The sequence below is a fragment of the Toxorhynchites rutilus genome, chromosome 1, assembly GCF_029784135.1.
Source record: "Toxorhynchites rutilus septentrionalis strain SRP chromosome 1, ASM2978413v1, whole genome shotgun sequence".
Taxonomy (NCBI): Eukaryota; Metazoa; Arthropoda; class Insecta; order Diptera; family Culicidae; genus Toxorhynchites; species Toxorhynchites rutilus.
The window spans coordinates 87,673,346-87,745,434 of record NC_073744.1 but is presented as its reverse complement, the minus strand read 5'-3'; the positions used below and the strand labels follow the sequence as shown (position 1 = coordinate 87,745,434).

The 72,089-nt window shown below is 39.5% G+C and overlaps 3 protein-coding genes and 1 long non-coding RNA gene across 6 annotated transcripts; 1 reads left to right on the top strand and 3 right to left on the bottom strand.

Moving 5' to 3' along the window:
* Positions 1-11,152: 11,152 nt before the first annotated feature.
* LOC129762878 (retinol-binding protein pinta) lies at positions 11,153-12,652 on the top strand. 2 transcript variants are annotated; one of them, XM_055761453.1, is made up of 6 exons: positions 11,153-11,311; positions 11,389-11,407; positions 11,529-11,752; positions 11,814-12,006; positions 12,184-12,290; positions 12,365-12,652. In XM_055761453.1, exons 1-6 carry the CDS (start codon positions 11,256-11,258, stop codon positions 12,567-12,569), a joined length of 804 nt encoding a protein of 267 aa, XP_055617428.1. In that variant the 5' UTR covers positions 11,153-11,255; the 3' UTR covers positions 12,570-12,652. The 2 variants fall into 2 exon arrangements, with proteins under 2 accessions (XP_055617428.1, XP_055617427.1); XM_055761452.1 differs by having other exon boundaries at positions 11,157-11,311; positions 11,814-12,140; positions 12,195-12,290.
* A 3,113-nt stretch (positions 12,653-15,765) lies between these two features.
* Positions 15,766-17,805, bottom strand: LOC129761141 (uncharacterized). The gene has a single exon (XM_055758849.1). The coding sequence runs from the start codon at positions 17,803-17,805 to the stop codon at positions 15,766-15,768; it is 2,040 nt and encodes a 679-aa protein (XP_055614824.1).
* A 6,711-nt stretch (positions 17,806-24,516) lies between these two features.
* On the bottom strand, positions 24,517-27,874 carry LOC129762883 (uncharacterized). The gene is made up of 3 exons (XR_008740740.1): positions 27,710-27,874; positions 26,617-27,655; positions 24,517-26,296 (listed from the first exon to the last, which is right to left on the bottom strand). It is a non-coding gene; the product is annotated as an uncharacterized LOC129762883 (long non-coding RNA).
* Positions 27,875-47,070: 19,196 nt separating this feature from the next.
* On the bottom strand, positions 47,071-70,990 carry LOC129762879 (MOB kinase activator-like 1). 2 transcript variants are annotated; one of them, XM_055761456.1, is made up of 3 exons: positions 70,690-70,990; positions 48,298-48,458; positions 47,071-48,237 (listed from the first exon to the last, which is right to left on the bottom strand). In XM_055761456.1, the coding sequence occupies exons 2-3, from the start codon at positions 48,392-48,394 to the stop codon at positions 47,765-47,767; spliced, it is 570 nt and encodes a 189-aa protein (XP_055617431.1). In that variant the 5' UTR covers positions 48,395-48,458; positions 70,690-70,990; the 3' UTR covers positions 47,071-47,764. The 2 variants fall into 2 exon arrangements, with proteins under 2 accessions (XP_055617431.1, XP_055617429.1); XM_055761454.1 differs by lacking the exon at positions 70,690-70,990 and adding an exon at positions 48,773-49,028.
* Positions 70,991-72,089: the final 1,099 nt, after the last annotated feature.

Sequence of the window (72,089 nt, the reverse complement as noted above, 5' to 3'; positions counted from 1 at the left end):
TCCTTTTTTGACCAGCCTGGCTTTGTACCGGTCGATGTTGCCATTTTCGTCCAGCTTGGTCCTGTATACCCATTTACATTTGATGGCCTTCCGTCCCTTAGGCAAGTCAGCAAGTGTCCACGTCCCATTAGAGATGAGGGCATCGTACTCGTCCACCATGGCCTGTTTCCAATGCTCAGCATCGTCTCGTGATAACGCCTCGTGATGCGTTATCGGATCATCCAGGACCGTCTGTGGGAAGTCCGCACCAGTATCGGAACATTCATCTTGATTATTAGTATACTTGCCTTGGGGTAAGCGCCCCCTTCCGCAGAGCATCAACCACTGTTGCGTATTGCCGCTAGCAGGTCTTTGATATGAGCACGAAGGGGACGCATCGGTTTCGGAATCGATAATTGGTAGTACGGATTGTGCTCGCTTGTCTTCTGAAAATGTTAGAGACGGCAATCCTTTGTTCACAATTTTAAAATCTTTATACTTGCCTGAGAGAAAGCGCTCCCGGCCGCTGCGCCTCAACGCCTCTGTCGGGTTTGAAGAGTGGTGCGGTAGGAGCGCAGGTGCCGCATTAATATCCTCAGCATCTTCGAACGATTGATCGCTCGTGTTGGTATCATCTGCTACTGGCTCTTCCTCATCGGAATTGTTCTCGATGACCGGTACCGGCTCGTCAAACACGTTCTCGTTGAAGTCCAATCTGACTAATTGTCGCTCTTCCGTCGCTTTTGCTTTGGCACATGTGACATCACGGTCGTACCAAACATCCGAATGTGCGATAGGTTTGGTTTCCGACCAGTCCATGCTTCCTCTGGCGTAGTGTCGATACCGTTCCTTGGTGATCGATTAATTAGGTAAACAGCTGCCGCTACTGCTTCTGCCCAAAAAGGTTTTGACAGTTTCGCTTCATACAGCATGCACCTCGCTCGTTCTATCATCGTACGGTTGACACGTTCCGCAAGCCCGTTCTGTTCTGGAGTGTATTCCACTGTGGTCTGATGACGGATTCCCAGTTGCTTGAGATAGTTCTCAAAATTGAAATTTTTGAACTCCCAGCCGTTGTCCGTTCTAAGCACCTTCAATGTATTCCCACTCTGACGTTCAGCCATGTTTTGGAAGTCTTTGAATCGTTGCAGCACTTCTTCTTGTGACTTGGTGCGCAAAAAGTAAACAAAAATTTTTCTTGTCTTGTCATCGATAAATGTCAAACAATATCGACAACCTCCTAGTGAGTTTTCTTCCATTGGCCCGACGATATCCGAATGAACTAATTGGAGCACTTCATTAGCGCGGAACCCAATATGATTGAATGGAAGTCGTGTTTGCTTCCCGATGGCACAGGTTTTGCATTGGCCAGTGTCAGTTCCATTGAACTTGACTCCTTCTACCATGCCATTTCGTAGTTTTATTAGATTTTGTGATGCCAAATGACCCATGCGCTTGTGCCACAACTCTGCCGATGCATGAGGTGTACAAGCTAGCGCCATACGTGGTTTTTGGTTCAACTTGAATAAACCGTCCGAACGACTTCCTGTTGCGATGACCTTACCGATTGGATTGACGACTTTGCAACCTGTCCTGGTGAACGTTACAACATGGCCTTGATCAACTATCTTACCAACCGATAGCAAGTTTACTGCCAGTTCCGAGATTAACTCTACATTCTTCACCTCAATGACATTCGGGTTACACGTAGGCTGAAGTTCCGTTGATCCTTCCGCAACAATCTTCATGACACTCTTATTGGCCGTATAAATGTTTCCCGTCGCCTCACGCATGTTCGTTAGCATCGCTACGTTGTTAGTAAAATGCTTTACCGAACCGGAATCAAAATACCAATCGTTATCTTCTACGCCGTTTCGCATAGACAGCATCGTACAGAAAGCATCCTCTTTTTTGCCTGATCGCTGTACTGGTTCCTTTGCAGTACAGTTTCTTGCTATGTGGCCATATTTTTCACACCGACGACACTGTGGACCTTTACCTTTCGATTGTGTTTCTTTGACGAACCTCTCTTGCTTGTGTTTCGAATTTTTCTTTAATACGAACGCCGAATCGGTACAAGTAGGCTCTGCTAAACTGGTTTCCTGGAGCAACTTGGTTTTGATTACATCTCCTGTTATTTGTATACCAGAATTTTCCAGTCCCATCACCATAGGGCGATACTCCTGCGGTAAACCTGCCAATAGCAGCATACCGATCCATTTGTCGTCCAAGGGAAACCCGATTCCGATCAGCTGGTGGGCGGTGGAAATCATCCGATTGACATAGGCCTCCATTGAGCCACAGCTTACCAAATTCGTCGTGATGAGTTTGTGCAGCAGCCCCCACTGGCGAGTCAATCCAGTATCCTCGAAAGTATTTGTTAACTTTTTCCACACCTCCGCTGCGGTTTTCACTTCCTCGACGTGAACGAAATTCACCGGATCAAGGAATAAAATTATTTTACCTCTTGCGATTCGATCTTTCCGTTTGTCTATATCCGGATAAGTGCCGTCTTCATTCGGAGTTGGCTGCACCACGTCCCAGAGATCTTCCACTTCCAGATAGGTTTTGACTGCGAATTTCCAAGTTCGCCAGTTCTCCCGACCGACCAACCGCTCGATGGTTGGGTGGCCCTGTGTGTAGTTCTGCTGTGATGCTCCTGCTTGCACTCTCGATGAATTTCCGGATCCTTCTCCGTTCGACGTCGCCATGATTATATTTTTCGAAAAATTGTTCTAGAACTTTCCTTTTCCGTTATAAACGCGTTTCTGGGCCCATAACCTAATGGGAGCAGAGAGAAAGAAAAACGCGTGCAGTGTAAGTAACGGACAAACAAGAAGTGAATATTTATTTGACAGAAGATCATGGGTTGCTTATATCTAGGTGGTCTTCAACATATTTGCAAGTGGATGAAAAATCTTGCACGAGAATTGTGTCTGAAAATAATCTGATATTATAATGTCGAGTTTTGGTAGAAGTACTGAAATTTTATAGTAAAAAATAATTTAAAGGATAGATTAGAAGATAAATCAATGAACAGTTCTGCGGTTCTGGACCCATGAACGTGCTCTTAGTAAGAAAACGTGAATTTTATAACGAAAAATAAATTTTGGGCGGGACGAAGTTAGTAGGGTTAGCCAGTGAAAAATAAAAACGCCACACGGTGGTGATTCCGGGAACTTTTTGATCAAGGTAGTAGTCCGGTTAGACGTAGTCTCACGTCAAAAAATCCTAAGGAAATTGTATTTCGATAATACATACTTATCAAATCATCAAAATTCGTTCGTGGCAAAAAAGTGATTGATGAAGAAACTATTTCAAGAAAATGTGACATGTTTTCTGATTTGGCACCCTTAAAAAAATCTTCAGTAAAAAAACTCGACAAAATCGACAAAAATCACAGAATCACATCTCTGATTTTTGGATATGTCATGAAAAAAACTCTCGTCTTTCATTTTTTTAATACAATCAATAATTAAAAAATTGAAATCCGAAATTTTCATAGGTGTTACATTTTTTTTAAAGAATTGGCTTTTATTTGATGTATCGATCATCTGAATCGCTCTAGTAGTTCAAAAGTTATGAATTTAAAAAAAAAGTCATTTTTGAAAAAAAAAGGAAAAAGTTGATTTTCAGGATCACCCTAAAACGGAATTGGTAACCCCAATGAAAAATAAAAAAACGGGACTAATGTTTTGCGATAAAGAACAAATTTAACACTTTTCACGAAAAATTTGAGAAAAAATCGAAAATCCGGTATGGAATAGCTGTATGCATATACAGTGACTCAAACGCGTAGTTGTACCCCACCATGCAGATCTTCTTCCACTACTTTTGAAAGTCGAAAATAAGCTTCCGGAACATTCTATTAATATAATGATATATACATAATTTTAAAGCTTAAACCTTCAGCTTTTGAAATATTTCACGAACATATTTTTATCTTGGTTTGCGTAAAAAATATAAAAAAAAGATTGGTTTTATAGAAATTTTGTGATATAACACTATTTTTTGTTAATCAAGTCAATAGCAAATCCCTTTAACCTTATCAATCAACTTTCATTTGATCCCTCTAACATGTCTGTACGATCTTTCAACACATTTTTGGTTTAATGAAAAATTTCCTCTTTGCTACTGCTGATGAATAATTTTAATAAACTGTCGTTTCCATGAGTTTGTGGATTAGGAGTGCATGTATATGTAAGAATGCGTATGTATACGTATGAGTATCATCATTTCTTGCAATCATAGGACCTACAAATGCGTGAACACGAAAGAGTACGCATAGCATTATGAACTTCTGGTCAATATGCGTTGAAGTGCTCCTTTAATTTACTCCAATCGATAGGCAAAAAAAATATGGTTGAATGTATCAATATGAAATGTTTACAGGTGTTTTGGGGATACACTAAGCTAGAAATTTTTCTGCTAACATTAGAACTCACATAACATCCTGTTTTTGTTACTTTTTTTAATTGATGCAAAAACATTAAAATAAATTTGTTTTTGTGAAAGCAACAAATTTACCTTGTTCGGAATTGAGTTTTCGGTTTGAGGAGCGATCATTGTTTATTGGATTATTCATCATCAAGGACGAGGGAGTAGTTTTTCATTCAAACAAAAATACCTCTGTATGGAAAGGTCCTACATAAACGTTATAAATACCAAATGGAAGCTGGTCAATAAGGTTAATTGAATTTAAACCAACTTATGGTTAGAAAAAATTGTGTTTATTCACAAAATTTCTGTAAAAACAGAAAGCAATCGACATTCGAAAGTAGTGAAAAAAGATCTGTATAATGGGGTACGATTACGAGTTTCAGTCACTGTATGCACAACGGAATGAATGTCTTTCCCTAACACGGACTTCAAAACTAATGTACCTGGGCAGTGATGTCCATATCTTCTGAGTAGCGAAGAGAAATATGAATTCACCCATCTGCTCCGTCATCCTCAACGAGAGCACTCCTCTTTGGTTTATAATCACCATAGTACTAGATATGTGCGAGCACAAGATGATGGAAGATCAGTTTTTTTTTACTCAACACTAGGTCGCGCTAGGGTGTGAAAAGAGAGCGCACAAACTCTCTACAGTGTAGCGGATAAATCCACTAGAGAGTACACTCTGATGAACCTTAACCTGTGTGCATCCGCCAGAGTAAAAGAACAGAAGTGGCTGGCAAATAACTTAGCGCTGTGGTTCGCTGAAAAAGTGACCGAGGTGAATCATGAGTGTGGATAATACAGGGTGGGCCATTTAAAGTGGAAGGATTTGTTGACGTAGGACTATGTCTAACCGGAAGATATAAGGGGTGAAATGGAAATCTAGGCACTGAACAAGTAGGAAAAAATGCAAGATTTGGAACGCTTATAACTCGAGCATTTCTCAATAGATCGCAAAGGTTTTTGCATCAATTGATAGGAACTATATCTACGCATCTATCATAACGAATAACATTTCATTTTTCTTGAGATAAATAATTGAATAATTGTGAAATATCAAGCATTGTCAAAATGCACTATGTGCCCATTTTTCATTGGTCCATTTTGTGCTCCACAAATCGTACCGACCAAAACGGGCAACCAGAGCAGCAGCGAAATAGAATGAAGCACGATTGGAAAGGAAAAAGAAAAAAATGAGGAAAACATTGGTCGCAGTCTCACACATGCGTAATTCTCGAGCCAGCCAGTCAGCTTAAAAATCCCCGCTCCGCGGCCGTAACGATCATTCTTTGTGTGGACACCGTCTGGACAACATCGTTGCTGGACGAGCTGGACGGCGAGGGATCGAGTGCCTTTCTCAAGGCAAGAGGGCGGAGGTGGTAGCGCTGGAGTAGAGTAATAGAGTAGAGTAGAGTTTTCAAAGGGCCTTTCTCAAGGCTAGAGACGAATGAACTGCTAAAGTCTCTATAATACAAGACCTTCCTTCCTTCCGTAACGTTCATTCTCATTCAAACCGTACACCACATCGGTTCGCATCACAAAACATCAACAAACCAACCCAAGCAGCCATGTCTGGACATGGTAAAGGAGGAAAAGTGAAGGGAAAGGCAAAATCCCGCTCGAACCGTGTTGATCTGGAGTTCCCCGCTAGGCCGAGCGCGTTAGTACCGTTAGTAGTATTTGGTCGTGGCAGCCGCTGTATGGCATGTAGCGCCGTCCTGTTGGAACCAGTAATTGTCCAATTCATTTTCACGAACAAATGGCAAAAAAAAAATCGGTTATCATTGTCCGATAACGCTCCCCATTCACGGTTACCGTTGCATCAATATTCTCGTCGAAACGTCTTGGTCATTGTCTGGACAGATGACTGGCATTACCAACACTACCAGACGATATAAATTTGGCATATAATCGACGTATAGTGTTGTCTCCAGGCGATGTTTTAACTTTATTTTTATTTTTCCACGCACGTTTAGTTAACACAATTGAGAAGTTATTTTGAATGTACAGCTGAACAATTTCAGCGCGTTGTTTAGGTGTGTATTGTTCCATGGTTAAAATTGTACTGAAATGACGCTTCCAACGCGGTATGACATTTGTTAATCTGACATCTCTGTCAAAAGTTATGGGGTTGCCAGATGCTTCCACTTTAAATGGCCCACCCTGTATGTCGAATGAGATTGTACTCTTCAGTGTACTCCTCAGTGTGGCAGAGTGCGGATCAGCGCGCTTCAGTGCTGGACACAGGTTTTCATACACTCGAACTCCCAACAGTAAAAAGAGTGTAAGGGAGTGTCGAAGAGATAGGCAAACCGTTCACGAACGGTACGAAAGAACTAGTTCGCCGGAAAGAGTGAACGAACGGTCGTTCTTTTTCAATGAACGGTAGTTCTCCCCAAGACGGGTCTATGGTACTAGGTGAGACCGTTTCGTCACTAAGTTGGTTAGGGGAGCGGTATATGAAAACAGTACGGAAGAAAGCAGAAGGGGAGTTATTTGCTTGAAGCGTGAAAGAGACAGACTGATCAGGAGCGAGCTTCGGCACTAGCGTATTGTGTTTTGTTTACAAACAAAACACAGTAGACTTCCAAGATGGCTGAAGAGTGGTTTTAGCAAGTTGACCCACCTTAGGATATACTTCTAGGCGCCTTGGTTCTCCCCACGAACTGATTCCGAAAGAACGGTTTGCGAGTGAACTGTTTGAGAAAGAACTGTTTGAGAAAGAAGTGTTTTCAGGCAAACTGCGAACTGAACTGGTGCTGGGCGGAATGGATAAATATAACGAGAACGCTTGTAAGAAAAATAAAACGATATTATCATTCATGAGCAAAATGCATGTAACACAGGGTTTATTTTGTTAATGTATACTCAATTGTGGGTTAAAAATTAAATTAGATTTTCGTAGTTTTCAAGGCAAAGCTATATATTTTCAATTTCATGTATTCTTTCAATTTCGCGTAATATTCATATACTTCCTGATTATCAGAAAAAATCTCGGGGAAGCTGGGGCGATTCATGAATTAGGTAAACATAAAATCTTATAGTGAGGGCAAGTTGAGAAAAAAGTTTTTTCGTTGCTTTCAATCCACTGTTTGGCTTATTGCGTGTACGTGTTATCGTGATTGTTTGTATGATCGATTGTTAGTGAAAATCGCTGCTGATTTTTTTTCTCTAAATGAGATACGATCTTACATCGAACCTGTGTTGTCCAAACACAAAATATGAAAAATTGCACATATTTTGTGCGCATCAAATTATTACATATACTTTTGTCGGCCGATAAAACTTTTGCGACTTTTAAAGAAGAAGGACCTTATCTTTCCCCACTGAATTTCAAAAATATAAATCCCATACGTACACTATCCAATCCAACGATATCAATGATTAGCTGTCTATTGATGTTGGGTTTCAGCTAACAATATATGTTGTTCTTAATACCGCTGAGAGAAAGAGAACGAAAGAACTGAACTCACTTACTTATTCATTCAGAACTGATTCACTTAGATCAACGGTTAGTGACTGAACCGTTCATCAAAGTGAACTGTTCTGCCCATCTCTAGAGTGTCGCACTCGCGCCAAGATTTCTCCCAACTAGCGCACACTGGCTCTTTATATACACCCAGGTTTTTTGACGTAAGATTACGTCTTTCGGGACCATATTGGGGTACAAATTGAAAATCGAAAATCGAGCACATCGTGAAAATTGTCCAATTTCAAACGCCTATTGCTCAGTAATTCCATGATGGATTGATGAAATTTTTGCGTCATTCGATTTCGGCATTCCATAACAATTTTTTATATTGAAGAAAATAATATATGTCATGAAACTAACTATCGAACAATTGAAAAATCTCAATCCCATATCCTAACGGAAATGCCTACTTCTGTTTGGTCGAAATTGACGACACATGCGGCGGGTCCCTAACAGAGACATCAAAACTAAGCTGCCTGGTGGAAATCGGCATTGCAAATACATGAAGGTAGCGGGAGCTTTTGTTCCTACCGAAAAATATTCCCTAACAGAGCCATCCAAACCAAGCTGCCTGGGGGAAATCGGAATTGCAAATACATGACAGTAGGGGGAACTTTTATTCCTGCTGAAATGTGTTCCCTAACAGAGACATCAAAACCAAGCTGTCTGTGGGAAATCGGACTTGCAAATACATGCAAGTCGGGGGCATTTTTATATTGCAAGTAAGGTGAGTGATACAACTAATTCTAGCTAATAAAATTTGAATTTGGAACTTTAATGTTGGTTGCTTCGTGAAATTTCATATCAATGACCGATCATGCATTGTGAAAAATTTAGCACAAGTGTAAGTGTAAAATTGTATATGGTAGCCGTTGTGTTAAAAATGACTTGATATATGAAACGATTTATTTCAATTTTCATAAATATAAACCAAGGTGTGTTACCGCTTGAGAACGGGTCGTTTGATTTAAGCTATCTGTTTTGTTGTGTTCATTTACACCTAAGGAAAGTTTATACGGCGAGAAAAATTGGAAAAGTGAAGAAATATTAGAAATTTGATTTCTCATATGCTCTACATATAGTATTAGATGTTGTTTGTTCAATTAAAATTCGCATAGGGTTGAATAAACACTCAGAAAGTAATAATATTTATTATTTAAAGAAAATTACCTTTTCCATTTCAAAAATGTTTTCCCTAAAATAAGTAACATGTTTTTACTGTTGAGAAAAATTGATAGTTGTGTTTGGTATTGGTAATTATCTTATATTACATTGCTGAGTTTTTCTTTCTTTATTTCATCCATACATAACACAGGAGGCATCTCGTCTAGGATCACAGAGGGCGGTTTTCTCAATCTAATTCCACTTCGGTATCCTTCATCTGATTCGCACCATCCAACGACTGTTTACCATCTTTCTATCATCATTACTCGGTTAACACTGGTGGAGTGAACAAACAGTACTCAACAACCAAACAAAACGGCCCTTTTCAGGGTCACCAAATCATTATCAAAGAGTTTAACAATGTAATTCTTCGAAAATATCCAAAATCAACAGATAGCCCAACCCTACGTCAACTATGCGGTCGTGTCTCAGACACAACCCTCCTGTGACTTTTTACGTGTTTTTTTGCGCGGTTTTATTCGACGTTTTTTGACGCGGATTTTCCAATTAGCGAAGTTTTTTTTACGCGAATTTTCGAATTAACGCGGATTTTCCAATCAATGCGGTTTTTTACAAGGTACGTATCCCCCGCGTAGAAAAAAACTGGGTGTATTCGCACGGTAAAAGGGAAAACCGTTCTCTTCGGCGTGGTTGTATCCAAGGCGCCTAGAAGTATATCCTAAGGTGGGCCAACTCGCTAAAAGCACTCTTCAGCCATCTTGGAAGTCTACTGTGCTTTGTTTGTAAACAAAACACAATACGCTAGTGCAGAAGCTCGCTCGTGATCAGTCTGTCTCTTTCACGCTTCAAGCAAATAATTCCCCTTCTGCTTTCTTCCGTACTGTTTTCATATACCGCTCCCCTAACCAACTTAGTGACGAAACGGCCTCTCCTAGTACCATAGACCCGTCTTGGTTGTATCATTCCAGAGAAAATGTCATCACTGAGCACAACGAGTACTTCGGAAGCCAGCTAGCATTTACAAAAATGAAGATATTTATTATATTCTACACTGTTTTAATCATTTTAACGAGCTCTCACAAATATCTGTAAACACAAAAACAAACAAAAATGTTATTGACTGTACAAGTGCTGCGTCAATATTTCCATCAATGCCAAGACAGAATTCACAAAAAAAATCAAAAAGCATGTTCCATCAAAGAAACCGGGGAAATGAACAGCCAAACAAACATTTTATTGTGGATTTTGTTGTATTTCTTAAGGTGGCCGTACACTGTTTGCCCGGAGGTCAAATATTTGATATTTTTTGACAGATAAGGTTTGATTTGATATTTGTACAAACACTATTTTGTTTGCCACTCTTCAATTTTCAACAGTAGTAAACAATATCAAACTCCGAACATGGAAAAAATCAACTGAAATATTCAAGGTAACCTAACCATGTACCGACAGGTTCGAAGAACGGACTGAAAAAATATTTTAGGCATCCAATAATTGAATATTTGCTTGTCGTGTTTTGTGTAGAATATATTTGATCAGTACACGTTGACCAAATTTTATCTGTCAAAAAGAGTCAAATATTTGGCTTCGGTCAAACAGTGTATGAGCACCCTTAGTTTACCATTTCATATTTGAAAAAATCTGATCAATATCGATAAAATATTGATTGAAAGGTAGCAAGCTGATAAAATATTTATATGTAGTATATGGTTTTGTACCTTCTTTAAACCCCCTTAAAAACAAAGAACTGAACTGAAGTGCCTAAACATGGATTGTCTGATTGACCATGTAAATGTGCATTTCAGGAAAAGAGCAATCACTCTAATGATCCCGAAACATGTTTCCAATCGGAACAAAAACTTCAGCATTGACAAAATATACAATAATGATAGGAAAATCGAGATGAATGGTCTCCCTGCCAAGAATTTTAGTGTTACCTCCATATTGTCATATACTTTGAATTCATATTTGTGCAGCTGCATTTTAAAACTGTAATTAAAATGTTCAAATCACAAAATGATTTCGGATGATGTGGTGTTATAATAATCCCGTGTATCAGAAATCGTTCTGAGTCTTTATGGAACGCACACAAAAATTTGAATTTGTGTTAATCCAGATTGGTTTGTTAAGAAAATGAAGTAGATTCAAGACAACAAGTCTTGTTCATCTTGTTCTACATTGCATCCGAACTCATTCATTATTATTTTTTCATGTGTCTTGTGTGCTTGTAACAACCATGCTTCATAAGCTGCCTTTGTTCAACTTTGTTCCATTCATGATAATATTTAGATTGTGAGTTTCACTTTCCACATTTACATCTCTATATTGATGACGATTAATCTCACTCATTAAATCATTCTTATTATCAGTACATTTGCAAAAGTCTGTGTGAGTAGCTGTTGCACTTATATGATAAGCAACTCGGTCATTGTTCCACAATTATCTTGAGCTGAACTCTTTTACGAGGGAGCATTAATCAGTACTATTTTGTGTGACTTTAATCATGAAGGGTGCTTCGTATCTCCAATCATTGCCTGAGGATTGCTACAATCACGCGAGAGAACTTCTTGGCGAGACACCTGCAAAAAGGGACGAATGTCTAAGAGAAATTCAACGGTGGCTGCGCTGCGAACAGGCTAACATTCGAATACCGAATGATGATGTCCGTTTCATTGTTTATTTCCTCCGTAGTACGAAATTTAATGTCGAAAAGACGAAAAGTAAAATTCAAACGTGAGTTTTTTATGTTCACATGATAGTTTATGTCAATTTTGAATACTTACTTGCGTTTCAGTTATACTAAAATTCGCACAAATCGGATCGAGTGGTTCAAGAACCGAAATCCCTACATTGAGTCGGTGCAAGAGTTGCTCGAATTGGGGGTCTTCTTACCTCTAAAGCAAAAAGATGAAAACAACCGACAAGTCGTAATAATTCGCACAGCAGCCCACAACCCAAAATGCCACAAACAGGATAACGTGTTCAAGGTGGATAAAATGATTCTCGACCTTCTGCTTCATCTAGACGAAACCATATCCATTTACGGAATCGTGGCTATTTTTGATATGAAAAATGTTACGCTAAGCCACGCATTGCAGTTGCCTCCAGCAGTTGTTAAACGGTAGAGAGAAACAACGACTATTTACATTTACTTTATATTTTAGTTCATTCCCAGGACTGTCGAAAGCTGGGAAAATTATCCATGCCGACCGCAGTTGCTCGAATTTGTGAATGCACCAATCCACGTGAATATTGTTCTAAATATATTCAGGTATAAAAAAAAATCCGTACCTATACATTTTCATTTTTCATATCATTGACGCGATATCCTTTATACTGTTGTAGAAGTTTCATGAGTGCCAAAATGAAATCCCGTGTTATAGTTTCTAGAGGAACATCACAGATGAATAACGTTGTTAAATTACCTCCCGAACTTGGCGGCACCGGAGATTCGTATCATGACTTGTCAATTTATTGGAAAAAACAAGTGCAGGATCACGCATGCTGGTTCGATGAAACGGAACAGCAGTACACGTTACATGAAATGTGATATAATAGTCAATAAAACTATGCATTCTTTATGTATTTATAAATCACTGCAATAATAAAGATATTCTCGTGGATAAGAATGGTGTCAATGGAAGTACATTAGATATAAAATAGATTCTTAATTATTATAGATTCTTTTTGTGCAACAGCTAATCGTCCAACAACGATATCACCCTTCTGTACAATGCAAACCAGAATAATGAGCAAAATCGCTGTAAAGCTATCTAATACATAGTTATTTCATGCCAAACCGATATAGTGGTTCTCAGATTTTCGTGAAAAGTGGTAATTTTGTTCTTTACCGCGAAACATTAGACCTGTAATTTTCTATTTTTGACATAGGACTATGTTTTTGACTTCTATATAGGGGGGTCACCATACGAAAAAAGTAACAAATCATTAAGTGTTTTCAAGCGCATATTACTCAAAATCGTTATTGCGACATATTATGTGTTATATACCATTAGACAGAAATTTTATCCAGCAATTTTTTGCTTGAAACACGAACAGAAAATGTAGTAAAAAAGTTAAACAATTTGACGTTTAAAATGGGTATGTTTTTTTGACTGCACCAACCACTCGCTTTCCTCCCGACGCAACAATTTTCGGAAAAATATGGGAAAGATAGATCTGATAACCACCCCTAATCTCTATTTCGATCGATTCGAAATATTTCGAACGACCTGATAAAATTCCATTCTGTGTTCCGTTGTTTTTGCATTTCGTTCGATCTGTTTCTCTTCGAACATTAAATGGGCAAAACGTTCGAAATAGGGAATGCGAAATTATAACTCGAACGAAATGGAACTCCGTCGGAAAACAGAATAGGGCTAAACATGTTTTTTACTGACGGTTCATTCATAAACGGGTCCACTGGCTTCGGCATCTTCAATGAAAATTCCAGTGCCTCTTTCAAACTCAAAGATCCTTGTTCCGTGTATGTCGCTGAAGTGGGTGCGATATACTATTCTCAAGGGATCATTAAAACACTGTCCATCGACCATTATTTTATTTTTTTCAGACAGTCTCAGCTCAATAGAGACAATCCGCTCAATGAAAGTTGATAAACGCTAATCTTATTTCCTGACAAGAATAAGACAACTATTGAGTGTTTTGGTCGAAAAATTATTCAAAATTACCTTAGCATGGGTTCCCTCCAATTGCTCTATCCCGGGAAATGAGAAAGCGGACTCGCTAGCTAAGGTGGATGCATCAGAAGGCACACTTTTTGAAAGGCAAATTGTCTAAAATGAATTTTTCCACATTCCTCGTCAGCACACACTCGTAAGTTGGCAGCGCATGTGGAGTGAAGATGAGTTCGGTCGTTGGTTACACACGATTATCCCTAAGGTCTCGATGAGTGCATGGTTGAAGGGATTGAATGTAGGTCGTGATTTCATTCGCGTGATATCTCGGCTCATGTCCAATCACTACAACCTAAACGCGCATCTCTATCGCATTGGGCTCGCAGCAAACAATCTTTGTGATTGTGGCGATGGCTACCACGACATCGAGCATATTGTCTGGTCGTGTATCCGGTTCCATGCTGCCCGCTCTCAGCTCTCCAAAGCTTTGAGGGCATATAGCAGACAATCGGATATCCCTGTCCGGGATATCTTAGGTAGCCATGATCCTGATCTTCTGCTTCATCTATACCTGTTCCTCAGCTACGCCAATGTCAACGTTTAATGATGCTTCCTTCGTTATATCCCTGTTTCATATCCCTCCTATCCGATCTATAAACTTTTACTTAGTCGCGGCAATACATACACACATTCTTTACAGATACACGGGCCGAAGGTTGTGCAGCCCACTGATGATTCACCATAAGTTGAGGATTGTACCGCTCATGACAGCTCTACACGAGCTGATGATTGCTAGTGATCATTTTATCCTGGATTCCTCGAGTCGAGAAGACGCATCACGCTAGATATGGGGTACAGACCTGGGAGGCGTTGTTGATTAATGGTCAGCTGCATCCCAATAGGAAGTATTCCGTGTCGGGCACACGTACAGCATTGGAGACTGCAACATACCAATTATGAGAACACTTGTAATACTAACCTCGAGCCAACCGCGAATAATCGGTTACATACAGGCAAACCTTTTTTTGTGCGAGTTTTGGGGGGAGTAAAGGAAATTTGGAAAATTGATCTTTTATTTTCGATGCCAAATGACTTAAAAATCCATGAAACGTCGAGATCTGGTGTCTTCTCGAAAAAAAATTTTTGGCCGAAAATCGACCTTTTGGAAGATTTTCGAGGATCAAAAAATCAAAACTTTAAGCGCTTTGAGGCACCCCTAAATCATGTCCGATTAAGCTGAAACTTTGCACAGATCTTTTTTTGGGTCAATAAACAAAATGTACATGGTCGGTTTTTGAAGTTTGACATGATCATTTTCGCTGCCACCCTACTGTCCATATTTCCCCCACTACATGTCCATTATACCCGCATCGATAAAAATGTTCTACTTTTCGGTTTGATTTAATTTCAGTAAAAAACATGGAAAAACAATTTTTTATAAAATACTTTAATTTCAGTAAAAAACATGGAAAAACAATATTTTATATAAAATATATAAATTGGCCAATTATTTCCAAAACCAATATATTGAACTGTAAAAAACTGCTTTGAAGTTTTGGAAAACATGAGTTTCCAAAGATACAGTTGAAGTACTTCTTAACATGTCCGTCTTACCCCTATTTCCCCTACATAAGCAGAACTTAGCACCTAATAAGATCAGTTCACTACAGCAGCACAGTTCACGACAGAGAGCACTCATGTTCATAGAATACTCAATATACAATACCGGGCTATAAAGTTATTACAAACAATGTTCCGGACAACGTGGCAACGATTTTTTTTTTTCTTTATTTTTGAGACTTTCAGCCTCCTGGGCTGGTTCGTCTCAGTAAAAACGGCCGAAACCATGCCGCAAAGTGCGCTTACTATCCATTTTACATGCACATACGGACAAGCAATTAACAATAAAACAATAAAACAAAAACAGATTTCGTCACAAGAATTTCTACGCATTTGAGCTTTTTTTCCCCTGGTTTGACGAGGATGTCCGCTTGCCATGGCCCCAGGCCACAGATGGGGAATCCGCGCCACTCGAAGATGCCGACTGTTCTTATTCCCCTTATCGCGAAGGGGAAGGAACAAGGATCTTCGATTTAATCACAAATTTTTTGGTCAAATTTTAAAGTACAGATCGGCATCTTTCAAAAAACAGAGCAGTGCAGTAGTTTGTGAAGGGTCGTCGCCAAGCACATCTCGAATGCTCCCGCTGATCCCGTGTGAGTTCCGGAGGTTCTCATACTTTGGGCAAATACAGAGGATGTGTTCGACTGAATTGCGAACCTCGCACAAGTCACAAAGGGGATGAAAGGGTCCTCTGTTGAAGTTGTGTGACATGTTGCAGTGGCCGGTTCTTAACCTGGATAAGATTCGTTGCTCTCTCATCGTTTTGACGTCTTCGAAGCTGGTGATGGATCCTTTGATTCTCCGGAGGAACAACGTCGCTTCAACGGACCATTTTTCCGCCCAAAAAGTTTTGAATGTGTTGGCGATCCATAGTCTGATGTCGTCTAGCGGTACTTTGCGCGTCAAAAGTTGTCCAAGGTGACCGATTCCAGCAAAACGGTCGGCCGCTTCATTGCCGGCTATGCCACTATGTCCGGGGACCCACATGAGGACTGTATCCGGCAGCAGATACCTCCTGATAGCTTGTATCCATGGGCGCCTAGTTATAGCCGCGCCAACGGCATCGATGACGCTAGCCGAGTCGGTAACTATCAGGATCGATTTGCTTGACGGTATAGTGGCAGCTTCAAATATTCCGGCAGCTTCGGCCGAGAAAACCTGGCAAATGTCGACGAGCTTCTTGCTGGAAATAAGAGAGTTATTATGACCGCTTACCCCGAAACCAACTCCTTGCATCCCTTTGGAACCGTCCGTGTAGCGAATTTCATAATTGTGATATTTTCTTGAGACAAGTTCGACAAAGGTTTGCTCCAGACCCACAGAGCTTGCCCCAGCTCGAAAGTTATTCCTGATTGTATCATCCACTTGGACCACCGGCAACCTCCAGTCGTTAGTCCCAAACCAAAGCTGTTTAGCTATCGATGGGAGGTTTGAGTGTGTCACCTGCTGCAAGATTTCGTTCGTTAAAACAGTCAGGTGTGTCTCCTTACCTCCGCTGGTTTTAGCGAGAAAGCTCGCAGTTCTGGAAACTATCGCCGCGTCCACAAAAATGTCAAACGGAGGTTCTCCTATTTCGGCGCATACTGAGGCTGCTGGTGTTGATGGTAGCAGACCAGAGATAATCCGTAGTGCATTGTTGTAAATCGGTGATAGAGTTTTTAGGAGTTTATCTCTGGCCAGGCATGTCACTTCGAGACCGTAGGTGAGGCGGCTATTGATGATGGCTTTGGCCACCCGTAAACGGATCGTTCGGTTGTTACTCCGGTGAGGTTTGGAGATGGTTTTTAAGAGGTTTAACCGGGTGGCACAGCTTTTCTTCACCTCGTCGAAATGGTGCTGGAAGTTCAGGTTGCAATCGACCACCACTCCCAGGATTCTCAACGTTCTACGGCGGGGAATGCGGTCGTTGTAGATTTTGACTCCCGAATTGCAACCTTGGTGTTTGTGACTGCATACCACCATGTGACCACTCTTTTGCGCCGAAAGTCGAAAACCTCGTTCGACAGCCCATTTACCAATAGCATTGGTAGCTTCCTGGATCTTGATGCGTGGTGCCCTGTGCGTGTTCCCCACCACTACCAAAAGGATGTCGTCCGCATACGTGAATACGCATACTCCCTTCGGTATAACCCGGAACAGGCTGTTCATCGCTATCAGGAAGAGGGTGACGGCTAAGACGGAACCTTGAGGTACACCAGTTTCTTCATGAAAGCGCCTGGAGCTGGTGTACCCGACTTTTACCTCAAAGGTCCGGTTTGTCGCGAAGTTTTGAACAAAGTGCAGCAGGTTGCCGTCTACCCCCCAGTCAGCCAGTGTTTTAAGAACTAATGGAATCCAGGTTCGGTTGTACGCCTTCTCTAGATCCAGGGCTACCATCTCCAGATGCTGTCGATTTTTTCCGGCCTCAGCTACCACCTCTCCAAGGGATGCGAAATACGTGTTTGTGCCCATCCCCGGTCGAAAGGCAAACTGTCGGCAGTCCAACTCCTTGTTTTCGGTCAGGTAGGTGACGAGCCGTCGGTTCGCCATCCTCTCTAGGGTCTTGGACGTACAGGAGGTCAGGGATATTGGCCGGTATCCTTTCACGGAGCAGCTGTTCTGGCCGACTTTGGGGATGGGGATCACAATACTATGTCCATTCCGCTGGGAAGTTGTGCTTCAACCAGAGATCATTAAAAATGTCGAGGAGAGTGGTTTGACCTAACGGGGACAGCTGCTTGATCATCTTATAACCGATGTGATCGGGACCAGTGGACTCCCCTTTGGTGGAGCGCAGAGCGACGATGAGTTCTTCGACGGAGAAGGGTTTGTTGAACGGTTTTCCAACCCGATCATTCGGAACCATGAATCGATCGACTGAGTTCGTGTCCGCTTTTTGTTGTCGGATGAACTCGGAATCGTATCCCGAAATCGAGGACAGTTCAGTAAAATATTCCCCTAGCATGTTCGCGGTGTCGACTGGATCACTGTAGGTCGTGCCATTCGCTTGCAGGATAGGGGTTTGGAATCTTCTTTTCCCATTCAGCGCGTTAACACGTCTCCATAGGTCCGCAGAGGACTGACTTTCGTTGATGGATTCCAGGAAGCCGGTCCAGCTGTCTAGTTTGGCCCGTCTCACTATTCGCCTCACCCTTATGTGCTGCGCTCGGTATCTGTTCATTGCCGTTTCTTTCTCCGGACCATCGTGCCGGATTCGTTTTGTCGCACGCAGGAACTTCCTCCGTTTCTTGATTTCTTTTTTGATGTCCTCAGACCACCAGTGCAGCGCTCTCTTTCCAGGGTTGGGCTTTGTTTTAGGGATGGCGGATTCTGCTACCTCGGTGATGATTTCGTTGAGCTTCTGCATGGAGGTCGGGTTGTCTCGGGCGATCAGGTGGCTGGAGGAAACCCTGTAGAAATCCCAGTCAGCTTTGTCGAAAATCCACTTTGATCTTCGGGTGGATTGAGGCGGCGGTGCGTTGAGGATAATTGAAATCAGATAATGGTCACTTCCGTGTAGGTCGTCTGCTTTATTCCACCCCAGTTTACCTACCAAATCAATACTGGCTGCGGAAATGTCGATGGCTGAACTGCTACGACTTCGACAGAAGGTGTCGGTACCGTCATTCAGGACCGAGAGCTCCAACGATTCGAAAAAATCAGCGATGATGTTCCCCCTTACGTCCGTTGCTTGCATCCCCCAGTTGTGGTGGTGAGCGTTGAAGTCCCCCAGAACGATTGTAGGATCCTCCAAGCTCTCAAGCACCTCTAGCAGTTTGCGTCTCAAATCCGGGATCTTGCCACATGGTAGGTAAACGGAGACAATAACTACCGGAATTGGAGATTCTATTCTGACCGCAATTATCGGTAGGTCGGTGTTGATCTGCTTGCGCTTATGGGGGATGCTCTTCTTGACGCCCAAAGCCACGGAATGTTGTAATACGGAGCCCAGCTTTGTGTACCATTGGTATTTACCGCCGAGGATCTTCTGGACGTTCGTTGGAGACACTCTGTTTATTTCTTGAAGAGCGATGACTAAAGGACACAGTTCCCGGTCTAGGATCTCCAGCTCTCCAAGGTTGTTATACAGACCATTGACATTCCACTGCAGGGCCAGGTTTGTTGATCTGGTGACTGTTGGACCTCGCTGGCGGTTGATGACGTGGTGGTTAATCGGTGAAATCAAACTGTTGTCAGAGACCAGACTCGATGGAGCACCCTGGGTGTTCGGAAATACCCTGGAACTCAACGGAGGTGAAGATGACGTTGTTGACAGGGGACCGGAGGACCCGGCTATAGCTGGTAGAAAGTCTCCAAGTCTATGTCTCCATGTGTCGTAGATAGCAGCATTGGATTGTGCTTCGACGGGCATGGACGGAACACCCGCGCTCTGAGTTGCCAAACGAGAGGGGTAAGGACGGATATCTCCCAGTGACCGACCCCCCGACCCGACGGTGGAAAAAAATCAGCGGCTTGGCCCTTGGCGGAGGTTGTTGTGGATGGTAATGCCGAACGAGACAGAGGGAGGCAGCGGCCGGGTGGAATGGTTCCGACCGAAAGCCGCCCGCATGACCCGACGGAAGGAAAAAATAGTTCGGCTTTTTTAGGGCAATCAACTATGGTGGTTGGTTCTTCGGCGACAGCAATGACAGCAGGCCCTGTCTCAACGATGCAGTTGCACGACGTAGAAATCCCGTCCGTCGGGGAACAAGCGTTTCCGCCCTTGTGCGTCCCGAGATCATATACGACTCCCACGTGGTCCTTCAGGGAACGGGCGTTGTCGCCCTTGTGCGTCCTGAGATTTTGTGTTCCCGCGTAGTCCATCGGGGAACGAGCGTTTCCGCCCTTGTGCGTCCCGAGATATCTTTCTACTCCCGCGTGGTCCATCGGGGAACGAGCATTTCTGCCCTTGTGCGTCCCGATTTCTCGTACAACGGAAGCCACTTTTCCCCGGCGCCGGGGGTTATCCGTCAGTACCGGTGGGGTTGTAACGTCCGCACTAACGGTGCCCGGGCTGCAGAGGGCTGTCGCGGAGTTCCGATTTTCTGCATCGTTTATCTGGTTCTTCGTCCTTGAGCTGCAGAGGTGGTCCAGTAGTTCCGGTGGGGGTATAACGTCCGCACTACTGGGGCCCTGTATACCCAAGGCGCTGCTACTCGTATCATCCTCAGGTCGCGGCATGGGATGCCGGAGGTTGTCCGACGATTCCGGTTGGGCTGTAGCGGCCGCATCGGCGGGGCCCCGACTATCCCTTCCGGAGAGCTGACTAGTAGTGTGGTGTGGAGCGACATGTGTGGATGTGTGTTGGTTCAGGTGAGGCATTGTGGGATACATTTTTAATTATTCGCTTCTGTCGGATGCCAGGGGGTAGCTGGTCGCTGGTTCGACCGACTGGTGTCTGGCGGCGACGTGGGCTGCTGGTCTGTGGCCAACTGTCTTTTGCGGATGTCCTTTGGCGGTTGAGTGAGCTGGGAGTCCGGTTTTCGTTTTTTCGAAGGCGTGGCGGGTGCGACTACGTTATTTTTTGGTTGAGAAGAACGATATACTGGCGTGGGCGGCGAGGTGATGTCCTTAAATGTTGCCGTTTGATCGTCGGAATCGGTGTCTGAATCGAATCGATAATAGATGAAATCGTTATGGGCAGCTGCATTTTCTGCTTCTTCCGAGACCGTTTCATTTGTTGAATGTGTTTTGGTCGGTGGAGAGGGGATCGGTATGTTCATCGAAGACGGAGGAGTTGTTTGGACGGGCCGTGTTGCTCCGGATGCATTAGTGGTACTGGTGCGGGTCAACAATGATCTAGCTACGATAATCTCTTCTTGTTGAGATGCATTTGCTCCCTCTCTCAGGATCGATCGCTGTTCCATGGCCGCTAAAATGTTGGCCATCTGATCTACTCTTTCAACCAACGACTTAATGGTCGCTGCATTTTGGGCAGCCTCGGTGCGCTGCGATTCAATTGAAGCGGCCATGTTCGCGATGATGAGGTCCTTCTCCGCTATTATTTTTACTAGATCATTGTATTTTTTGTCCGGGGCAATCCCCGTAGTCGATGATTGGCCTTGATCACTTACCTCTCTAGTGACACCGGCGTAGCTTTTTGATCGACCATTTTCTGCCTCGAAAATTATTCGTGCGGCCCTGTAATCGACGTCGCGGTCTACTTTTAATCTCTGAATGCTGTTTTCTTTCCGATATTCAGGACAGGAACGGGATGCTAGACTGTGTTCATTCGATCCACACTTTATACAGAACAATGACCGTTCGCATTTGGGACCCTCCGCCGGAATCACGTGTTTTTCTGAACAATTCCCACATGTTGGTGTGTCTTGCCTGCATTTGAGTTTAGTATGACCGAACGCCCAGCATTTGAAGCATTGCATGGGCGACGGATAGTAGGGTCTCGTTCTGACACGCAGATATCCAAAATCAATGAATTCGGGAGTTTGGGTACCGCTTACAGTCAGTATTATCGTCGGAGTATTCTCGAAAGTGGTCGGGCCAGTTCGTCGCTTTATTCCTGTCGCCGCTGTAACCTTTTGATCCTGGAGGTAGCTCACAATTTTCTCCTCGGACATGTTGACTGTCTGCCCGCAACTTACGACGCACTTAGAAAAATTGAGTTACTGGTGGTACGTAACCCTCACTTTTGTTCCGTCCGCTAGATTGGTCAATTCCAGAAGTCGCTCTGCCTGTTTCTTGTCACGTACCTTTAGTGCGTATGCCGCACTGCCACCTTCGGGGAATGCACCTTCAATTTTTCCAGCCCAGTCCTCTATTGACTTGCGAATCATGAATGGTGCGGTAGGGAGCGCCTTATCTTTGCCGTCGTTGTCCACGCCAGTGATTCGTAGCACCATCAGTTCTCCGTGATTACCGCCGGGGTCCATGTATGTTGGTAAAGTCGCACCCGAAAAGCTACCGTCGATTGTGCGGTGATTTATCCCGCCATTGAGGCCCCACACACTAGGTGCGGGGCCGGGGATACCGCCATTACGGCGGTTCAGCAACCGCTTATCCAATAACAGTGAATTTTTACGACGCACAAAAAACACGCTACGGAGGAATCCCTACCCCAATGACGTCACCGACGCGGCTTCTCACTCGCGTTTTATTTCCCGGCGGTTGAACAATTAAAAAAAACAATTGATAAATTGCCCACAAAACAAAATTAACGCGAACAAAACGTTCGAACACTTGTGTACGGCGATGTAGCCGCACCAGCGCTAGTGGCTCAACAAACGTCAACAAAAGTATACAATGCTATCGGTACACACAATTTTCACGACGAACAAACGGACAGTACGGATCGTACGGACACGAAATAAAAGCGGTAAAGTTCACTTCCACGACCTGCGCGGCGCCCCGTGAAACTTACACGCACAATTATACACAAAGTGAGACGTAATCATCGATTATTCGCAGCGGGAGAAATACAATATCTGCTCGCTTGCGATATCCTGCTGTTACTGACGTGGCAACGAAGGAAAACATAATTTTTTTTATCTATAATATATTTCTGTAGTTATAGATTTATTTCACTTAGGCTCATATTTATGTAGACCTTAACTATTTAGACTTGTGTTTAAAAATTTTAAATGATGACTCCTTGTTTTCTTCTGCATAATTCTTCTGTCTAGAAAAAGGTAGTAATGGCTTTAATGGTATTTTTGTGTACATTTTTGTGATTCAGAATGTGGTTTTGGATTCTACCACGTTATATCATCTAATCCGTTTTAAGGATACAAGTTCATACAGGAAACGGTTTTTTCCAGTGCTTCCATTTGATGTATCAAAAAGAAAAAAATACAGATTTTGAATAATGAAAAAACTCAATTCAATTGCAATTACTACACACAATCACAGTCCTATGTCAAGATCACGACCCAGACCCATTAACTTTTTCATTAGGGTGACCATTTAAATTTTAGGGTGGTCCAAAAAATCAACTTTTTTTCCCTTTTTCCCAAAAATTACTTTTTTCAAAAATCTATAACTTTTGAAGTACTGAACCGATTCCGATGATCTATTTAAAGGCAATAAGTTTTTGACAAAAAAATAACACAGAAAAATGTTTTTTTTTCATAATTATTAATTGTATTTGTTTTTCATAGTTTACATGGTCTCTTATCTTACATAACATATCCTAAATTCACAGAGGCGTTATTTTTTGTTCTTGAGTTATGATTTTTCGACGTTAACCGATGGTACGAAAAATCATTTTTCTCTTTTGTTCTGAAAATGACTTTTCAAAAAATTATAACCTTTGAACTACTGAGCCGATACAGATGGTCAATAACAGTTCGGATGAAAAGTTCATGAGGTTGACGTCTAGATGGCGCCTCTCTACTTGACTATCACGAAGCACCATCTTTCAATGGATACGTATCAAAATTTGACAGTAATCGGTCGATTGGCTCGTGGGTCACAGCATTGAGAGTGAAGAAACTTTTGTTATTGTGAGAAAATGGAAAAATCACAAATTAATGAAAGCGATGGCCAAATTGCATGAATTGGGCTTCGAATTGCTTCCGCATCCACTATATTCTCCAGATCTGACCCCCAGCGACTATTTTATGTTCGCAGACCTGAAGAGAATGCTCGCTGACAAGAAATTTAAGACCGATGATGAGGTGATTACCGAAACTGAGGCCTATTTTGGAAAAACCGAAAGAGTACTATAAAAATGGTATCGAAAAGTTTCAAGATCGCTATAATCGCTGTCTCGCGCTCGAAGGCAATTATGTTGAATAATACAATTAAATTTTGCAAAAAAATTGTTTTACTATGTTACCTTATAAAATTTTGAGCCGAACTGTTATATCAATTTGAAGCCAATGAGTTGGTCACAGACTTGCATAAAAATTGGATTCTAGTTGCATAGATGTGGTATAGTTGCATAGGAATATTGAACGAAAACTGAAACGAAAAATTAACTAAAGTTAACGAAAAATCATAACTCATAAACGAAAAAAGTGCCCTTGGTCCCGCACGGTAACATCCGCACCACTCACGAAAAAAGGTCACGAGTTCAATTCACACTCCCGACATTCTTCTAAAAATGGAAGTAATGTGACAAACCAAAAGTGTTGAAAGACACTATAATACAGAGAAAAAAATTGCTCATCATATTCAACAAAATAAATAGATATAAAATTTAGTAAATATCAAGTTTAATAAATAATTATTAATACAAATTACTTACAAGCTATAAAAACATTCAAATCGCAAACTAATCTAACCACAACTACCAAAATATTGGGTTGGGGAAAAAGAAATGTCATATATTGTCAATATATGGCAACACTTATACTTATGACAGACATACAGCTGTACTACCGTTGTACTTCGAAAATTGTATGTCTGTCACCATGTACAGCGCTAGAACCATGCAAGCAACTCGGTACAATCGCTGTATCTGTACCGACCTATTTCACCGTTGTACATGGTTACAGCTTGTCAATTTCAACTGCTCGCAGCGCCATAGACGGGTAGTGGTGGCACCATGAACAAGTTTTGTCAACACCGAATCAAAACACCGCAGTGTTAAATATTCAGTTAGAGACGAATGAACTCCCAGAGGTTAAAGTCTCTTAAATCCAACACCAATTCCAATTCCTATTCAGTTCGTGAGGAAAAAAACTATAAACTATATATACCTGTGGCCAAGAGTAGTTGAACAACGGTAATGGAGCTAGCAAAGGAAAGGAAGGCTACGATGCTCGACAAATCGGGGATGCTGGTCGTCATTGAAGTGTGGAAGGACAATATTCTGTCCCTTCGGAGCACTTCCAAGAACTCCCACATCTACAAGCAAATGTGTGAGGAGCTGAAAGGCCACGGCGTTATACTTACGGCGGTCGAATTGAAAAACCGGATCAATAATCTCTCTCGGAAGTACAGGTAGATACTTTTTGAAAAGAATATAAAATCAAGTCAAAATAATGGCATATTTGGTCCCTATGTGGGGAAATGTGCCCTTTGTCAAAATAATCACAAGTGCCCCTGATTTTCATCAATTCCTGATCCACTGAAAAAATTCATGAAATTAATGCCAGAGATAAGATATTTTTTGTGGCATTTGTGATTATTTTGACAACTGAGCTACTAAAAATACATATTTACAAAGCATACGGACCAAATATGCTTTTATTTTGGCTCGAATTAACATGCTTTTCGGCTGTTAAAACTTTTGAGTCAGCACTCTACGGGCAATTTTTTGAGATAGTGTACTTATAAAGATCCGAAAGAAACGCCATGGGGCCCTCGGGAGGATCACCTTCTTCTTGGGATTATTTTGATATTCTACAAAGCTTTCTCCATACTTATAAACAAAACAGCACTCGCGATTTGATGGATGAGGTGATTGGTTCCGGTAAGTTAAAAGTAATTTTGACAGTAAATTTTCGAAAGAAGGAGACTGCATGGATCGACTTTCTCTTGTGTTAAACATCATCTAGAAATCTTTCCTTACCATTTTTAATTTATTAAATGTGAGATAAGAACTTCCCTTTCAATTTGAGTCGTACAAATATAGTATCAAATCTCATGCAATGGATGACTTTAGCGGTGGTCCAAATGACCTGTTTGTTATAATTATTCTGAAAAGAATCAAACTGAGACCTTGCAGAATCATGCGCGGAACGTGAATGTATGTAAATAACCACTCAGTCTTAGCATTCAAATCCATTTTCATTGAAGCAGCTTTGGATTTATGAGTAATTTGAGTTGGGTTCTGATTCAAGATAGAATAGATAGTTCATCCGGCATCTTCTGGAAAGTATTCCAGCCAAGTTTTATAGTTTTTCACTCGACTTGAAAACAGTTTTTTGGTATATATCAGGCATTAACGAAGCAACTAACAATATCTTTTATTTTGTTCCAGATGATGACTACTGCGATGCTGAGTATTTAGATGAAGCGTACAACCCGGAGAACGACACATTCGCTCAATCTATGTTTATGTCACCTTCTGCGCCGACATCATCAGTATCATCGCCATCACCAACACTGCCATCATCAAGCCGCAGGCATTCCGCTCCTAAAAAGATGAAACAAAATGTGCAGGAAAAATTGTTGGAATTGGCTATAAAAGAAAACGAAAATATGGTTACTTTTATGGAGCATTCCAAGACTACAGATCTTCAAATAATCGAGCTCATGAAAGAAAATAACGCGTTGATGAGCAAGCTGGTCGATAAAATTTGAATTGTGTACTTGGAAATTTGAACCAAATAAAACATGTTCAAAAAATCAAATGAATACAGAAATTGATAAAAAGTTTGCGGTGGTGGGTACCACCCACTGTTTTTACAGTGAATATAGAGGGAGATAATGGGACAGTTTTCCTGTGATATTTACCGAAATGTACCATCAGTGCGTTTCTAATCCTGGATGCTGATGCGTTTTCGTTTCTTACTATCAATCCTCTTTGTGGTTGTTGCTTCGAATTTAAGGTTTGAAGCTGGATCATCCATTTTTTGTTAATATGGTCATTGTGGTTGTTACATAGGTTATGTAGAATGCAGCAAGTTTTGATAATTGTATTGACATTATTTAGGTCGACCTCCAAACCTTTCCCGATTCTTCTGAAACGGGCCTTCAGATGGCCGAAAGCATTCTCTACAACCCGTCGGCATGTTGATAGATGATAATTAAATAACTTTTCATGCTCCGGCTGGTCTACAGAAAATGGAAACGGCTTCATCACCTGGTTTGACAGTCTGAAAGCCAAATCGCCGATCAACAGCATTGGTACTACAACCCCTTCGATTAGTTTCGAATGCGCTTTAAATGTCTCGTTCGTGCAGTGTACTTTTTTGAGTTTGGAGTTCTCAAAAATAGTTGAATCATTTGAACGGCCAGGAACTCCTACGTTGATATATGTGAACCGGTAACGATGATCCACCGCAGCAAACAGAATAACCGAATGCCATCCTTTGAAGTTATAGTAGTCGGTTGCCTCATTTTTTGGTACTTTGACTTCTATATGGCATCCATCAATGGCACCGTAGCATTGTGGAAAACCCAGTTTCTCGAAGCCACCGACTATTTCTGATATCTTCTCCGAGGTTGGTGGGTATGCGTCAAACACTTCGTGTTGCACAACATCTACAACCGCATTGCAGATTTCAATGACCAGTTCACCCGTAGTTGTTCTTCCTACACCGAATAGACTTCCAATAGTTCTATATTCCGCTGACGATCCGAGAGCATACAGGGCAATAGCGATGCGTTTCTCCAACCGAATAGCAGACCGCCAAAGAGTATCTTCTCTTTGCAGGCGATGTAATTTTTTGACCAACAAATTCAACGTACATCTGTCAACCCGAAACGTGTTTTTGAACTTTTTATCACTAAACTTTGGTACTTCATCTTCCCAAAATCTAGAATTTTCTACCTGAAAGACCGATATAGTTAGAGAAATTAAAGTTGATATTCAAATGCATCTTACAGTTGACCACACCCTACGTTTTCGGGATTTAACCGGACTAGAGAGTAACGAAACGTATTTCCTGTAGAGCTTCCTAGATATCAAAGCTTACATCCTATATGTTCTGCTCTGCTTCAACAGCATTTGAATTTTTCTGTTATTTTGAATAATTTTCGTTGTGATTACGTTCAGCATCCTGAAGAAATAAAGATACAAAAAATAAACAAGCAAGAACGTTGACGGCATTGAGCTTCGTATTACGAAACGGGGGAGAAGGCATGACAATATGGGTTTGCAGAAGAAATGAACACACTTTCAAAATAAAAACTATGAATGATAATTATTTTTCCCAAATCAAATTAGAACTCCATGTAAATGAAAATCACTTTTGCATGCAAGTAGTGAAAAAATATCATACAAAAATTATGTCTAAAGATAATTTTATATTATAATGGTAAGTTTTGGTGAGAATATTTGGAAATTTATAGAAAATAGTTTAAATTAGGGTCAGAACAACGTACTTCTAGTAGGCAAACAAAGCCAAGAAAAAAATTTCATACAAATTTTAGTAATTGAAAACTGCCTTAGGGTCGACTAGTCTGATAGAGAAGAGTTGGCCTCACACAAACTAATGTCGTATCCAGATGTCGATACCATTCCGTCGTCAACCCGAATGCAATAGATTTAAATTCCTGATTGTCAGTTTGACATACGGTACAATGTACAACCAAAGTATGTCTGTCATGGTACGATGGTACCTGTACAACGCTGTACTCTTACAACGCAAGTACAGCTGTATGTCTGTCCCTGGTATTAAACATATCTTGTATTGTACTTATCGCATCGGGTCATACTATACGCACGGCAGTGGAACTTCATACAAATCACTCGTCGAAAAGTGTCACCTTTTTCACTGCTTGTTTACATCGACGAATATATTTTTGACGTAGGACTACGTCTTTCATTTCTATACCGGGGTGTAAAATCATAGTTTCGAAAACGAAAGCGTTACGCCGGAGACTGAGATTTTGAGCGTCAATAGCTCTTAAACAACTGACCGAAATGGTATGATAAACACTTCATTCGAAAGATAAAATGTCTACGCGGTATATACTTGTTACTTTTTCATCCAAAAACTTGCTTCAATTACCTTAAAATTGCTTTCAAAACAGGCTATTGAAATCACCAATCGGTATATAAGCGAGCGCCGCTCGGAAATCCACTCAGTTATAATTGAACAGCGATTGGAGCATGTTGTCGCTGTTCTGGTGAAGCTGACTTCGTTCATCATGAAAGCGCTGGTGCGCTTTTGACCTGACCTGACCTGACCTGACCTGACCTGACCTGACCTTATGTTTTCTAACCATATAACACTGCGACCAAATACATTTGCTTTTGTGATTTTTAAATCAAGTGCAATGAACAGGTGGTTATCGGGTTAGCATCAACCACTGGTGGGCTTCGTGTATCGAGGAGAATCTGGAAGGACGTTATCGTTGTTGATAAATAATCTGCCAGTTCCCCTGGGAATTGAAAAAAAAACATTCAAGCGAAAGAGTTTATTTTGATGTTTTCTATCCATATAACACTGCGACCAAATACATTTGGTTTTGTGATTTTTCAATCAAGTGCGATCAACGTAAGACCACGTCTTTCGGGATGTTTACCCAACAATTTCTCAAAAGAGAAATGGGTGTTCTGAGAAAGGATGAGCGAACGCAAAAATAATGTAGACTAATTTGATGCAGCAGATATTTTGTCTATTGGAAATGTAATACAAATCTTATCACAATACAAGCAATGTATTATGCATTATACAACTTTCGTGTGATTGCTTTGTTTGCTAAATATTGTGCCTTCAACGTAACGCTCTCGTTTTCGAAGTCCCCCAAATATTCATTTATTCATTCATTCAGAATTGATTCAGATGCTACTAAAAACAAATGATCACTGAATCAACGATAGTCCTACGTCACCCTTGCGGTTATATCACAGATATAACCTACTTCCTGTTTTTCAACGTATTTCCACTATGTTTTGTAGGAGAGTGTATGCATACTGACAGATTTCTACTACGAGGTGTTTAATGAAGGATGAAAGGTGGGAATGTTTATGTTTATATATGATTTATCGTACGATTTAATTGAATGCATAAAAGTTGTCAACAAAACTGGAGTTAAGCACATTTTTAAATTTGAACGAATATTGATAAGATATTCCCAGCAATTCTTGATATTTATTGCGTGATTTGGTAACTGTATAAGTTGTTTGAAATTAAGGTTTAGTGTAATTATTTTTTTTTGAGGATTATATTCACAAACATACAAGTATGGTTAATTGCATGTATATGATGCGCCTAGCCAGCCCATACATGCAAACGTGGAGGCGATATACATACATCCTAGAAAATAATAAATCGTATAATTATCGTTTATATTACAACATATACCCCATATACATGTATATGGCCTCCAATTTCATATGCATATGCCAGTTATACACATCATACAAGTAATGTGTCTTAGATGTATGTATATCGCTTCCAATTTTAGATTTTTAACGTAGGACTACGTCTTACATTAAGGGTGCCAAATCAGAAAACAGGTCACTTTTTTATGAAATAAAGTTAACGTTAATAACTATTTTTTGCTACGAACGGATTAAAACGTTTTGTATACCAATCGAATTGGAAATTTTTCTAAGATTTTTTTTGTTTGATATGCTATACATTACAATCACATAGTCTGTATATGGTTTAAATTGATGAAAAATGGAAGCATTCCCATTTTTCCATACATTTCCACTGTCAATAACGGGTAACTTATGCAGCCGCTAGAACAGAAACAACGAAGGGGGATCGAAAAGAAAAAAATTGCGAAATAAACTCCATCCTTGCATAGTATGTAAGCTGTCGCTAGCGTATAAGTATTGCATCTCCTCTGAGGAAAATTCTCAGAATATTACTGTGCCGAAACAACAAAGGTCGCTTATTCTGCTCGTTTTGTGTTTAATGTATCCCTTCGAGCTGTGAACGCTAGTGAATATTTCACTTGAAGTGCATCTGGCATTGCAATTAACACAACCATCCGAGGCATGGCAAAGCAGGCGAAAAAAGAGAAGAGTACAAATGATTTTAGGTCGCTTCTAAACATCAGTGTTTGGTTTTTTTGTGTGTAGCTTGTTTTCATTGCGCAAAACATAGAACTTAGAAACTTTGTCATTCTTGCGATGTTTCATTTTTAGCACTGCAACTGTATGCATCTGTTAGACGCGTGTTTAATGCTTGTTGAATGGCGATACACTTCTTCTTCTTCTTCTTCTTTTGAATTATAGACACTTGAAACTCAGAGAGTTCATTCGTCTTCGATGGCGATGCATGGAAGATGCCACTCGTTAATATTCAGTGCAATGCGTGCATTGATATAAAGAAACGAATTGCGACACATGATTATAGCGTATTGTTCTCGCAAGGGCAAAAAATGATCGTTGCTTCTCGAAATGAGTCTACAAAACTAGGCAAGCCATTAAACATTTTCAGCGTCCCCGGAACTTTTTACTAAAGAGTTATTTAAGAAATTTCGACGTATTCGCAAATAATATTCGAAATGATAAACCATCATTTTTTTTTTTTTTATAATTCGTTTATTTGTACAGGCTCAGTTACATAGGTTTAAAGAAGCCAAACTCTCAACTATACTTTTACTATTAACATGTTTTCTTAATTCTACGGTTAATGAAATAGGAAACCGATTACTCGCGGTCGACTCGAGTTTAGAAGGGTGACACATTTTCTTTAGGAAAAGGATGGGATGTAAGGAGATTGTAACCATGTTCACACTCACACTCACACTCACTTTCACATTCATACTCACACATCACACTGAATTCTTAAACTATCCTCACATCTAATATGTATTAACAATTTAACTTATTCTAATGTTAGGGAACCGATAGCTCGCGAAGGACGAAAAGGAGGAGAAAATGGGGGGGGAAAGGATGTAAGAACAATCACACTCGAAGATCGATATCTTTAAGGAAAACATATATTTGGGACATGTAATCAAGGTCTAACCGAGCCAACACATCTCTCACCGGCACATTGGGCTGCCTTCCTCGAGCCCGAAGGGAGTTTTCTAAATTCGATCTGGCGACAAAATATAGCTCGCACGACCAAACAACGTGTTCGATGTCATGGTAACCATGGCCACAAACGCAGAGATTGCTGTCGGCAAGCTTGAAACGAAAAAGCAGCGCATCTAAAGAACAGTGATTGGACATGAGTCGGGAGAAGGTCCGAATAAAGTCCCGACTCAAGTCCAGACTTTTGAACCATGGTTTGAGGCTAACCTTAGGGATAATCGAGTGGAACCACCGGCCCAATTCATCTTCGTTCCACTTGCGTTGCCAGTTAGCGATGGTATTTTTACGAACTAAAGAATAAAATTCATTGAAGGCGATTTGACGCTGATAAATATCGCCTTCAATTGCACCTACCTTTGCTAATGAGTCAGCCCTCTCATTACCCGAAATGGAGCAATGTGAAGGGACCCAGACAAAGGTAATGACATAACAGCGTCTGGATAAAGCACTCAAAATTTCTCGTATTCTCTCAAGGAAGTACGGCGAGTGCTTTTCCGGCCTCACTGAACGGATAGCTTCGACAGAGCTAAGACTATCCGTTACAATGTAATAGTGTTCAACAGGTCGTGAGGCGACGCTGTCCAGCGCCCAGTGTATTGCTGCCAATTCAGCAATATATACTGAGCAAGGATACTGAAGACTGTGTGAGGTGCTAAAAAATACGTTGAACACTCCAAATCCTATGGACTCATTCATAGAGGACCCATCAGTAAAGTACATATTATCACAATTGACACGCCCATACTTTGCTTTGAAGATCGTAGGAGCGATCCTCGATCGAAGATAATCTGGAATTTCATGGATTTTCTCCTTCATGAACAGATCAAAATATACAGAGGAATTGATGTAGTCAGAAAAACAAACACGGTTGGGAATATACGAAGAAGGATCAACCTGCATGGTGATGAATTCATGATATGAGCTCATGAATCCAGAATGAAAATTTAGCTCGATAAGCTGCTCAAAATTTCCGATCACCAATGGGTTCATAACCTTACACCGGATGAGGAACCGAAGAGATAATAAATTGAAGCGATCTTTTAGTGGGAGTAGGCCTGCCAAAACCTCGAGACTCATGGTATGCGTTGAGGGCATACATCCCAACGCTATACGGAGACAAAGATACTGAATTCGCTCGAGTTTAATGAGGTGTGTTTTGGCAGCTGATTGAAAACAGAAACTGCCATACTCCATCACTGAGAGAATAGTTGTTCGATACAACATTATAAGATCTTCTGGGTGGGCTCCCCACCAGGTGCCGGTAATTGTACGGAGAAAGTTTATTCTTTGTTGGCATTTTTTACTCAGATACCTAATATGGGCCCCCCAAGTACATTTGGAGTCGAACCAGACCCCAAGATACTTGAATGACATAGCATGAGTGATCGGTTTACCCAAAAGTTGAAGCTTTGGTTTTGCTGGTCTATGCTTCCTAGAAAAAACCACCATCTCTGTTTTCTCCGTGGAGAATTCGATCCCTAGCCCAATGGCCCAGGTTGAAAAATTGTTCAAAGTATCTTGTAAGGGTCCTTGCAGGTCGGATTCGTTTGATCCTACGACAGACACCACTCCATCATCTGCAAGTTGTCTTAGGTTGCAATTTTGTGTAAGGCAATTGTCGATGTCGCTTACATAGAAGCTGTACAAAAGGGGGCTTAAACATGAGCCCTGGGGGAGGCCCATGTAAGAGATCCGACTCACTGCCGAATCTCCATGAGAAAAATTCAAATGTTTCTCACAAAGCAAGTTATATAACATATTATTCAATAGAGGCGGCAGACCCCGAGAGTGTAATTTGTCTGACAAAACCTCTATTGAAACTGAATCAAAGGCCCCCTTTATGTCCAAGAATACTGAAGCCATTTGTTTTTTTTCGGCGTAAGCCATTTGAATTTCTGAAGAAAGCAACGCAAGACAATCATTCGTCCCCTTGCCCCTGCGGAACCCATATTGTGTATCTGAGAGTAGGCCATTCGTTTCAACCCATCGATCAAGGCGAAACAAGATCATTTTCTCCAACAATTTCCGTATACAAGACAGCATTGCTATTGGGCGGTACGAATTGAAGTCGGACGCGGGCTTTCCAGGTTTTTGAATAGCTATAACTCGTACTTGTCTCCAATCATCTGGAACAATATTATGTTCCAGAAACCGATTGAATAAATTCAACAAGCGATGTTTCGCCACACCAGGGAGGTTTTTCAACAAGTTGAACTTAATTCTATCCGATCCTGGAGCCGAATTGTTACAAGAAAGGAGAGCAAGAGAGAATTCTACCATCGAAAACTCGGAATCAAGATCGCACCTATCTTGTGGTATGTCTCGAACAATTTTTTGCACAGGAGCGGAATCAGGACAAACCTTCCGTGCAAAATTAAAAATCCATCGATGTGAATATTCTTCGCTTTCATTCGTTGATGAGCGATTTCGCATGTTTCGAGCCACTTTCCATAATTTTTTCATTGACGTTTCTCGTGACAAACCTCCCACGAAATTTCGCCAATAAGCACGTTTTTTCCCTTTGATCAAATTTTTGAACTGATTCTCAAGGGCTGAATACATTTGAAAATTTTCAGGGGTTCCACGTTTCCGAAAAGCTTTAAATGCATTCGATTTTTCTACATAAAGCTTGGAACATTGGCTATCCCACCATGGATTGGGAGGCCTTCGGCGAATGGTGGAACCTGGGATGGGTTTCGTTTGAGCGCGAACCGCGCTGTCATATATCAAACGAGAAAGGAAGTTATACTCCTCCAATGGAGGTAAACCATCTCTGGAATTGATGGCTAGAGCAATCGCGTCCGCATATTTTTTCCAGTCAATGTGTCTTGTGAGGTCATATGCCATGTTTATAGATTCAGAAGAATTCGACCCAATGGTGATGGAAATTTTGATTGGCAAGTGATCACTACCGTTGGGGTTCTGGATTACATTCCACTTGCAATCTAATAAAACATCATATTTCAAAAGAAAAAAGATTGCGTAGTCCTACGTTCTAAGCGGTCGTGTCTCGGATACAACCCCTCGAATTGTTTTTTACGATTTAATGTTTGCTGGGCAGGCCCCAAGGCAGTTTTAAATTGTTAAAATAAGAATGAAATTTTTTACTTCATGTTATTTGATTACTTGAAACATGTAGTACTGAATTTTATTTAACCATTTCTATATCAATTTGGCGATATTTCCATTAAAGCACAATAAACAATCAGGAATGAAGTATCCGAGTGCAACTCTTTCGTATCATATGTAAGAACTTTAATTGCCCTAGAATCATATTTCAGGTAGCCGTACGAAATAGCTGCGGCTTGATAATCCAAACAACCGGAGTTCAAATCCCATCGGAGCAATTTTATAAGCGTGGCCCCACTCATATCAAACATATTCCGTTCTTAAAAGTTAAAAATAAAAAAAAACAACTTTAACTTTCACTTTTCTTAAAACCGGAAATATTCTGACTTAAAAATAATTTTTAACGTAATATTCCAAACATACATGTATTTACATGTATTTACAAGAATCTATAATAATTATCATAATTATCAAGAACGTTTTCCGCCATTCGTTTTTGGGTTGTCTGTAGTAATTCATATATACGCATGACAATAGTCGTACTAGATGCATGTAGGAGTCGTATATTCATCCATCCAATCATCGTGAATACTGTTGCAAGTGGAAAATAAATGTGTGTTCATTGCTTATGACATTATGCATTATGACAGATGCATTATGACATAAATAACAACAGAATACAGTAATTTAAATTTCATACGACATGCCGAGGCACCACTCAGTGTCGCTTTGGAGGCGATTTTGGCCTGTAATTGAACATTGGCGATGTGAGTGGTGCAGTGTCGACGTCTGATGGCAACTTTAATGTAGCGCCATAATTTGGTCCCCGAACTCGATGTTTACAAAAATGTCCAATTAAACGTGTCACATTACAGGTCTGTTCAATAATCTAAACGTCGCATTAAATGTAACTTACTGTATATAAACAATATTTATTCCCAGCTGTTTTGAGGCATCTCGCACAAATTGACAATATCATTCAGTTGTCAGTACAAGTCAGTTCGATTTTTAGAGTGTAAAAAAAGTTCACTGTTTACATAAAAGCAATCTCGAATCGGTCCCACTTTTTTGCTTGAAGTTAATATCCCCTGCTATACGGCTATTTAAAGATCTGTGCTACAAGTGTCGTTTTGACAGTGTTGTGATTGTCCTTTTCAGTCTCAAGTTATAGCGCGTCGAAGATGGAGTCCACCAAGCAAGAAATTCGTCATATTTTACGTTTTTACTTCCTACAAGGTAAAACTACAACGAAGGCGGCCGAAAAATTCGTGTAGATGCACTGCTGAAACGGAACGAATTCAACCCATTTATGAAGAAGGTGGTGACTGGTGATGAAAAGTGGATCAACCTAAAGTCGTGGTCGAAGCGCGGTGAGCCGGCCCAAACCATCGCCAAGCTCGGATTGACGGCCAGGAAGGTTTTGCTGTGTGTTTGGTGGGATTGGAAGGGAATCATCCACTATGAGCTTCTCAACTATGGCGAACAAAACGCATATTTGACTTAAATTGGATAATTTTAAGTATATTAAATAAAGCGTCAAATTTCGATCAGAAATACGACATTTCTTTTTCCCCAACCCAATATTAAAACACGGTTCAATATTGGTTAGTTAAAGCCTTAAATCTTCGCGTACGTTGATTTTCAAATGGTTCCCTTTCGATAAAGTATGATTATGGAAAAACGAGAAGATATTTTTCATCAATATCTCACGTGGCAGGATACTGTTTTTCAAAGTTTCGTTATGATTAGAACATATGACAACCTTGGTTGTACTCCTGCCTCATCTGTGCCGATGGTAATCAACTTTTCTTGCATTATCACATTTGAAGATCTAGAAACATCTTCATAAAATCTTTGTGTAATGCGTTCAAGTGAGTGACATATGATAAAATAACATGGTCTCGAAGCTTTTGCACTATTTTTGACAAATGCGGAAATTGTGAATATTGTCTTCTGCTTAAATCTTGTTTTGAAAGTTTTGTCAGAAGGGCCGATATTATTGATATTGTTTCAATGAAGTTGAAATCGTCACCCTGTAGCTGAATAACAAATTCAAAAAAGCTGAAATTCTTGCTATGAAAGATGCTTCGGTGGTCAGCGAACTCCAGCGTGCAGAAGTAACCGAGTAAAGATTTCGTCGTTTTTCTCATATAGCTGAGCAAATAATCGAGTGTTCAAAGAATTGCTTCGAAGGTTTTTGATAGCACTCATTACATATAGCAAAGACTGATGCGATCTAGGGCTCAGATTTTTGCTACTAAATGTTGTCTGTGAATCACGCAGTGAATGGCCAGTACCTTACGCAGTTGTTACTTTGAGTGAGCTGTAAAACCACGATGACGACCAACCATTGGTGGTGCACCATCAATCTCAATGTTCTTCCATGGAATAGCCTTTTCGGTAAAAAAACAGATCGTTTCTCCTCTGGTATCAGTCTTTATATAAGTAGCAAAAATCATTTCTTGGCACATATTTTCATCTTTCAGCCATTCCATGCCAAACCGATATAGCGGTTCTCAGATTTACGCCAAAAGTGGTAATTTTCTCCTTTAACTCCTTTAATACTTTTCATCGAAATCTGAGAACCGCTATATCGGCGTTTGGCATGGAATGACTGCTTTAATACATCGAACATACCCTAACAACAAAGCTTCATTGCTGGGTAATGCAGACTCGTCCAGCTGAAGAGAAAATCTGTTGGTCTATAATAAATTGAATAACATTTTTCCCTCTTCGTGACCCATCCTGAAAAAAAAATTGTTTCCTGTTTCCTGAAATAATTTTAAAAAAAAATTGGTTACGCCATGCACATAGATGACCAAACATTTTGTAAATATTTTTCAATTAGTTTATTCTAGTTCACTTCATATAGCTATGTAAATACCTTGTAATCTCTTGAATTAAATTAGAAGTTAAGTACGATAAGATTAGTACGATTCACATACAACATCCACGTCACGTTCACGTCCCATCACGTCACGTTACGTCAGTTATTCTACCATGCAGATACTATGAAAACATTCACATAACCGGCAACGTAACGACCCGTCAGCATACGTTCGACGAAAACGACCGGTAGGATTTGTAGAAAAGAATAATTGACGGAGAGGGATGGTTCCTTGGGTTTTTGTCTGGGCTCTGTGTCTCGGCTTTTGTTTTGATTTTGGCTGTACAGTAATTTACATCTAATTCGAAATTTAACTAATTGGACAGACCTGTGATGCAACACGTTGAATTGGATATTTTTACCTCTAATTGGACGCTTTTGTAAACATTGAGCTTGGAGCCCAAATTATGACCCCACATTGAAAGTCACCACCAGTCGCAAATCTCCAATTACTGGTCGAAATCGCCTCCAATGCGACACTGAGTGGTGCCTCTGCATGTCGCATTATAAGTAACTTACTGTAATTTTTATGCCAACATATCTCTCAGTTTAAAATTTCGGAGTGAAAATCATTCGCGACTAGCTGAGAGAAATAGTCTATATATTATTTTTGTTGGATGGGGAACTACGGGGTTTGAGCATTTCAATAATTGAATTCAATGATTTTAATTGAATTTTTCAAAACTTAGAACTGATTCTAAGCATGTTGATTGGAAAGCGGGCTTTGCAATTTAAAATTGTTGTAGGTGGCGACACCATGAATAACATTAAATGCATCATTCGTTTGACATTTGACGTGACGGTGCTGGTGAAAGCATTGACTGCATGTGTGAATTGGTGGAGACGTTGATGGAACGTAGACGTTCTTCTCCGTAACGTTCTATGTGAATTCCAATTATCATTCAAGTTCCAACGTATTTCAGAACGCATATGAACTTGCAACCTAAGGGCAAGCTTGTTATACAGTAAAATATAAGGAACAAGTTTGGACATGAACTTGATGATGACTTCCTTCGTGTTAAATCGCGTATATGTTTAAAATACAGAGAAATGTTAAACATGCCTGAAGGACTCGTACGCTCAAACACATTATCTTGCACAAACAGGAAATTTTAACAGGATCAAAGGTGACAACCCTGGTCATTCTTATAACAGGGTGGTTCACGTAATACAACTTATGAAGTATAATTAAATTTGTGCTCCCTTGGCCGAGTGGTTAGCGTCATAACTAACATGCCGGGTGTTCGGGTTCGATTCCCGTTCTGGTCGGGGGAATTTTTCGTCAAAGAAATTTCCTCCGACTTGCACTGTGATCACGCGTATTCTAGACATTGCCACTCAAAATGCATTCAAGGCGTGTTATTTGGCATAGAAATTTCAACTAAGTACTAATAAAAATGACGCAAGTAATACTACGTTGAGACGGCGAAGTTCCTCTAGGAACGTTAGTGCCATTGAAGAAGAAGTATATTAAATATTTCAAATAAGAACTTGTGTTATTTTATAGGGGTCGATATTCAGACCCCATCGACCCCCAAAATCTATTTTCGTTTCTGTCGACCCCTGGGAAACCGAATTCGATATCGACCACTTCGAATTCGGTTTTCCAGGGGAAACACTGGTCTACACGATAAAATAACAAAATGTTTGAGACTTTCAGCCTCCTGGGTTAGTCCGTCTCATCATAAACGACCGAAACCATGTCGCGATGTGCGCTTACAATAAACATTAATTCATTTTTCATTAATTCTTGTACATACGGACAAGCAATTAACAATCATGCAATAAACAGAAAAAAACAGATTTCATCACGAGAATTTCCACACATTAGAATTTTTGTTTTTTTCTCTCCGTGGCCGTTTGACGAGGATATCCACTTATCATGGCCCCAAGCTACTGATGGGGAATCCGCACCGTTCGAAGATGCCGACTGTTCTATAGCTTATCTGACTGACTTATCGCGAATGCAAAGGAACGAGGATCTTCGATGTGATCACAAGTTTTTTGTTTAGATTTTAAAATACAGATCGGCATCTTTAAAAAAAACAGAGCAGCGTAGCAGTTCGTAAAGGGCCATCGCCAAGCACATCCCGTGTAAATTCCGGAGGTTCTCGTATTTCGGGCAAATACAGACGATGTGTTCGACTGAATTGCGAACCTCACACGAGTCACAAAGGGGAAGTAAGGGTTCCTTTGTTGAAGCTGTGAGACATGGTACAGTGGCCGGTTCTTAACCTGGATAGGATTCATTGCTCTCTCATCGCTTTGACGTCTTTGAATCAGGTTATGAATCCTTTGATTTTCCGAAGGAATAGCGTCGCTTCAATGTACCACTTTTCCATCCAAAAAGATTTGAAGGTGTTGGAGATCCATAATCTTGTCTCGTCTAGCTGACTTTACACGTTAAAAGTTGTCCAAAGTGACCGATTTCGGCAAAACTGTCGGCCGCTTGATGGCCGGCTATGCCACTATGTCCGGGGACCCACATGAGGACTGAATCCGGCAGCAGATACCTCATGATAGCTTGTATCCATGTGTGCCTAGATATAGCCGCGCAAACGACATCGATTACGCTAGCCGAGTCGGTTACTATCAGGATCGGTTTGCTTGACGGGATAGTGGCAGTTCCAAAGATTCCGGCAGCTTCGGCCGAGAACACCTGGCAAATGTCGACGAGTTTCTTGCTGGAAATAAGAGAGTTATTATGACCGCTTATCCCGAAACCAACTCCTTACATCCTTTTGGAACAGTCCGTGTAGCGAATTTCATAGTTGTGATATTTTCTGGAGACAAGTTCGACAAAGGTTTTCTTCAGACCCACCGAGTTCGTCCCAGCTCGGAAGTTGTTCCTGATTGTATTATCCACTCGGACCACCGGCAACCCTCAGTCAGGAGTGTCTCCATACCTCCGTTGATTCTAGCGACGAAGTTTTGGAGACTATCACCGCGTTCACGAAAATGTCGTCAAATGGATGTTCTCTAATTTCAGCGCATACCGAGGCTGCTGGTGTTTATGGTAGCAGACTAGAGATAATCCATAGTGCATTGTTGGAAATCGGTAATAGAGTTTTTAGGAGTTTATTTCTGGCCAGGCATGTCAATTCGAGACCGTAGGTAAGGCGGCTGTTGATAATGGCTTTGGTCACCCGTAAATGGCTCGTTTGGTTATTTCTCTGGTGAGGTTTGGAGATATTTTTCAATAGGTATAACCGGGTTGCACAGCTCTTCACCTCGTCGAAATGGTGGTGGAAGTTCAGGTTGCAGTCGACCACCACTCCCAGGATTCTCAACGTTCTACGGCGGGGAATGCGGTCGTTGTAAATTGTGTCCCCCGCATTGCAACCTTGGTGTTTGTGACTGCATACCACCATGTGGCCACACTTTTACACGGAAAGTCGAAAACCTAGCTCGACAGTTCATTTACCGATAGCATTGGTAGCTGCCTGGATCTTGATGCGTGCTGCCCTGTGCGTGTTCCCCACCACTACCAAAAGGATGTCGTCCGCATAGGTGAATACGAATACTTCCTTCGGTAGTACCCGGAACAGGCCGTTCATCGCTATCAGAGAGGGGATGACGGCTAAGACGGAACCTTGAGATACACCAGTTTCTTCATGGAGACGGAACTAGTGTACCCAACTTTTACCTCAAAGCTCCGATTGCGAAGTTTTTCATAAAGTGCAGCAGGTTGCCGTCTACCCCCCAGTCTGCCAATGCACAATGGCCCAGGAGATGCATTTAAGTGGAAATTAGCATTTAGATCTCGACAGTTATTCTCTAGACAAAAACTGTCTTCGACAAAGTTGTTACATATGATAGAGCGCTCATTTTCATGTTGTCAAAAATAGGGTAACCAACATTTTCGATGAAATAAAAAATCTAACTTTCTTATCTATGTAGATAGAGGTGATCATAGTTCGACAATGTTGTAGTTCCAGTTATTTAAAACATTTTTGTAGAATAAAGTTTTTTGTATCTCTTGAAATAACCGATATAGCGCATTTTTCTTAATTTGTATTGGGGTCACCATTGAAAAAACTGTTTTTTGCTTTAACTTTTATATTTCAAATTCTACATACAAACTGTCTTCGAAAGACTTTTAGAACATACTAATTCAAACATTTTGCGATGCAGAACTTGTCAATATCTCAATTTCACTCAAAGTTATTGATATTTCTTCCCAAAAAATACGCTCTTTTCAATTGCTTTCCATTCTTTCTGGGGCTAGCATTACCTTTAACATTTGAAAGAATAGAGTTCGCTCTACATAATGTGTGATTTTCAAAACTATGTTATTTATGTGTTTGAGTAAATTGGAATTGAAATCAAGAGTTTTTGGGGTGAAAAACCATCAATAACTTTGAGTAGGATTAAGATATTGACAGGTTCTGCACCGAAAAATGTTGGTCTTGATAAGCTCTAAAAGTCGTACGAAGACAGTTTTGATGTAGAATTTGAAATATTAGAGCCCTAATGCAAGTTACAGCAAAAAACCCCGCTTTTTCATGGTCACCCTAATGCAACTTAGGAAAAAAGCGCTAAATCGATTATATTAAAAAATAGCAAAAATCTTCGTTCTTCAAAGTTAATTAAAAGCAAAAAACCCGCTTTTTCATGGTCACCCTAATGCAACTTAGGAAAAAAGCGATAAATCGATTATATTAGAAAATAGAAAAAATCTTCGTTCTTCAAAGTTAATTAAAAGCAGAAAACCCGCTTTTTCATGGTCACCCTAATGCAACTTAGGAAAAAAGCGATAAATCGATTATATTAAAAGATAGAAAAAATCTTCGTTCTACAAAGTTAATTAAAATAATTGGGGTTACTATAATGTCGAACTATTTTTATCTCTATCTATAGAGATATGAAAGTTAGATTTTTTATTTCATCGACAATTTTGGTCACCCTATTTTTGATAACATAAAAATGAGCGCTCTATCATATGTAACAACTTTGTCGAAGACAGTTTTTGTCTGAAAAATAAATATATCCTCCAAAGTTGTTTTTTAACTAAGTTACTTTAGGATTACTATAAAAAACCCAGTTATTTTACTCTAACTTTTATATTTAAAATTCTAAATCAAAATAGTCTCCGTACGACTTTTAGAGCTTATCAATACCAACATTTTGCGATGCAGAATTCGTCAATATCTTAATCTTGCTCAAAGTCATTAATGGGTTTTCACCCAAAAACTCATGATTTCAATTTTAATTTATTCAAATACTAAAAATAACATATCTTTGAAAATTACATGGTATATAGAGTGAAATTTGTTCTTTTAATTTCCGTAAACAAACATTTTCTATGTTTGCCCCAGAAAGAATGGCATGCAATTGAAGAGAGCGTATTTTTTGGGAAGAAATATCAATAACTTTGAGTGAAATTGAGATATTGACAAGTTCTGCATTGCAAAATGTTTGTTTCAGTATGTTCTAAATGTCTTTCGAAGACAGTTTGTATGTAGAATTTGATATAAAAATGTTAGAGCAGAAAAACAGTTTTTTTAATGGTGACCCCAACGCAAATTAGGAAAAATGCGCTATATCGGTTATTTTTTATTTATTTATTTAATGTCAAACGTCTTCGACCTAATGGTTGTACAGACTGCTTATAGGGACTTAATTCTATTCTTATAGATTAACCTACTAATATTACAATCGAGCAGTTCAGATACCTCGTTAAAGACGCGGCAGCAAGCGTCTAATGGATTATTTTGCCCATATATGGTACGGTAATTAGGCATCGCCAGGACTCGATGGTGGCGTAGCTGTCGGGATGGTGCGTGTAGGCTAACGTTTCGAAGTAGATAGCTGCAGTCAATTTTGTCTGTCAATACATCGAAAATAAAAATTCTCTGTAGCACCAATCGTCGGCTTTCCAGGGTTTGCATTCCAATAAGTGCACAGCGCTGTTCATAGGGTGGTAGGTTGGTTGGATCATTCCAGGGCAGGCCACGTAGAGCATACCTTACGAAGTGTTTCTGAACACGTTCGATGCGCTGGATATGTACAGCGTGATATGGGGCCCATACTTGTACTGCGTATTCCAAGACGCTGCGAACAAATGCACAGTACAACGACTTCAGAGCGTAGACGTCATCGAAATGAGCTGTGTTGCGTCTCAAAAATCCAACCATCGCATTTGCTCTTGAAATTGTGACCGAGACGTGCTCATGGAAACGCAGCTTGCTGTCAAGAAGAACTCCCAGATCTTTGATTCGATTGACTCTCTGCAATGGCGAGAGATGCAACATGTATCCGTGTACAATAGGGGAGCGAGTGCGCGTAAATGTGATGGCCTTGCATTTATCAGCGTTTACATGCATTCCATTTTCCAACCAAGTCGATCCATTTTCAGAATAGCAAGGTCGTGGGGTACTTTGTCGAAAGCTTTGGAGAAATCGACGTAAACAGCATCTACTTGTTGCCGCTTCTCGATTTTGTTGATTAGCATGTGAGTGTATGCCATAAGGTTCGTGGTGGTTGCGCGTTTTTTAACGAAGCCGTGTTGGAACTCTGAAATCACAGGCTGTACAATCGGACATAGTGCACCATGAACTAGACTCTCGAGCACTTTTGCTAGGCAGTTTAAAATCGATATCGGGCGATAGTTTTCGACATCGTGAAAGCTGCCTTGTATCGATGCAAGCTTCCAAGCCTCGGGAAAAATACCCTAGCGCAGAGATTGATTGTAAACCATAGAAACTGGTCTGGCGAGCATCGCTGCCCAGTTCTTGATGAAGACCGGGGGAATAAGATCCGGACCGGGTCCTTTTGTTGCATCTACTGAACTGAGTGCTTTATGCACCACATCTTCATCAAACGCAAGTACTGGGAAACGGAGATTGTAAGATGGCAGACTGTCAATATACTGGCGGGTTGGTTGAGATGAATTGCTTTCATACATGTTTTGGAAAAATTCGGAAAAGAGATTGGCAGAAGAAAGTGGTGAGTCGGAGTTGCTGGATTGATAAACGATTTTATCCGGTATCCGCATTAAGTTCTTCCGGTTCCGTACGAAACTCCAGAAAGAAGATGGATTTTGCTTAAATGTGCTTTGAAGAGCATTTATGTACTTGCGGAAGCTTTCAAGCTGCAAGTTTTTGTATTTTTCTTCGGCCTCGTGTAGTTCTCTTCTGCGTTTTGTCGTGGAGTTTTGTCGTGAAGAAATCGTTTTCTCGCTTTTCGCAGCCTATTGCGGAGATTTCGAAGCTGTGGAGTCCACCAGGGTTGATTGAAATTCCTAGAACGCTGGGCCTTCAACGGAACTGTTTCTCTAATAATTTCGTTCAATTGTTCATAGAATGTAGATACGGCATTGTCAACTGATGTATGGTCAAGTATGCGGTCCCAATCCAGAGAAGCAATTTTGTTATTTACAGTATGATAGTCACAGCGAGAAAAATCAAGCTCAGAGCGAGAAGAAGAGTCACCTTCCATTCGGGAACAAAAGTTAACAATTAAAGCCAACGGCTTATGGTGGTCGTCCATTTTGAGGAGCGCCGATGGGTAGTCTACAAGACTTACACGGTCAGGGTTGTTAACAAATGTCAAGTCAAAAAGCTTACCGTTGGCGTTCAGTAGGTCGTTAATTTGATGTAACCCAGACGACAGTGTTGGTTCTACTAATGCTAGTTCCTGCTCCGTAGATGCGTTAAGAGGTAAAAATGAATTGAAATCATCGTCGAAGGTCCACACTAGATTCGGGAGATTATAGTCACCAAGGATTCCGATCACATCATCAGGGTTGGCCATTTGTTGAATTTGATGGATGGATTCAACGTGATGGGCGTAGGTATCCACATTACTGTTCGGGCGGATGTAGATGCTACAGATGAACAATGAGAACCGGGGTAGAATGATGCGCACGGCTGTTTGCTCCAAACTCTCACAGTCTACTAAATGCACCGAACTACAGTTAAGCTCAAATTTCACTGCAATCAAGACACCACCGCCACGGGACAAGTGACTGCTGAGTGAATTACGATCACAGCGATACACTACGTAGTTACTTGATAATTCAGCACTTGATATTCCAGAATGAAGCCACGTTTCTGTAAGGACCACTGCATCAAAGTCACAGGCGAGAAGTGATAGAAGCATGTCATTGGTCTTAGTCCTTAATCCGCGAACATTCTGATAGTAGACAGTCAGCTGTGCATTATTTGCGTTAGATGAAGGTATTGGATGACAACGTTGTTCAAGATAAGGCGTTGAAGAACTAGGTTGGGGGATGTGGTTTACTGACTCCCTCCCTGGATGGGTTATTTCAAGAGATAGAAATAAACTTTGTTCTACAAAGATGTTTTAAATAACTAGAACTACAACATTGTCGAACTATATTTACCTCTATTCATAGAGATAAGAAAGTTAGATTTTTTAGTTCATCGAAAATGTTGGTCACCCTATTTTTGGCAACATAAAAATGAGCGCTCTATCATACGTAACAACATTGTCGAAGACAGTTTTTGTCTAGAGAATAACTGTCGAGGTCTAAATGCTAATTTCCACTTAAATGCATCTCCTGGACCATTGTGCAATGTCTTCAGAACTAATGGAATCCAGGTCCGGTTGTACGCCTTCTCCAGATCCAGCGCGCAGCGCGGCGATGTGTTCTTCGACGGAGAAATGTTGTTGAACGGGTTTCCAACCCGATCGTTCGGGACTACGAATCGATTGACTGATTTCGTGTCCGCTTTCTGCCGTCGGATGAGCTCAGAATCGTATCCCGAAATGGAGGACAGTTCAGCGAAGTATTCCACTAGAACGTTCGCGGTGTCGACTGAATCGCTGTAGGTCCTCCCCTTCCACTTGCAGGATAGGGGTTTGGAATCTTCTTTTCCCATTCTGCCGGATTCGTTTTGCCGCACGCAGGAGCTTTCTCTGTTTCCTGATTTCCTTTTTGAATCTCCTCAGATCACCAGTGCAGCGCTCTCTTCCAGGCTGTGTTTTAGGGATTCAGCTACCTCGGTGATGATTTCGTTGAGCATGGTGGTTGGGTTGCCTCGGGCGATCAGGTGGCTGGAGGAAGCCCTGTAGAAATCCCAGTCAGCTTTGTCGAAGATCCCCTTTGATCTTTTGTTGGGTTTAGGCGGTGGTGAGTTGAGGATGATTAAAATTGGTTAATGGTCGCTTCCATGTAAGTCGTCTGCTTTGCTCCAACCCGGTTTACCTACCAAGTAAATGCTGGGTGCGGAAATGTCAATGACTGAAATGGCAATTATGCAATGTTCGATAAGCGGTAAAGAATTGGACTTTTTCTTTTTACTACGACCGACAATTCCCCTTTTCCGTTTTATACAAATTTATATTTCCATTTCGTATTTTAATTATCAGTCGTTGCAATCAAATCCTGCAATTTGATTGTTACCCATTGTTGTATAGACGCAGCTGTTATTGTAATAATGCCTCTGTGGTTTTTTAGCCATATTAAAAGCATTCATAATTCTACACATTACAACTGAAGCGCATAGTGATGAACAGCAAACCAAAGAACGATTTCTCTTTGTAATAGGCATGATATTCGTCGAAAAAGGAAGGCTACTGATAAACCGAAATGGGTTGAACCGTAAAATTGAACAATCTGCACTCCTGTTATTACACATTGCGCGAGCTTCTCCTCCAAAGTACAATTGAACAGCTCGCATCTTGTCATTAAATAAATATTTACAAATTAGATCACGTGTTCGTATCTCATCTGCTTGCTGCAGAGTATTCGAAAAATTATAATAATAATAATAACATTTATTCTATAAGTAATTAAAAATAACACATTAAGATACTAAAAAAAGTAAAATAGTGGACGATGTATTGATACGTTCGAACAATCTCGCAAAACAAGGAATATCTACCAATAGGAAATGAGTGAATGATTACGATTACAAAAATCATATTACAGTATTGTTTGCTCACTATCTTTAATATAAGACGGTGTTGATGTACATGATGTTCGCTCGATCGATCTTTCTTAAGCAATGAATTTATCGACCATCTTTAGTGATCAATTTGTCGATTAGATCCTGTAACGGGGCAAGTTCGCGACGGTCGATGAGATTGAACTCTTGGACAAAGTAGATAAAATGCTTGAAAGACGTGTTCAAATGGGCCTCTTCACTGAGTCTCACCACTTCGGAGAAGTGTTGGTGATAAATGTGTGCATAAACACGAAATAGCCTTTTTAGAATAGTTTTAGCAATTTGAATAAAATTTTTAGGGAATGGAACACCGATTTTGGATGGGAACAAAGTTTCATCGTCCAGTTGATCTTGTACCCATGTCATCAAATAGTCTATATACTTCGGAGCGCTACATTTGATAGGTTTTTTTACCGTCTGTCCATCTGCCCAATGGTATTCGTATTTAGGCCCAGCGGACATAATGCTGCATGAATCTTCGGTGCAAAATTCCGTTATTGTGCCGTACATCATGTTGATTTGATTGAAAAAATCTACAGCTTTAAATGAAACGTGATAACATTAATAATAGGTCATTTGTAAGTTCTACATTGACTTACTGTTCACAGCAACCCATTCATTGAGATCTTCCCCATCTGGAAGTTGCACGGCATTGCGAAGATTTCCAGAACCAAGCGTGGCTGCAGCATGTTTCATAAGATCATATTGATGTGTTCCTTCGGGTATGTTCTTTTTTGGCTTGAATGTTTTGCTGGATCGACTGTGGAAAAATATACATAATTGGATTTAGATAGATAAGGCACAGAATAATCGTGTAGCTTGTATGATTTGCATTCGAACAGACGAACGAATGGATCATATTCGCTTTAAACTATGTCGAAATGTTTTTAATATATTTTTTACAAAATTTAGTAAATTTTCAATAAGTTATAGGTATATAATCAAATTTTGACAAATATATCATAGATCATATAAATCAATTCGGCTTTCAGAAACCGATAAAAAATGCAATCAAAATTTGATTTCCGAAACAGAAGTGATGTGTTAATAATATTCACGGGCTGCTATACTTACAATAGAAAACTCATTGTGTACAGTACACCTGAATTGAAAAATAAGCAATTTGCGACAGATTTCTCTTTTCAGCAGTTCTGTATCACAAGCTAGAAACCAAAATGTTTACCGCATAAGAGAAGGTCAACAAATAGCAGGTAACTTATAAGCTTTTTTACAAAATTGGGTCCGAAAATTAAACAAATATCACCCACAGAATAAAAATGTGAGAATATTTAATTTATCTGTTTTCAGCTCGGATTTGTCAAAATTGTGACAATTTTCGCAAGATAAATAGACATCGTTTTCACAAACTATAAACCAAGATGGTGGAGTTAACAGGTGGCTCGTAATTTACACTATTTAGAAAAGACGTTTGAGGAATAGCAAGACGAAAAGTTTGGATTTGTTTATGTTATTACTTACGTTGGTATGGTTACATTTGATTTCGTCGAAGGTATTTGAAGCAGTATAATAAATAAACAGTTGTCGTTGAAAATAGTAACCTAGTAACCTTTATGCATATGCTTCCGCCAGCTGGCTCGGCTAATGTGATTCAGGGAGTGCTTTGATCGTGGTACCGCCACTGGCGCATAATTTGCAGCTTTGTTTTTTGTGTTGGTTCATAACGACAATCAGCCGTGCCAGCGAAACTGTAGTCAATGTTTAGTGTTGTTTGGATACCATCTATGTAAATAAGTTCAAACTTACGGGATTCGTCCGAACGGCAATTCTGACATTACGTTTTACCTTCCACTTCACTTTCCTTGCTATAAACTATGAGTCAATGTTGCCAGATTTCTATAATATTTGGTAATGAGTAAATTCAATACGGGTCTATGGTACTAGGTGAGGCCGTTTCGTCACTAAGTTGGTTAGGGGAGCGGTATATGAAAACAGTACGGAAGAAAGCAGAAGGGGAATTTTTTCCTTGAAGTGTGAAAGAGACAGACTGATCACGAGCGAGCTTGGGCACAAGCGTATTGTGTTTTGTTTACAAACAAAACACAGTAGACTTCCAAGATGGCTGAAGAGTGGTTTTAGCAAGTTGGCCCACCTTAGGATATACTTCTACTCGCCTTGGAGTAAATTAATGAGATACATATCGAGGTGGAGCAGTAGACAACATTCTCATGAAATCATGAAACTGTTTGTTTTTTAACAGATGACAATTGCATCGTGACTTGTTTCGATTATTTATGTTGTAAAAAGGTCCAGAGAGCAGTCGTATACCTAATTCTCGAAAGCAGTAACAATTTAGGTGAAATTTTGATTAATTGGTGATTTGTACACATTAATTGGTTCACAACATACACACCGACACTGAGATCCTTCGAAACATCAACTTCATAATGTAAAATAATGAAACTTCGTTTGTTTCTATGAACATGGAAAATTGAAAATGGCACATGGAAATATCACTTTTATCCGTCTTTTTCGACGTGATTTCACAAATATTCACTGCATGCTATCACGTTAGCCTCATATCTAGCGGCAACTCTAAAAAAATGTACTTTTTTAATTGAAAAATTACTTCCTGAAAATAGCATTTTCACATGAATGCGCCCAGCAAACATTAAATCGCATAACAAGCGTATATATAACATCATATGCCCTAAAATTTGGTTGGCATATAATGCGCCTAACTGGCATATGCATGCAAAAGGGGAGGCCATATACATACATGGCAAATGCTTATCGAATTTGTTTGGATGAATATGCAACTTTGACCGGCTATAATAGCGATTATGTTGAAATTGAATTGCGATCTAATATGAATATATTCAAGAATTGTTAAAGCACCAAATACGACTTTTGCCATACTCATATACGATTTATTACAGACATAGAAAAAAACAAATGGCGCAAAATATTTTCGTGAAATGTTTATTATAGCCTCACGAATCGCCATTTTTATATATGAGTATTTATGTTTGTAGAAATAATAATTGTTTGATGGACTTGTGTTGGGAGTGGAATATGAATGTTTAAAATGGCACAGATTGATGTTTGGTGAAAACTGCTCCGATGTGGGTTCGAACTCCGGTCGTCTGGATTATCATCCACCAGCTATCTCGCGCGGCTATCTGAAATTTAATTCAACAGCGGTTGAAACTTTCGAGTGCATCAAAATTTCATTGACATTTCAATATGATGAGATATGTTCTTTATTAGGATCTAATATGATTTACTGTTTCATGATTTTCTTCAGCATGCAACACGATTTGCTACAGTACTGAATCGATTTAAATTATACGCTCATACGACACACAAACTGCATCAGCGTAATATACGCATGTGATGCGGATTAAATATATTTTACGACAATGTACATCATAAAACTGATGTTTGTTATACCGAATTGCGACTTAATTTGATAATGGTATATAGAATCGAGTTTTTGCATTTTATGCGATATCAAATATACACGACACATACTTTGATTGATATTATATGCGATTATGATTTATTCGGATTTCTTGTAAGACTTGGCACGTGCAAAATTATACGATTTAATGTTTGCTGGGATGGCCTTCCAGACAAATTTTGTGCCACATAATTTCAATATGCAAAAAAACATCAACCAATTATTTGTATTCAAAGTTAAAAAAAAGAACTAAGAACTTCCGGGATGATAATCTGAGAGAAGTCACGCTTAATTGACTACAAATCAAAAAATTATTAACAAGCGTTACAAACTCCGGTTATGATTTATCTTCTGTCAATGAGAGATTATTATTTTTTTTCTAATATCCGGTATCCGGCCGGATACCAAATATTGACCGTATAGGTAGGATACCGAATATCCGTTTCATCTCTAGATTAGACTGTTGTTATGTGCTTCTCGGTTGTAAAATAACTGCCTGCTCCTCGTTGCGTTGCCTCTCTGCTAGCTGGCAGGAGAATCACAAAGGCATGAGGGTTGTGATGCAGTTTTCGCTTCTCTCCAGGAACTGAACAAAGGATATTAACCCATTCACCTAAGTTTTAATTTTCAACAGAGTGGACCAAACAAATATGCATCGGTCGGACACGCATTGTGCTATTCTGAGCGTTCAACAGCGCTATGGTAATACAAAAATACATGTTTATTTCTATAAAATCGTATAAATTGGACGAATCACAACATCAAGAAGGTTGTAATGTATGCGTCTACACTGTGTTTGCATCAAAACAGCCACTTCACAGCATAAAAATCTCATTATTTTGACCGCATATTCCTTAGCAAAATGCTAAGAAGCAAGCATCAATGGGACACACAATTTTCAAACTAAATTTTTCAACAAAATAACATGATTCGCATGGAATCAAGTACCAAGATCGACAAAGAAAAGATTGCTGATGTTTAAAAATCATATTAGAGCCTTTAAAAATAAGAAATGTTTTCTAAACTAATAAAAAAAAGTTATAGGAGGTTGTGTCCAAGATACAACCGCATTGTTGACGTAGAACTACGCTGTTATTTTATATAAGTCGCTTGTTTATACCTTCGGATATTATTCTATAGTGCTGTGAAATTTTAGTAACAACTGCTTAGTAGAATTATCTCTGAAATGTTTTTTCATTGTAGAATCAGTTGACTATAATTCATTGATGATTCATTCTTGCCCTCGCAGAACAATACACTAGCTGATCATATGTCGCAATTAATATCATGTCAATGTATTGAAAATTTACGTCGAACGCTATTCCGGTGGCATTTTTCGCAATTGACATAGACTCGGCTACAGTCGATGATTTATACACCATAGGTGGTGTAAAAAAAACAAACTTTTATTTACCGAACATTTAATTATAAAGTCAACTTAGATACTAACTCTAGTTCCCTGTCGCTAAGCCTTTTATAACTATCAATTTCTAAGTCAGCATAATTTTATCTTGGTTGGTTCCCGTTCATGATGTGTCGTGTTGCATCTGGTTCTCCGGATTCTGCTGACGATGTCTTCTATGGCGATAGCGCTGGAATTTGTTTTGGCATCGTACGGTTCGTTGGAAATGTTTACATGATGACTGCGTGGCTCGATGATTATCTGACCTTGATGTGTAGTGTGGATTGTTGTGCTGCTGGGCTGGTTTCCGTACATAACTTCCCCCGTCTTAGATTGAACCGTCCCGGTTCAACATGTTATGACAAGGTTTCGGCTCCCGTTAACATGTTTGGGTTGATGGTTATTACCGAACGAATTGATCTCGTTTCTTTGATTATGAACCAAATTATTATTGATACAATTACTGACAACATTATAATTGTTCCAAATGTGATAGTCCGACTTTTCTGCGTCATTATTTCAATATGTTCCAATCTGTGGCGGTTTTGAATATGCAATTGTTCAAAGGGTGTCATCTCTTTCTTTATTTCGTTGATGTGAACTGAGTACAGGGGTAGAACTGCCGGTTTGATTTCTGTATTATATTTTTGAGTTTTGTGCTGCACTCCGCTTAAATAAATTGAGCAGTTCTCGAACGTTATGAGAAATGTGCCTGTTAGATTTCTCGGGCCAAAACCACAATCGTTTAATAGTGTTACTGGGTTTCTTGCGTTTTTAATCATTACTCCAAGATTTCGATTGTCTTGATTTCTGCTGTTTTTGATGATTCGATAAAGGTACAATTACTTGTATTTCCTCTTAATATTGTATGTATGCAATTGTCAGTGGAAACATTGAACAAATTTTGGATGTCACAGATGAAATTTTCTTCGATATTTGAACATGGGTATGTTACTAAATAAGATTCGTTGTTGCTTATAACAGCATTTGTTGCGTTTATTGCAATAATTTTGTTTCTTACGGGTATTGTTTCTAATTTGAGTAGTTCATAATCGCCTTGTCTTAATTTTGGTATTTTAACGAGAATTGTTATGTTTAACCCGCTATGGAATGCTATCGGTTTTAAAAACTCGTAAGTTTGATCATAGCTTTGAATTTTAATGCCTTGTGATTCTAGGATTTGGGTTGCGAAATCCAATTCTGATGGTTGCAGGAGTAGCTTGGAAATTATTCCGACTTTCATGAGTTGTATAGATTCGAAGAGGTCTTCCAGCTGATGCCTAACTGCGTCGATGTTGAATATAATACTATGTATGTGTAATGTATGCTCGTATTTAATGGAGTTTTCTGAGTTCAACCTAGCTTGTTTGATAATATCATTGATTGCTATAGATTGTTTAAATGCATGTATCGTCAAATTGTTTATTCTTTCTTCAAATAATTTGTTTATTGCTATTTGTTCGTTATTTTCTGTGATAAGTGCATTATTTGAACTTTGTATTGTCTGAATTTGATTTTACATTTTTAATAAATCTTCGTTGTCTAGGTTTCCAGTTATCATGTTGATGGCTGATCCTAAAAAGTTTAGTGACCTTTTCGTCCTTTTCCTAGGTATTAAGTTTTTAATTACAAAATTTGCTTGATTATGTTTTTGTTTGATGATTTTAACAATTTCACAAAATTTTGGATTTTCTTCTAATTTAGCTATTATTGGTTCGTATTGTTTTAATACAATTTTGAATGAATTCAAATTAAATCTATGTAATAATGTGTGGAAACCTTCTTTTATGAAAACTTTCCCTGTCTTTGCGGCAAAAACGCCAGGATTTTGATTTAGGTCCATGATTTCCATGTGGAATGAGTGGATTGTGAACATCCTTCTGTTGTCCTGTGAAGTAAAAATCATAGTTAGTTTCCAGAGTATGATGTGAGGGCTCAAACGGATATTCGTCTTTGATCCTGCAAAGTAGAAAAATGTCATTAATAAAGTGTTTCATAATAAACTTTAGATTATTCGTTTCCTTTTTAATTTACTTTTGTGAATTTTTCGGTTATTTTCATCAATTATGTTAGTTTCCCTGTTTTCTCTTACTTTGTTTTCTTTATATCTTTCTTGATGTTTGAGATTATTTCTTTTTCTTTCATATACAGTTTCATTATCTCGAAAAGTTTCATAATCTTCTCGGGATTGGTTTAATTTTTCTATTTCTTTACGTTTCCGTTCCATAATTCTTTCTTTGAATTCTTTATACATTTTTTCTTTCATTCTAATTCTTTCGTCTAGGCCTTCAGGGATCGTCGTATCTTGCCTAAATCCGTAAAATAATTCTCTAGGGGTGATATTTGTTTGGGTATGAATAGAATCATTGTAAATTGCAACTGCTAAGTTAATTTTGCTCGATTCAGGAAGATCTTTGGTAGAGTCTTTGTTCGAAAGAATATTATGTAGTTCTCTTAGTGTTCGATGAAAAATTTCTATAGTTCCGTTTGATGAGGATTGACCAACGCTGGTGTAGTGATATTGTATTTGATTTTCTTCTAGAAAGCTTTTCACAGTGGTAGAAGTAAATGCGGCTTCCTGGTCCATTATGAGTAGTGCTGGTTTACCAAGAGTTGATAGGAAATGAGATAAAGCTCTGAGAATGTGTACAGTATTACGCGTACGAATTGGTATAGCGAATGCAAGTCTGGAGAATTTATCACAAAAAGTGAGATAATTCTTTTCTTTAATTACGAAAATATCCATGTGAACTATTTGTAATGGTTTCGATGGGGTTTCAGTAAGTTTATATTTCTGTTTGTATGGATGTCTTTCGTATTTAGATTTTTGACATAATTTACAAACGTTAATAAATTTTGTAACTTTAGATTTTATTTTTGGGAAAAAATATTTTCTTTGAATGTGTTTGCAAATTTCTATAATACCTCTGTGATTATAGTTATGTTGTGTTAGAATAATTTAGTCTTGTTCCTCTTCGTCTGGTACATCAATTAAGAGTTTTTCGGTCCAAAGTATTTTTAATGATTTGGCTCGAGAGAAGTAGTTTTTGTAAATGATTTGCAATGATTTAAGAATTTCAGTGTGACAGTAAAGTCCATTCACACAGTTAGATGATGCATAGTCTTTTAAAATATTTATAAGAATAGCAGGACTGAAAATTTGTGTTTTGATGGTTATTCGATGATAGTTTGGAAAAATTGTTAAACTTTCTCGACTATTTTCGTTTGATTTTTCGAGGATGATTTGATTTCTAAATTCATTGAGAGGTTTTTCTGTGCTTTTAATGAAGTCACTATCATCAGAGTCTGCTCAATGTTGAGTCATACTTTCATCTGTTGTATTTGAATTTATTTCGTTGTTCACTGATTCCTCTGGTTCAATTCTGGAAAAGGAATCAGCATTGTTATTTAGAGTACCTTTTTTATATTTGATTTCGAATTCAAATTCCTCTAATTCAAGTTTCCATCTCAGTAGCTTGCGATTCAAGTCATTTTTTTGTCTTAGCCATAAAAGAGGTTTATGGTCTGTACGGATTTCAAATTTGGTACCATAGATGTATGGCCTGAAATGTTTGGTTGCAAAAATTATGGCTAATAATTCTTTTTCGGTGGCTGAATATCTGCATTCTGTGTCGTTCAGGGTTCTAGATGCGTATGCAATTGGATGTTATTTTTCATCATCTGAGCGTTGTGATAAGACGGCACCTAACGCAAAATCGCTTGCGTCTGTTTCAAGGATGAATTGTTTTTCGAAGTTTGGATATTTGAGGATGGGATCTGTTACTAACAGTTGTTTGCAATCTTTGAAACAATTTATAAATTCTTCGTCATGGACAATCTTTGCATCTTTCTTAAGGCATTTTGTCAATGGCTTCGTGAGTTTGGCAAAATCTTTGATGAATTTCCGATAATATCCCAATAGTCCTAGGAATCCTTTTATCTGTGAAGTAGTCTTGGGTATCGGGCAATTTAAAATCTTTTCTATTTTATTGGGATTAGGTTTTATACCATCTTGAGTGACGATATGGCCTAAAAATTCACATTGCTTCTGAAGAAATTCACATTTATCCAACTGGATTTTTAAGTTTGCATTAATAAGTCTTTGAAGCACTTTGTCTAGGTTTTCAAGATGTTGTTGTAATGAATTACCAAAAATGATTATATCGTCTAGGTAAACTAAACAACATTTACCTATCAGATCGCTCAATATGCTATTCATCGCTCTTTGGAAGGTAGAAGGAGCGTTTTTCAAACCAAAAGGCATGCGGATAAATTTGAAATGGCCTTTGTCTGTACTGAAAGCTGTTTTTGCTCTGTCTTTAGGTTCTACTTCTATCTGATGAAAGCCGGATTTCAAATCTAAGGTTGTAAAATAAATACTGCGACCTAACCTGTCCAATATTTCTTCAATGTTTGGTATACGAAATTTGTCATCAATGGTTTTTTCATTCAATTTGCGATAGTCAATTACAATGCGCCATTTTTGTTTTCCACTAGCATCAGATTTTTTTGGTACAATCCAGATTGGTGAAGTCCATGGTGATATGGAATTTTCAATTATTCCATCTAACAGCATTTCGTTAATTTGTTTTTCAACTTCTGCTTTATGAATATGAGGGTACCTGTATGTTTTATTGTGGATTGGGATATCATCAACTGTTTTGATTGCGTGCTTTATCGCTGTTGTGCAAGAAAGCTTATGATTTTCATTGTGAATGATGCTACTATTTCGTTTCAAAATTTTAAACAATGATGATTTTTCTTCAGGGTTGAGGTGTTCTGTTCGGATTAATATATCTAAGTCCAAATTTAATGGATGGGATTCTAAGATTGTGTTATTTATTTCCATGGCTTTGGCAATTGGAAGAACCTTTGCTGGTTTGGTCCAAGTGAAGGTAACTGATTCGCCAAAATTTCTTGCTTGAACGTTAATGAATTCATTCTTTGCATTATATAATCCTGATGGTATTACAGCGTTATTAATGCGTATGTCTGAAGGGAGAAACACGTCGCCGTTTTGCTGTGAAACAGGGAGTTTAATAGTTTGTACTGAATGTGCATTAAGAGTGATTTGAGGTGGGCCTAATGTTCTTATTTGCATGGGAATTGTTTTTTGTGGAAGAATTAATTTATGATTATTAACGTCAATTATAGCTTTAAGATCTGACAGTGATTCGTATCCAATGATGCCATCAAAAAACAGGAAGTGGGTTATATCTATGGTATAACCGCAAGTGTGACGTAGGACTATAGTTGATTTAGAGATCATTTGTTTGAAGTTGAATCTAAATCCATTCTGAATGAATGAATAAATGAATATTTGGGGGACTTCGAAAACGAGAGCGTTACGTTGGAGGCACAAGGTTTTATGCATCCAATATAGGATACGAAAAACCTTGTTCTGAAGGATAATCTTCAGAAGCTAACCTGCTAACTGTACTTGATTGACAAATCACAAACCCAAATGTATTATATGGATATTTTATGGATAGAAAACATTAAAATAAACTCTTTCGCTTGAATGTAATTTTCAATTCCAAGGGGAACTGGCAGATTATTTTCCAGCAACGATTAGATATTTCCACATTTTCCTCGATACTGGAAGCCCACCAGTGGTTAATACTAACTCGATAACCACCTGTTAATAGTACTTGATTGAAAAATATTTGGTCACAGTGTTACATGGATAGAAAACATTAAAATAAACTCTTTCACATGAATGTATTTTCAAATTCCCAGAGGAACTGGCAGATCATTTTCCAGCAATGATTAGATCTTTCCGGAACTTTCTCGATGCTGAATGGCATCCAAACGGAAAGAATTCTGCGCGTGTATGTGTCGATCCTTCGCCGTTCACCTCCTCCAGCACGTTAGGCAACGATGGTATCTTGTCGATGTCCTCACGAAAAATGAATGTGTCTCACCACCAGAATATCGCTTAAGTATGCTTTTTGTGTGGGATTGAATCGAGAGAAGGTGTGGTTTACGATGGCAATTTGGAAGGCAAACTAGAGGGGAATGAACTCTCTGAGCTCGGAACTTTCGGCGACTGAGCAATAATCGATTGCGGGCGCATACAATATTGGGTACGGAAATATCCTACTGATGGGGAAGAATAATCTTCTGAAGCTATCCTGTTAATTGCGATTGATTGAAAAATCACACAATCAAATGTATTTGGTCACAGTGTTACATGGATAGAAAACATTCAAATAAACTCTTTCACTCTTTCACGATCAGGAGTGTTATTTTTCTTATGATAATCAACACTATAAAAGAGGTATTGTTGTCAAGGGCAAAAATAATTAGAATTATAAAATGAACGAGCTACATTTTTCCGTCAATTGTTTAATTAACCATTGCATCTCTGAAAGAGCATCTCAACCTTTCACTGAGCAACGCATTTTTAATCTCCCCTCCCTTTGACATAACGTTTTTTCCGAACGAAATAAAAACAAACGAAGTCAGAGTCACGTAAATGTTTACTCCTGCGATTTGAAAATATTCGATAAAAAGTGGAAGGAAGAGATGCCAGATGATTTTTGAAAAAAGTCTGTAAAAACATGTGAATGTCTGTTAAAAATGTGGAAAAGTCTGTAAAAGTGTACAGATCTATAGAAATGTTTTTTAACGTTAATTTTCACATATTCATTAATACTTTGTACATCGCGATGCACGTAAGATTGTATTTTGTATATATATATACAGCCATTCCATGCCAAACCAATATAGTGATTCTCAGATCTTCGTCAAAAGTGGTAATTTTGTTCTTTATCGCAAAACATTAAACTCGTATTTTTTATTTTTTCATTAGGGTGCCCATTTCCATTTTAGGGTGATCCAAAAAATTATTTTTTTCCACTTTTTCAAAAATGACTTTTTTCAAAAATTTATAACTTTCGAACCACTTAACCGATTTAGATGATCGACATATCAAATTCAAGCCAATGAGCTCTAATTGAGAAATATTGAAATTGCAGGTAATATGGATCCTATTTTCGCAATTATTGATTGTAGTCGTTTTTCAATGTATTCATGGCTTTGGACTAGGGGGCGCTTTTTTTTCTATATTTTTAATTGAAAGCTGAGAATTTTTACATAAAATATCTCGATATCAAAGATGCTTTTTTTTCGTTTTTGAAATATGATTTTTCAGAACTAATCGATGGTTCGAAAACAATTTTTCCTCATTTTTCCCACTACAAAAAGTCATAACTTTTGAACTATTGGACCGATTCCTATCATCGACATATCAAATTGAAGCTTACGAGTTATTTTTCTATGGAAAAATTTTACTTTTGCGAAAAATGGAATTTTTCATTTTTGTAATTATTGATTCAGTTAGTTTTTCATAGTTTCCTCGGTTAAAGATAGGAGCGCTATAATTTTTTATATTTTTCATGGAAAGCTGAGGATTATTTACCTAGCATATCTCGATATCAGCGATGCTATAATTCTCATTTTTAAGTTATAACTTTGTAAATTTAACATGTTTTAAGTCTTCGATCAATATTCCCGCTTCTAGAATCCAAACTTCCCGCAAGTGTGATATTTTTTCAAATTTTGCTTATTGGCTTCCATTTAATATATCGATCATCTGAATCGGTTCAGTAGTTAAAATGTTATGATTTTTTGCAGAATGTTATTTTTGGACAAAGGGGGAAAAATGATTTTTCGAACCACCGGTTAACTTTGAAAAATCATATCTAAAAAACGAAAAAAATAGCATCTCTGATATCGATATATGTTATGTAAAAAATTCTCTCTAGTCCAAAGTCATTTTTTTTTTATTTAAATCGTTTATTTTTACAGGCTCAGTTACATAGGTTTAAAGGAGCCGAACTCCTTACTGTATTGTTACTAGTATATAAACATTTTTCCTTAATTCTAATGTTAATAATATAGGAAACCGATTACTCGCGGTCGACTCGAGTTTAGAAGGGTGACATATTTTCTTCAGGAAAAGGAGGGGATATGAGGATATATTGACAATGATCACACTCACACTCTCAATCACACTCTCAATCACACTCATCACACTCAATTCTTAAACCTATCTATATCTAATATGTATTTACATTTCATCTTATTCTTAAGAAGGGATCCGATCTCTCACAAAGGAAAAGGAAAAGGAAAAACTAAGGGTGTAAGGACAATCACACACGAAGATCGATAGCTTTAAGGAATACATATATTTGGGACATGTAATCAAGGTCTAACCGAGCCAACACGTCTCTCACCGGCATCATGGGCTGCCTTCCTCGGGCCCGAAGGGTAACTACTAAATTCGATCTGGCAACAAGATACAGCTCGCACGACCAAACAACGTGCTCGATGTCGTGGTAACCTTGGCCACAAACACAAAGATTGTTGTCGGCAAGATTAATACGAAAGAGTAGCGCATCTAACGAACAGTGATTGGACATGAGTCGGGAGAAGGTGCGAATAAAGTCCCGACTCAAGTCCAGACTTTTGAACCATGGTTTGAGGCTAACCTTAGGGATAATCGAGTGGAGCCACCGGCCCAATTCATCTTCGTTCCATTTGCGTTGCCAGTTAACTATGGTATTTTTGCGGACTAAAGAATAAAATTCATTGAAGGCGATTTGACGCTGATAAATATCGCCTTCAATTGCACCTACCTTTGCTAATGAGTCAGCCCTCTCATTACCCGGAATTGAGCAATGTGAAGGGACCCAGACAAAGGTAATGACATAACAGCGTCTGGATAAAGCACTCAAAATTTCTCGTATTCTCTCAAGGAAGTACGGCGAATGCTTTTCCGGCCTCACTGAACGGATAGCTTCGACAGAGCTAAGACTATCCGTTACAATGTAATAGTGTTCAACAGGTCGTGAGGCGACGCTGTCCAGCGCCCAGTGTATCGCTGCCAATTCAGCAATATACACTGTGCAAGGATTCTGAAGACTGTGTGAGGTGCTAGAAAATTCGTTGAACACTCCAAATCCTGTGGACTCATTCATAGAGGACCCATCAGTAAAGTACATATTATCACAATTGATATCCCCATACTTTGCATCGAAGATCGTTGGAACGATCCTCGATCGAAGATAGTCTGATGTTCCATGGATATCCTGCTTCATGGACAGATCAAAATGCACAGAGGAATTGATGTAGTCAGGAAAACAAACACGGTTGGGAATATACGAAGAAGGATTAACCTGCATGGAGACGAATTCATGATATGAGCTCATGAATCCAGAATGAAAATTTAGCTCGATCAGCTGCTCAAAATTTCCGATCACCAATGGGTTCATAACCTTACACCGGATGAGGAACCGAAGAGATAATAAATTGAAGCGATCTTTTAGTGGGAGTAGGCCTGCCAAAACCTCGAGACTCATGGTATGCGTTGAGGGCATACATCGCAACGCGATACGGAGACAAAGATACTGAATTCGCTCGAGTTTAATGAGGTGTGTTTTGGCAGCTGATTGAAAACAGAAACTGCCATACTCCATCACTGAGAGAATAGTTGTTCGATACAACATTATAAGATCTTCGGGATGGGCTCCCCACCAGGTGCCGGTAATTGTACGGAGAAAGTTTATTCTTTGTTGACATTTTTTACTCAGATACCTAATATGGGCCCCCCAAGTACATTTAGAGTCGAACCAGACCCCAAGATACTTGAATGACATAGCATGAGTGATCGGTTTACCCAAAAGTTGAAGCTTTGGTTTTGCTGGTTTATGCTTCCTAGAAAAAACCACCATCTCTGTTTTCTCCGTGGAGAATTCGATCCCTAGCCCAATGGCCCAGGTTGAAAAATTGTTCAAAGTATCTTGTAAGGATTCTTGCAGGTCGGATTCGTTTGATCCTACGACAGACACCACTCCATCATCTGCAAGTTGTCTTAGGCTGCAATTTTGTGTAAGGCAATTGTCAATGTCGCTTACGTAGAAGTTGTACAAAAGGGGGCTTAAACATGAGCCCTGGGGGAGTCCCATGTAAGAGACCCGACTTACTGCCGAATCTCCGTGAGAAAAGTTCAAATGTTTCTCACAAAGCAAGTTATATAACATATTATTCAATAGAGGCGGCAGACCCCGAGAGTGTAATTTGTCTGACAAAACCTCTATTGAAACAGAATCAAAGGCCCCCTTTATGTCCAAGAATACTGAAGCCATTTGTTTTTTTTCGGCGTAAGCCATTTGAATTTCTGAAGAAAGCAACGCAAGACAATCATTCGTCCCCTTGCCCCTGCGGAACCCATATTGTGTATCTGAGAGTAGGCCATTCGTTTCAACCCATCGATCAAGGCGAAACAAGATAATTTTCTCCAACAATTTCCGTATACAAGACAGCATTGCTATTGGGCGGTACGAATTGAAGTCGGACGCGGGTTTTCCGGGTTTTTGAATAGCTATAACTCATACTTGTCTCCAATCATCTGGAACAATATTATGCTCCAGAAACCGATTGAATAAGTTCAACAAGCGATGTTTCGCCACATCAGGGAGATTTTTCAGCAAGTTGAACTTAATTCTATCCGATCCCGGAGCAGAATTGTTACATGAAAGGAGAGCAAGAGAGAATTCTACCATCGAAAACTCGGAATCAAGATCGCACCTATCTTGTGGTATATCTCGAATAATTCTTTGCACTGGAGCGGAATCGGGACAAACCTTTCGTGCAAAATTAAAAATCCATCGATGTGAATATTCCTCGCTTTCATTGGATGAAGAGCGATTTCTCATGTTTCGAGCCACTTTCCATAAATTTTTCATTGACGTTTCTCGTGATAAACCTCCCACGAAATTTCGCCAATAAGCACGTTTTTTCCCTTTGATCAAGTTTTTAAATTGATTTTCAAGGTCCAAATACGTTTGAAAATTCTCAATGGTTCCACGTTTCCGAAAAGCTTTAAATGCATTCGATTTATCTCCATAAAGCTTGGAACACTGGCCATCCCACCATGGATTGGGAGGCCTTCGACGAATAGTGGAACCTGGGATGGGTTTCGTTTGAGCGCGAACCGCGCTGTCATAGATCAAACGAGAAATGAAGTTATACTCCTCCAATGGAGGCAAACCATCTCTGGAATTGATGGCTAGAGCAATCGCGTCCGCATATTTTTTCCAGTCAATGTGTCTTGTGAGGTCGTATGCCATGTTTATTGATTCAGAAGAATTCAACCCATTGGTGATAGAAATTTTGATTGGCAAGTGATCACTACCGTTGGGATCCTGGATTACATTCCACTTGCAATCTAACGATAGTGAATTCGAGCAAAGCGAGAGGTCAAGAGCACTTGGTTTAGCAGGAGGTTTAGGTACACGTGTTGTTTCCCCAGTGTTCAAAACGGTCATATTGAAGCTGTTACAAAGGTCATATATCAACGATGAACGATTATCGTCGTACGGTTCCCCCCAGGCAGTTCCGTGAGAGTTGAAGTCTCCCAAGATCAATCGTGGCTCAGGAAGGAGTGAGCACATGTCAACAAGTTGCTTGCGGCTAACCGCAGCTCTCGGAGGCCAATACAAGCTGACTATACAGAGGTCTTTGCCTCTGATGTTTGCATGACAAGCAACAGCTTCGATCCCTCCAATAGGTGGAAGGTCAATTCTAAAAAATGAGTGACACTTATTGATCCCCAATAGTACCCCTCCGTATCTGTCATCGCGGTCCAAGCGTATTATATTAAAATCGTGGAAAGAGAGATCATTTTGAGAAGAGAGCCAGGTTTCGGATAGAGCAAAAACATCACAATTGAGTTTATGAATTAGAAATTTGAATGTATCCAATTTAGGGATAAGACTACGACAATTCCACTGTAAAACAGTGATATCTCCGACCTCTCTATTTAAATTAAACATCAAGAGAGATAATCATTGCAAGGAGGGGCCATGTTTGCATCAATTGCTGCAAAATTGTCTTTAGTACTGGATCCACAAGGTCAGACAACTTTATAAATCCCGATTGGGAAGTTGAACTTGACGGAAAAACAGGGACAGTTGGGGTTTTTGATGTCCCCTCGAGTGCTGGGTCGTTCGAAGGTGAACTATTACCACGGAGGCCAGGAGGGACCTGATTTTGCTTATCCGCTGCACTCGATTTTTTGGGCAAGCTAACAGGGGGTATAACCGGAGGGACTTGTCCTTGAACTTTGGGTGTGGTCACATTTTTGCGCCGGAGATTCCCTTGAGAAATAAACGGCGTGCCCCCGTTAGCTGTATCCGCTTCCATTTCGTCAACTGGCAACGTAGCGAAGACATTGTGTGTATTGATTGGTTGTTGTTCTTGAGCCAGTGGAGAAGCGCCCTTCAAAATTTCTGCGAAAGTGCGTTTAGAGCGTTCCCTCAAAGAGCGCTTCTGTTTCTCCCAGCGAGCCTTGTATGTTTAACAAGCTGAGAGCACGTGTGGGGATCCCCCGCAATATGGACACTTATGCTCAGTCGCACTGCAGGATTTCCCCTCATGTTGTTCTCCGCAAGTGGCACATCGTTCTTTATTGGCACAATAAGCAGCCGTGTGACCAACTGACTTTCACTTTAGACAAGTCATTGGCTTTGGAATAAAAAGTCGCACGGCTGACCTCAATTTATCTACCATCACGTAGTCAGGGAGAGCTGAGCCAGCGAAGGTGACTCGAAACGAGTTGGACGGCGTAAATTTCTTTTCTTCTCCTTCATGGGAGACTGTTCCGAGCTGGCGGCAACCCAAGATCTTAACAGTCGTCGAGGGCAGTTTTTTAAAACGGTCGGTACCTTCACTCGTAATGTATTCGCACGTCAAGCCCGTTTCGGTTATCACACCCTCAATTTCGACTATGTGAGAGGGAATGTAGACCCGATACTCAATTGTAAAATGCTGATCGACAACAATCTTGTTTGCGTCTTTTCGATCATTCACGACAACTCGCAATTTGTTTGGTCTAACCTTCGAAATTTCCGAAACGGAGGTATACCTTGCCAGATCTTTCGCGATCTGCATGACTCTCAACGCCTTTCCATTTGGCTTAGGCCTGAAGAAAACAACCCAGGGACCAGTTCCGGGCGCATCTTCTGGATAGACCTTTACACGGGGAGTGGGAATAACAGGGGGGGAAGGCGAGGACGGGGATTGAGAGTGGGAAGACGAAGGTTGAGAAGGAGCGGGAAGAACAGAGGGAGAAGACGAGGTTGAAGGTAGAGTGGGATCGTTAAGGGCAGATGGGAGATTTGCTAGTTTTTTGGAGGGAGGCTTGGTAGGGTTAGCTGACTCGTCCCCAGAAGAAGTATCTTCAGAATTTGGCACGCGTTTGAGTGACTTTTTTTTTATCACTTAGGAGGGAACTAGAGTCAGAGACCTCCATATCCGAAGGTCCCCCACCCTCTGCCATTTTAAAATTGGCACTTATATTCTAAGTATTTTTTTTTAAATAATATTTCACAATAATAATAATTCACAAAAACAAAAAAAAAACTTATAATCAATAAATATTTTCTCTCACTATATTCAATCTTATTCACCTATGAACGCACTCCAGTGCAGATGAACGGGAGCGTGCTGAAAGCTCGTTGGTGGTGGGAATGTGCCTACGACACCACTACACACAGTCGTCGGTGAAAGCTTACCCGCACTGTCACTGTTGGCACGATGACTCGGCGAAATCTCCAACGTCGGCGAAGCAGCGACAAAACAAAAACCAATGCTTGGCTTTCCGAGGATGAAAGCCTCTATCCACTTGCAGGCAGGGCACTTCACTCACTATTCAGATAGCGAAATGAACTCTTCAGCGGCAAAAAAACAACAATCACGCGGTAACCGATAACGGAACTTGGACGCGACTTTCCTTCGTCTGGTTACTTCGGGCAATCGGCGAAGAATCATCCAAAGTCATAAAAAAATAAAAATACGATTACAATCAATAATTACTAAAACATAATCATTTTTTTCGCAAGTTAAATATTTTTCACTAAAAGGCTAGGTCATTAGTTCAATTTTATATGTCGATCTTCTAAATCAGTGATTCAAAAGTTATTAATTTTCATTTGTCATTTTTGGGAATAAGTGGAAAAAATTGATTTTTCGGGCCACTTAATAACTTATGTGTTGTAAGTGTGTTTAAATGTTTCAACAATCTACACATACATACATACACATATATACGCGTTGTTAATTTTTATAAAAATCAGTATTTCTTCGTTGATATATTGGACATCCACCAAGGCTTGCGGTCTTGTCGTTGATGAAATTTATAAGAAAATGCAGTGAATATTTTCCATCCGCCATGCAAGGCTATACAAGTTTTAGATCACCACACGGCCATGAACCATGTCTGTGGTAACAATATCGAACAGTAACCCATATTTCGTCATAAGCAGACCCGAAAGCGAATGTAAGTTGTTGAAAATAGAATGAAAATTTTTATTCGATGTTGTTTAAATACTTAGAAGACATAGTCCTGACCCTAACTTAACTATTCTTCAATAAATCTCCTTGCATTTCAGCAAAACAATCTTATCTAGAACAGAAAATAATTATCAGAGACAATTTTCATTCAAGATTTTTCCTTTCCTGCAGAGAATGCAATTTTTCATTAATTGTGAATAACCGTATTCTCTCTTTCGTCTGCAATGATGTCATGGCAAAAGTACGAGTTTCAAACTTTATACACACCAGATTGGCCAACCAGAAAGACTGCTGGGCCGCAGGTTGAGTATCGCTGGTCTAACGTCATGTGTATTGATATAAACTAAATATAATAACTTTTCTGTATTAAAACTATGGAAAAATGTCATATGGTGAGTCGAATATCTTTGATGTGATGAATAAAGCCTCTTATTTTTCAAAAACCTGTGAAATATTTTTGTATCCAAAAAGTCTACAACAAAAATGAAAAGTGTTTTACAGATGTCTGTAAATTTACAAACATATTTGTAAATCTGGCATCCCTGGTGGTCTGAGAATTTATTGCAAGAAATCGCTTGAAAACATGCATGAATTTGCTTGAAAATGAAGTGGATTGAGTCCGCACCACTTAGGTTAATACTAACTCGATAACCACCTGTTAATAGTACTTGATTGAAAAATATTTGGTCACAGCGTTACACGGATAGAAAACATTCAAATAAACTCTTTCACATGAATGTATTTTTGAATTCCCAGAGGAACTTTTTTTTTTTATTAATTCGTTTATTTTTGCAGGCTCAGTAACTTAAGTTTAAAGGAGCCGAATTCTTAGAGCCCAGAGGAACTGGCAGATTATTTTCCAGCAATGATTAGATCTTTGCGGAACTTTCTCGATGCTGAATGGCATCCAAACGGAAAGAATTCTGCGCGTGTATGTGTCGATCCTTCGCCGTCCACCTCCTCCAGCACGTTAGGCAACGATGTTGTCTTGTCGATGTCCTCACGAAAAATGAATGTGTCTCACCACCAGAATATCGCTTAAGTATGCTTTTTGTGTGGGATTGAATCGAGAGAAGGTGTGGTTTACGATGGCAATTTGGAAGGCAAACTAGACGGGAATGAACTCTCTGAGCTCGGAACTTTCGGCGACTGAGCAATAATCGATTGCGGGCGCATACAATATTGGATACGGAAATATCCTACTGATGAGGAAGAATAATCTTCTGAAGCTATCCTGTTAATGCGATTGATTGAAAAATCACAAAACCAAATGTATTTGGTCACAGTGTTACATGGATAGAAAACATTCAAATAAACTCTTTCACATGAATGTATTTTTAAATTCCCAGAGGCAGATTATTTTCAGTAACGATTAGATATTTCCACATTTTCCTCGATTTCGGAAGCCCACCAGTGGTTAATACTAATTTGATAACCACCTGTTAATAGTACTTGATTGAAAAATATTTGGTCACAGTGTTACATGGATAGAAAACATTCAAATAAACTCTTTCACATGAATGTATTTTTAAATTCCCAGAGGAACTGGCAGATTATTTTCCAGAAAAGATTAGATCTTTCCGGAACTTTCTCAATGCTGAATGGCATCCAAACGGAAAGAATTCCGCGCGTGTATGTGTGTGTAGCGATGTCTTCCCGGGGAACCGTTTGTGGCATCACTCTCCTCCTGATGGATTCCCTTCTGGCCTAGGGTGCACAAACAGGCTCTTGGTGACACCGTTCATCCGCGCTTTCATGATAAACGAAGAGCTTCACCACAACAGCGACAACAACGACAAAATCGAAAATCGATTGTGCTGATCTTCTTCAGTCGATCGATTTTAATATACGCCCTCGTAACCTGCGTTCACATACTTTTCTCTGCCTTCCTCACTCCCGCACAAACTACGGTTACAACGAACCCGTATCGAGTATGTCTCGTGTATTTAACCGCTGTTACTTATCTTATGACTTTCACTTATCTCGCGCCAGTTTAAGAAAGGCATTCTTGACCGCTCTTTCCAGTTAGGCATAGTTTTAAGTAGATTAAGTATTTTATGTTATTAATTTATTAGGTATCATTAGGGCACTCATGTTCAGGCCTGTTGATAGTAATGAATAAACAAACAAACAAACAAACATGCTCCAATCGCTGTTCAATTAGAACTGAGTGGATTTCCGAGCGGCGCTCGCTTATATACCGATTGGTGATTTCAATAGCCTGTTTTGAAAGCAATTTTAAGACTATTGAAACAAATTTTTGGATCAAAAAGTAACAAGTATAGAACGCGTAGACATTTTATCTTCCGAATGAAGTGTTTATCATACCATTTCGTTCAGTTGTTTAGGAGCTATTAACGCTCAAAATCTCGGTCTCCGGCGTAACGCTTTTGTTTTCGAAACTTTGGTTTTACACCCCGGTATAGAAATGAAAGACGTAGTCCTACGTCAAAACGTATGAAAATTAAGAAGATAAAAAGTAAAGTTTTGTTCAATCCCAAACAGAGTTGTGGTGAATTTTTTATCAGAGATATGTTTTCCTGCACTATTTTTGATGCTTATTGGTTTGCATGATTATTGTCTTATATCCGGAATAAGACGTGGTGAGATGAAGTTTTTATTAGAACCGCTGTCTACGATAATTTTTGCTTTTTTACCGAGAATATTTATGATTATGTAAGGAAGTCCATTTATAGCATTTAACTCGGAAAGAGAGAACCTGGGGAAATTTGAAAATTTGTCTCCGATTCATTTTCGTATTCATATTCATGTTCGTCCTCAGAATGATCTTCAAATGGTTTTTCAGATTCATCTTCTGCATCGTGATTGTATATTCTGTTCTGTTTTGATCTCAATGATGGATCAATTTCCATAGGTTCTACCTTTTGTCTGTCAGAAGGTGGTTTCTGTCGTGATACAAATTGTGTCGGTCTGTTGTCAATTGATTTGTTGAATGGTTTTTCAAAATGCTTTTTATTAGATTGAGGATGTTGCTCGAAAGCCGAATTTGTTTGAGTTTTAGTTTTCTCGGCATTTTGGAATCGAGTCAAGAAAGCGTATGCTGCTTCTAAATCACTAGGTTGAGCTGTTTGCGCATAACCGAAGTAAGGTTTGCTAAGTCCGTTTATAAATGCAGCTAGGCATTCCTGTTCTAGAAAATGATTGATTGCCTCCCAGTGGTTGGAGTAGATTTCATTTTGCTTCGCTAGAGATTTCATGTTAATCATGATTTCTCTTGTACGTTTATAGTATATGTGAAGAGAGTCAGTCATTTTTAGAGACCAAAGTTGCGTTTGATAGGTGGAAATATTATTGCGATCACCGTATACACTTTGTAAAATTTCTGCTACTTCTTCGAATGTTGATGGGTTACCATTTACACATATTGTGTCTCGGGCTCTTCCATCTATTTTATTAATCACCGCTTGTTCATAGACAGAAAATAATTCTGCTGTTACGTGTGATCTAAATAAATTTAGAGTTTTTCTTGCAGTTGTCAACCAAGACGCTAACTGCTTTTTGTTTCCATCAAACGATGGGATCGTTCTAATTGGATCGGGAATCCTATAGAAATCAGAGCGCCGGTCCTCCACAGCGGGGGCCTGCTGCTGCTGTTGTAAAATTTGTTGCTGTAGCTACAGCGTATTATTTTCTTGCTGGAGAGCGCTTAGTCTCTGTTCCACTCTTTGTACTGTTGCATAAATGCTTTGGAGATTTGCTGGCTCCATATTAAATTTTAATGCCTTTACTTTTGACAATGGATTGAATTTTGGCATATAGCACTAGGTTTTAAAAAGAAAGACGACTCACCTGCGATAGGTTCTGGAACCACTCCTTCGAATTGAAATTCACTAAATCACTTTGAAATGTCTTATTGAAGCACCGCAAATCCTCCACGTGTTGGGAGATGGTTTTTCACCGAGTAGCTTCACACCGCGAATAGAAAATCACGTAGTGGACTCTATTCCACAGCACACTAAATGTTCATTAAAACAGTTTCGAATTTCCACGCACTGAAAACGTTTTTGCGATGTAGCGCCGCGTCTTTTAATTTGTCACATATCGGACACAAACACTGCACTAGCGAAAGCGAAATTGTTTCCACGTTTCGATTCTAAGTTCCGATTTAATTTAGCACTTAGCGCAAATTCACTTCAACGCGATTTAAGGCCCATTTATACGTTGCTAGTAGCTGACTTGACAGTGAGCAGCTACTGGGCCGGTGAACTCGCTTGACAATTGGTTGACTCACCTTGTCCGTTCACACAGTGTGAGCTGCTGACGATAAACTAGATACTACAGCATTGGCATACCAGGGATGCCAGATGATTTTTCAACTGTCCATTAAATAGTCAGAAACAGCAATCAGGTCCGAATTTGACGGATGATTGATCCAAAATCGACTTCTCTATTGGCAGTTTTCGTATCAGGTTTTTAGTTGCATTTATCATTATACAATTTTATCGCGAAATACACGCTGACCGTGTATAAAAATACTTTGTGCTGAATTTCTTCGAACTGAAGGTACTATCCGAAAAAGCAAAAAGGCAATAGGATTTGGGCCAGGAATTCGATGCAAGGAAAGGGAGCAACAAATACAATATTGAAGGAACTCATCGATGATGATCCTCTAGAGTACAGAGCAGTGTTGAGAAAACACCTGAATAAGTGGAAACACTGTTGGATTTAATTGGTCCAACAATACAACGCTATACCTGCATGAGCGAAATAAAAAAAAACGACATTGATGTACCTTTCTTTTGGAATATCGTTCAGATTGTTGTCAATATTTTTTAGAATCTCGAAAGCATCCATAGCTAAGATAATTCCGGAAGTATGTGATGCTATAAATGACAGTCTAAAAGATTTTTAAAATTTTTATTTATTTCGCCTTGCCAGCAGCTTCGTGTACTAATTTGTGAAATGAAAATGATAGTAGATTTGCAGGTGGAATATATACGCGTCAAAAATTAAAATAATGAAAATGTACTTTTTTAAATCGAATATGTATTCTGTTTCTTAGAACAATACTTTTTTTGCAAGTTGTGAGAGAATTTTGAATGAAAATTGTGCCTGGTAATGATTCTACATTAGAGATTCTCAAGAAAACTATCTCAAAATGAAAACCAATAATTTTCAAGTCTATAAATATCTTCGCATATTTTCAAATATCTTAAAAATAGAGACATTTCTTTACGTTTGGCATCCCT

Excerpts from the sequence above, each read along its gene's own strand:
- LOC129762878 (XM_055761452.1), top strand. The coding sequence starts at position 11,256 with ATGCTTCATAAGCTGCCTTTGTTCAACTTTGTTCCATTCATGATAATA. Across the intron at positions 12,141-12,194 it reads CCTCCAGCAGTTGTTAAACG|GACTGTCGAAAGCTGGGAAA; the intron begins GTAGAGAGAAAC and ends GTTCATTCCCAG. Across the intron at positions 12,291-12,364 it reads ATTGTTCTAAATATATTCAG|AAGTTTCATGAGTGCCAAAA; the intron begins GTATAAAAAAAA and ends ATACTGTTGTAG.
- LOC129762879 (XM_055761454.1), bottom strand. Across the intron at positions 48,238-48,297 it reads TGAATGGGTTGCTGTGAACA|CTGTAGATTTTTTCAATCAA; the intron begins GTAAGTCAATGT and ends TTTCATTTAAAG.
- LOC129761141 (XM_055758849.1), bottom strand. The coding sequence starts at position 17,805 with ATGGCGAACCGACGGCTCGTCACCTACCTGACCGAAAACAAGGAGTTG.